The sequence below is a fragment of the Oncorhynchus nerka genome, linkage group LG10 (assembly GCF_034236695.1).
Source record: "Oncorhynchus nerka isolate Pitt River linkage group LG10, Oner_Uvic_2.0, whole genome shotgun sequence".
Lineage (NCBI taxonomy): Eukaryota > Metazoa > Chordata > Actinopteri > Salmoniformes > Salmonidae > Oncorhynchus > Oncorhynchus nerka.
Window position 1 is genome coordinate 21,446,190 of NC_088405.1, and position 62,738 is coordinate 21,508,927.

General features: G+C 43.5%; 3 protein-coding genes across 3 annotated transcripts; 2 read left to right on the forward strand and 1 right to left on the reverse strand.

Moving 5' to 3' along the window:
• The first annotated feature begins 326 nt into the window (after positions 1–326).
• mtrf1l (mitochondrial translational release factor 1-like) lies at positions 327–6,139 on the forward strand. The gene is made up of 7 exons (XM_029669169.2): positions 327–1,095; positions 2,681–2,760; positions 2,916–3,099; positions 3,222–3,385; positions 3,523–3,640; positions 3,755–3,891; positions 5,892–6,139. Exons 1-7 carry the CDS (start codon positions 651–653, stop codon positions 6,099–6,101), a joined length of 1,338 nt encoding a protein of 445 aa, XP_029525029.1. The 5' UTR covers positions 327–650; the 3' UTR covers positions 6,102–6,139.
• Positions 6,140–6,243: 104 nt separating this feature from the next.
• On the forward strand, positions 6,244–10,816 carry fbxo5 (F-box protein 5). The gene is made up of 5 exons (XM_029669170.2): positions 6,244–6,842; positions 7,570–8,247; positions 9,457–9,547; positions 9,807–10,004; positions 10,200–10,816. Exons 2-5 carry the CDS (start codon positions 7,604–7,606, stop codon positions 10,455–10,457), a joined length of 1,191 nt encoding a protein of 396 aa, XP_029525030.1. The 5' UTR covers positions 6,244–6,842; positions 7,570–7,603; the 3' UTR covers positions 10,458–10,816.
• Positions 10,817–25,029: 14,213 nt separating this feature from the next.
• Positions 25,030–29,110, reverse strand: vip (vasoactive intestinal peptide). Its single transcript, XM_029671901.2, has 6 exons — positions 28,733–29,110; positions 28,055–28,159; positions 27,371–27,475; positions 26,776–26,907; positions 26,497–26,599; positions 25,030–26,106 (listed from the first exon to the last, which is right to left on the reverse strand). Coding segments are annotated over exons 1-6 (456 nt in total). The 5' UTR covers positions 28,735–29,110; the 3' UTR covers positions 25,030–26,097.
• Between the last annotated feature and the right edge of the window lie 33,628 nt (positions 29,111–62,738).

Here is a 62,738-nt window from a genome sequence, read left to right on the forward strand (position 1 = left end):
AAGGGCTGTTCTTATGTACGACTCAAAGCAGACTCAACGCGGAGTGCCTGGATACAATCCTTAGCCGTTGTATATTGGCCATATACCACAAACCCTCAATGTGCCTTATTGCTATTATAAACGGGTTACCAAGGTAATTATAGCAGTAAAGAAATATATATATTTTTGCAAATCAGCACCAGGAGCCAAACTATCCGGTTTATTATATACTGTAGCTACTACTACAAATAAATCTTAATGTTTTGGCTACATGTATTTGTTTACTTACGGTAATTTACGTGTTTATTTCCATACTTACGGTATATGAGAATCGAAATAGTGCGCAACTACCTATGTGCAAAAACCAACATGTCAGCGCCCTTGAGCTGCACCTCTCAAATAACTTCTCTGGCTTTGGCGATGGTTAGCTAGCTACGATAAATGAACATCCAGAAAAAAATGATTTATGGAAAATAGTCGTTATGGTCGATACAACTGTACACACTATCCAAAACCCTTCAGAACGTCATATCACTTCAATTAGCTGTCGTTGCGTAGTGCAAAACAAATCAGCTAGCTAACTAGATAATATGCTAAACAAATCAACAAATTATAAAGAGTAATATTGTTCCACTGTTGTATTGAGCCTTTTATGCGAACCATTGTTTAGTATGGCTTTTACTCAAGCTGTCAAAATGCACGTAGGGAACGTGTGTGGTCGGTCCTGGATGTCCTCTTACCAGAGGGGGTCTACTGTCATGTCCCAAAGACAAAGAGATTACGGAGCGGTTCTATGCGGTAGATGTCAAAATTCGTCCCAAAAGCTTTGCCCAAATAGTAGAGCTATGCATGCAACTCGGCCATTGATGATTACAAAGTTACTGTCAGTGGACGAGATCTTTGCCAGAAGATCACTACAGGATTACATCAAGAAGATGGAGACAGAGTACAGAGATAGTCTGACAGTTGTCAACATGACAGAGGGACAGCAGGACGGTGAAGAGGAATTGAGAGTGAAGAGAACAAGAGTTTCTGTACTAGCCCCACTAATCCAGTACACCAGAGAGCTTCAGACAAAACAGCAGGAATTTGCTGAAACTGAAACATTACTGAAAGGTGAGGCCACACCTAATGTGTGATGTTCTATCAACAGAAGGGCATCTCATGGCCAATAGGTATCAGCAGCTTGTGAGTTTGACATTGTAACAAACGATACCTGTTCCTACATCAGGTGACTGTGTATAATGTATGCATCTTGGATCTACCACTGAACAAAAATATAAATGCAACAATTTCTAAGATTTACAGTTCATATTTGAAATCAGTCAATTGAAATACATTTATTAGGCCCAAATCTATGGATTTCACATGACTGGGAATACAGATATGCATATGTTGGTCACAGATACCTTTTTTTTAAAGGTCAGGGCATGGATCAGAAAACCAGTCAGTATCTGGTGTGACCACCATTTGCCTCATGCAGCGTGACGACACCTTCGAATAGAGTTGATCTGACTGTTGATTGTGGCCTGTGGAATGTCATCCCACTCCTCTTCAATGGCTGTGCAAAGTCGCGGGAATTTGAACATGCTGCCATACACGTCGATTCAGAGTATCCCAAACATGCTTGATGGGTGACATGTCTCTTGAGTATGCAGGCCATGGATGAACTGGGACATTTTCAGCTTCCAGGAATTGTGTACAGATCCTTGCGACATGGGGCTGTGCATTATCATGCTGAAACATGAGGTGATGGCGGCGGATGAATGGCTCGACAATGGGCCTCAGGATCTTGTCATGGTATCTCTGTACATTCAAATTGCCCTCAATAAAATGTGGTCTTCGTTGTCCGTAGCGTATGCCTGCCCATTCCAAAGCCACTATGGGGCAGTCTTCACAATGTTGACATCAGCAAACCGCTCGCCAACACGACACCATACACACTGTCTGCCATCTGCCCGGGACAGTTGAAACCGAAGTCATCCGTGAAGAGCACTTCTCCAGTGTGTCAGTGGCCATCGAAGGTGAGCATTTGCCCACTGAATTCGGTTACGACACCGAACTGCAGTCAGGTCGAGACCCAAGTGAGGACGATGAGCACTCAGATGAGTTTCCCTGTGACTTTTTCTGACAGTTTGTGTCATCAGCTGTCCGTGTGGCTGTTCTCAGACGATCCCGAAGGTGAAGAAGCCTGATGTGGAGGCCCTGGGCTGGCGCGGGTATACGTGGTCTGCCGTGGTGAAGCCGGCTGCCAAATTCTCTAAAATGACGGTGGTGGCTTATGGAAGAAAAGTTCAAATGAAATTCTCTGTCAACAGTTCTATTGGACATTCCTCCTGACAGTATACCAAAAGCACGCTCCCTCAAAACCTGTGACATCTGTGGCATTGTGTTGTGTGACAAAACTGCAAATTTTAGTGGCCTTTTGTTGTCCCCAGCACCTGTGTAATGATCATGCTGTTTAATCAGCTTCTTGATATGCCACACCTGTCAGGTAGATGGATTATCTTGGCAAAGAATGTTAACTAACTAACAGGGATGTTAACAAATGTGTGAAATGTGAGAGAAATAAGCTTTTTGTGCGTATTGAAAAATGGGACCAACACTTTACATTTTGCATTTATATTTCTGTTCGGTATAAATGGATCTTTCACTGATAGTAAATTCAGTGAAATAAGAAACATTGTTTTTCCTTTCTAAGATGACGACCCAGACATGCGTGACCTGGCAGTCCTTGAGAGAGAGGCTTGTCAGAAAGCGATTCAAGATGTTAGACAAAAGGTACACACCTGCATTTTAAGTTCCCCCTACAGTCGGAATAAGATGACACTGATTAAAGCACGTTTAGGATGGCGAAAGGAAATCGAATCAGTATGGAAAACATAGTTTGAGAAAATTACTAAACTGTCATGTCTGATTCTTCTCCATTCCTTCAGATCCTGTCCCTGTTGATCCCTGAGGAGGAGTCAGACATGAGTGACCTGGTCCTGGAGGTCACCGCAGGGGTTGGAGGTCAGGAGGCCATGCTCTTCACTGCAGAGGTCTTTGACATGTACCAGAGCTTTGCAGCACACCAGGGCTGGGGGTTTGACATCCTGGAGTACATGAAAAGTGAAATAGGTCAGTCACATTAACAGGTTTGTTGTTGTCAAACCATTCCTGTTGCTAGTGTTTACCCAAACTTCAATTGACTCCATTTTATGAATGGTAACTTTGTGTGTGTGAATGTCAACTGTCTGCAGGTGGGTTACGTCATGCATCAGCCAGTGTCAGTGGTCCTAAGAGCTACAAGAGGATGAAGTTTGAGGCAGGTGTGCATCGCGTGCAGAGAGTCCCTAAGACTGAGAAACAGGGCCGAATGCACACCAGCACCATGACCGTGGCAGTGCTACCCCAGCCTACAGAGGTGAGACCTTCCCTGAGGCATTTGGCCCTTGTACTTACCTTGTACTTACCTTCTTTCTTTGGTAACATTACCACTGTTACCAAAGATTAAGTACAGACTTATTTTGCTAAGTGCTCAATTCATTATTTCTTTTTCAGATCACTTTCACAATTAATGCGAAGGACTTGAGGATTGAAACCAAGAGGGCGAGTGGAGCCGGGGGCCAGCATGTCAACACCACAGACAGCGCAGTGCGAATAGTTCATCTACCGACAGGTAATCTCAGCCAATACAATTCCGCAAGGATCAGACAGTGGAGTATGAAACTCCTATTCTTATATAGATTTGATTTGAAACCAATGGCGTTTTATCTCTGTTTTGGGGTCATAGGTGTGGTATCAGAATGCCAGCAGGAAAGATCCCAGCTGAAAAATAAGGAGAAGGCCATGAAGGTTTTACGTGCCAAACTCTATAGTATGAGGCTGGAAGAAGAGACCAGTAAGCGATATACTGCACGGAAAGTCCAGGTACGAATCTGAACTGCACACATACAAGATTGTTCCTGGTTAAAATTGTTATATAAGGAATGGATATCAAAATCCAGTTCAAAGTTTTTCCATACAGTGCATTTGGAAGGTATTCAGCTCCCTTGACATTTTCCACATCTTGTTACGTTAAAGCCTTATTCTAAAATGGATTAAATAAAAACATTTCCTCATCAATCTACACATAATACCCCATAATGACAAAGTGAAAAGTTGTATTTTTTATTTTTTGCAAATGTATAAAAAACAACAACTGAAATACCTTATTTACATAAGTATTCAGACCCTTTGCTATGTGACTTGAAATTGAGCTCAGGTGCATAGTGTTTCCATTGATCATCCTTGAGATGTTTCTACAACTTGATTGGAGTCCACCTGTGGTAAATTCAATTGATTGGACATGATTTGGAAAGGCACACACCTGTCTATAAGGTCCCACAGTTGACAATGCATGTCAGAGCAAAAACCAAACCATGAGGTTGAAGGAATTGTCCGTAGAGCTCTGTGACAGGATTGTGTCGAGACACAGATCTGGGGAAGGGTACCAAAACATTTCTGCAGCATTGAAGGTCCTCAAGAACACAGTGTATTCTATCATTCTTGAATGGAAGAAGTTTGGAACCACCAACACTCTTCCTTGAGCTGGCTGCCTGGCCAAACTGAGCAATCGGGGGAGAAGGGCCTTGGCCAGGGAGGTGACCAAGAACCCAATGGTAACTCTGGAGCTCAGTCAAAGTTCCTCTGTGGGGATATAAGAAACTTCCAGAAAGACAACCATCTCTGCAGCACTCCTCCAATCAGGCCTTTATGGTAGACGGACCAGACAGAAGCCACTCCTCAGTAAAAGGCACATGACAGCCCGCTTGGAGTTTGCCAAAAGGTACCTAAAGTCTTTCAGACAATGAAAAACAAGATTCTCTGGTCTGTTGAAACCAAGATTTAACTCTTTGGCCTGAATGCCAAGCGTCACATCTGGAGGAAACCTGGCACCGTCCCTATGGTGGAGCGTGGTGTCAGCATCAGGCTCTGGGGATGTTTTTCAGTGGCAGGGACGGGGAGACTAGTCAGGATCGAGGGAAGGATGAGCAGCGTGAAGTACAGAGAGATCCTTGATGAAAACCGGCTCCAGAGCACTCAGGACCTCAGACTGGGGCAAAGGTTCACCTTCCATCAGGACAGCAACCCTAAGCACACTGCCAAGACAATGCAGGAGTTTCTTCGGGACAAGTCTCTTGAGTGGCCTTGAGTGGCCCAGCCAGAGCACGGACTTGAACCCGATCGAACATCTCTGGAGAGACCTGAAAATAGCTGTGCAGCGACGATCCCCATCCAACCTGACAGCTTGAGAGGATCTGCAAAGAAGAATGGGGAAAAACTCCCCAAATACAGCTTTGCCAAGCTTGTAGCGTCATGCCTAAGACTCAAGGCTATAATCGCTGCCGAAGGTGCTTCATAAACGTACTGAGTAAAGGATCTGAATACTTATGTAAATGTGATAGTTTTTAATTTTTTATTAATTAGCAAACATTTCTAAACTGTTTTTGCTTTGCCATTATCTGGTATTGTGTGTAGATTGAGGGGGGGAAATAATTTAATACATTTTAGAATAAGGCTGTAATGTAACAAAATGTGGAAAAAGTCAAGGGGTATGAATACTTTCCAAATGCACTGTATGTTTACTACAAAGTAATTTACAAAACCTAGACTTGAACTCTCAAAAAGACAGTGTTGTAGAAAGACAATGGACAGCAATGGGCAAAAGTTAATATGGTTTGCAATGATAGAATCGACATGACTGACATAGGTGAGAAAGTTGTCTGTTGGAAGATTTACTGCCTTGAAAGTGGAAGCTGAGATGGGCTTGGGGGAGTGGGAACTCAAATAGTTGCCGGCTGTCTGTTGGTTACAAAGCTTTTACACTAAGTGTTGGTCTGTATAGCACATTTTCTTTATTGACTATGTTTAATCTATCCGTTTTTTAGATTGGTACCAAAGGTAGATCTGAGAAAATCAGGACCTACAACTTTCCCCAGGACCGAATCACAGATCATCGGATTTTGAAAACAGTGCATGATGTCAGGGAGTTTCTTGTGGGCGAAGAGCATCTAGAGGAAATGAATTTGGCACTAGAGGAGTTCTCTAACCAGGAGATTCTCATGGACATTCTTGGAGAAAATAACTCTGATCAATAATAGTCTATGTGGTAGTTTACATTAAATCTATGAAGCTATGCATGTTGTCTTTTGCAAGATCAGTGTGTTTGTTTGCCTTCATGGTTTTAGTTTAAGAGCCCACATTACACACTCCGCCCATGGGTGTGAACTGCCAGTTCTCAAACTGCTTTTTTGTCTTTTAGCAGTAAAACTTCAAAATACATCAGTACCCCCTCCCCCCAGCAGAGACAAAGTATTGCCCAATGAATTATATTTGTGTATGACATGACAGGTATTTGTCAGTGACTGCCTATTACTTTATTCATGCTGTGTTGACTGCCCTTTTCTTTTCCCATATTTCAAACACATTTTTAAAAGAATAAGAAAAAAAATCATTGCACCAATATTTAAACGAGTCGCGTACACCTCGACATATTTTCTAAGAAAGGTTTTTAAACTGAAAATAAAAAATGGTTATTTGTTTGAAATACTGGGGGGAAAATGCAGCGGTCTATTGCGCTCTGACGTATAACGTCAGCGTGCGCTTTCCTCTACTCCCATTTGTTTCCCGGTTTAAAGGTAACTGCCCTGCTTGGTCCTCATTGGTGTGCGCCTTTTGGACACGGATTTCAAATGTGTAGCTAGGAAACAGGCGCATTTTCATATTGTCCTCATTCAAGTAGTTCTCAAGTTTGTGGAAACCCCGCTTAGCGAGCTAATGTCGTAGCAAAAGTTTAACAGCAGAAATAGGTGGGAATCAAGAAGTCATTAAAGTTACAGGTATGAAACATTTTGTTACGTTACCTCAAGTTTGCTATTATAGCTAGCTAACTTGTGTTCAGCTATGATATGTCGCATTTCATTTTGATGCAGGCTGGTTAGTTTGCAACGTTAGTAAATGATAACCAATTTGACTAGCCATAACTATCTGGCTTAGCTACCTAGCTATGAAGTTGAATATTAATTTAACGTTCGGTAGTTAGTTAAACTGCTTTGTAGCTATACATTTTGCAATGACGTTAATATCAATATTACAGTTTCGTTTTTAAGCGCTAAACGTACGCGCGTAAAATTAGAGGTTAGCTATCCTTGGCTATCCTATGAATATAATAACCACAGTCAACATTATCTTTAATATAACGAAGGTTAACGTTACTGGAAGATCTGATGCTGCAAACGACTAGCGTTAACGATGGTGTTTTCGTAGTTCACTACAGTATTTTACTCAATTGTCTAGCCAGTTAGCTAGCTATGTTACAAGCTAAATTGGGGGGAACTAGGAGTGCGCCCTTTGGAGAGATTGCAGTTCTACGTTGTCTTTATACTTTTTGATCAACCAAAACAATATCTAGCTAATGTTACATTTTAGAGAATATAACAAACTCTATAAGTGGGCAATCCACTGGTTTGATGCACAACGTGTTGTAGTTCTGACTATCTATCCAGTTTGGCGCGTTTTGATTGAGATGAAACTGGCTAATGCAACTTTTTATCTTCTCTACCTCAGGGTTACAATTTGAACACAATCAGCCATTAAAAAAATGAAATATCCGTCCAACTACGAGGAACCCCGATTTCCATGCGACATGGAGAAACATGTCACATACAAGGAGTCTGGCCTGAGAACCTCACCACTAAAGGAATGCGCCCAAGTAGTAGCCAAATCACAGCTCTCACCATGTGTCACCACAGCTGCAAACTTTTGCCTCGAGGATGATGTGAAAGGTGTTCACAATAAGGAGAATAACCAACATAATGTGGACCTTGACGGGGTGAACCTAGGCTGTGAAGCATTCGAGGACAGCGGTTTCCTGTCTTTACAGAACAGCCAGATAGAGGACTTTGATAACATAAAGGAACTAGAGAAGTCTCCAGGACAGCATATATTCTCCCCAAGTACTCCAGTTGCTGATTATCACAACAAGGCTAAGCATACTGCCTCAAAACTCCCCATACTGAAGTTTCAACACGCTGTATGCCAAGAACTCGCCAACAGTTTCAAGAGGACCCAAAGCTATGACTGGTCTGTCATTAGCAGGCTAGCAGAGGACTCTGGCCTTGAAAGGGTTATTGGTGGGCACTTGGGCCTTGAATATATGGACGTTTTAAAAGCACTGCTAGAGAGGGACATGAAGCACATCCTCACAAGGATCCTGCTTCTGCTAGGAGATGTAGACTTAATAAGGTAAACGTGTGATCTTTACTGGTCCTATGACAGTTGTAGAGGTTTTTCAACTGGGAAATGCCTTTATACTCTTGTGTATTCATTGACAGTGGTTTGAAAAGTACTCAATTGTCATACTTAAGTAATAAAGTTGCCTTAATAGAAAATTCCTCAAGTAGAAGTGAGTCGACCAGTAAAATCCTACTTGAGTAGGTCAAAGTATTATTATTTTATTTTTTTAACCTTTATTTTACTAGGCAAGTCAGTTAAGAACAAATTCTTATTTTCAATGACGGCCTAGGAACAGTGGGTTAACTGCCTGTTCAGGGGCAGAACGACAGATTTGTACCTTGTCAGCTCGGGGATTCGAACTTGCAACCTTTCGGTTACTAGTCCCAACGCTCTAACCACTAGGCTACCCTACATCCCTGGTCATCCCTAGTCATCCCTACTGCCCCTGATCTGGCGAACTCACTGAACACATGCTTCGTTTGTAAATCATGTCTGAGTGTTGGATTGAGCACTTGGCTGTCTGTAACTTTTAAATATACTTAAGTATCAAAAGTAAATGTAATTGCTAAAATATGCTTAAGTATCAAAAGTAAGAGTGTAAATCATTTCAAATTCCTTATGTTAGGCAAACCAGACGGGTCCATTTTCTTATTTAAGTTACGGACAGCCAAGTGCTCAATCCAACACTCAGACATGATTTACAAACAGGCAGATTTTACCACAGGCAGTGAGTTTGCCAGATCAGGGGCAGTAGGGATGACCAGGGATGTGGGACGGCAGGTAGCCTAGTGATTAGTGTTGTACTAGTAATCGAAAGGTTGCAAGATCGAATCCCCGAGCTGACAAGGGGAAAAAAATCTGTCGTTCTCCCCCCGAACAAGGCAGTTACACTGTTCCTAGGCCGTCATTGAAAATAAGAATTTGTTCTTAACTTGCTTGCCTAGTTAAATAAAGTAAATAAAATAAAAAAAATGTATATTAAATGTTCTCTTGATAAATGTGAATCGAACCATTTTCCTACCTTGCTAAGCATTCAAAATGTAATGCATACTTATGGGTGTCATGGAAAATGTATGGAGTAGAAAGTACATACTTTTCTTTGGGAATGTAGTTAAGTAAATGTAATAAAAAATAAACTACTTAAGTAGTACTTTCAGGTGTTTTTACTTAAGTACTTTACACCGCTGTTCATTCATGGTGGTTTTGTTTTCTTCACAGCTGTAGAAAAGTGAGCAAGACCTGGAGAAAAGTAATCTGCCAAAACAAGTCTGCACTCTGTAGATGCGACCAGGCTAAAGAGCGACTCAGGGTAAGCACTTACATTTAACTGGGGTTCCTATAGTCATTGTATACCCTTTATCGGGTGGCAACAGTTCTGAACCACATTGATGGTTTGTTTTTTAGCTTGCAGCGGCTCCCAACTTTGCTAATCCCTTATGCTGATATGTTCTTTATCTGGATTCATTTACAGGGGCCCCTTCCAGTACTTCAATGTTAATTACCTAACCATAGGGTAATCCACTGTATGAATATTGTTTGATAAATGACCATGTCAATTTTTGTTGTAGGACCCAAGAACCTCTGTAGGACTGGAGAATGTGGGCTCTTTGACGCGAGATGCGGCGCTGTCCCGGGTTGTGATGTCCTGTATGCAGAGAGTAGCTTCAACCCCTATCCAGAAGTCTACCTATAGGACGCGCTCCCAGAGAGAAGGTACACAGACGCTGTACTGCTCCCAGCAATCTCGCTTCAGAGAATACCAAGAGGTGAGGGTTGTGCTATGTACTTTGCTTGTAACGGTTCAGAGGACATGATGGTGCTCAGTGTGTGTACTTATTGAGAGTTGGTGTCACCCTTCAATCAGTTCCAAGAAAGTCATTGACATGTTCATGTTACAAATGATACAATGAGTGAGATATGCTCTGTAGTCTTTTTTTACCTTTGGTGGTTTTGTTCTCTAGGCTGCCAGTTTGCTGAAGCAGCACGAGTCGTTGAAACCCTGTAAACGCTGCGGCTCTCCTGCCAAGCACAATGCAGACGCCATGAGGGCCACCTGTACCCGCCTCAGCTGTGGATTTGACTTCTGCACCCTGTGCCAGGGCCCTTTTCATGGCTCCTCAGCCTGCCAGACAGGGCTGGCCCGGGGGCCTAGCAGCTCCAAGGCTAACCCTATCCTCATCGGCAGCGCTCGCAGCAAGAGGAACGTCAGACGCCTGTGAGATCAATGCAGCCCTGGAAGAAAACTCAATCATTAACCTTTTTAAAACCAACAACATTTCAAATCTTATTTATTAGTTTTAGTCATGGACCTTTTAACACACTGCCCCCTCAGGCCAAAAGGATCTCGGGCTATTGCATACTCTGTGTTAGAACACACTGTATTCTGTGACAATCCTGTGATGTCAGTTGTCCGGCATTAGTCGTCAGAAAGCGACAATCTTACTGGAAGCCAAAAAATATCATTTTACCTGAATTGTACATTAATTTAATATTTCTTAATGGAATATCTGTCTGTAAATATATCTTTTAAATGTGAGATGTAAATATTTATATTGTTGAAATAAAATATATTTGGGTATTTGTTTTCTCCTCCAAGTGTATTTTTCAAAGCTACATACCACCAGGAAACGTGTACATGCGCAAACTTATTTTCTAAATGTAATCAAGCCCAGAGTGGCGCATTGGTCTAAGGACCTGCATCTGTGCTAGAGGCTACAGACCCTGGTTAGATTCCAGGCTGTGATGGGGAGTCCCACAAGGTGACGTGCAATTGGCCCAGCGTCGTCTGGGGTAGGCCGTCATTGTAAATAAGAATTTGAAATGAACTGAATTGCCTTCTTAAATAAAGGTTGCAAGCGGAGCATGTTACAATGCCACTTGCTTCAAAAGTGCTGACAACTGGTGAAACTAAGCCGTTCATCCATTTGTGCCATACTGCAATGTATTTTCCAATGGAATTGGCAGTCAAATCTTGTGACAAGTTGTTCGGCCTCAACATCTCACCTCTGTATAAAGGAGTAATGATGCCAATTAATTAATAAAAATGCATTACTTTGTAATTCCAAATGAATTTCTACCAAGCTGCAAATGGTTAACCTCAACTATGGCTCTCTCCCTTTCCTCTTGTACTTCTCTCACATACTGCACAGGGGTTCCTATGCTGTGCTAAAATCCTCTTTACCTGGAAAGATGCATTGTTAACCTTAAGGAGTTGAAGGCTGGACACCAGTCATTCACACTCTTCATGGTCATAATCTTTTGTCAATGAAAATATAATCAGTACATTGCTCAGGGTAGCTGGCTCAGTAAATGACTACTAAGGGTTTGATAATGTGCTATATCTGACTGACAGACTCATTCTAATGGTTTGGAATGAGATGCAACTTGTTGGCTGCACAGAGTGGAGCCAAATCATTACCTGTCTAAAAACAACTCATGAGATCCATGATACATTTTTGGCCCAAATTTTTATATGCAGAGAAAAAGCTGATTCACCTCAAAAACAATTACCGGTATTCTCCAATAAAATCAAATTGGATGTGTAAGCTTATCTGAAACGTTCCTGTGTTATACACATTGGGGGCATTTCATAATTGAGAAATGTATGTTCAATTATAAAGTCTGAGTAATACAAACAGAATTTCTCCCGTCTGACTAAAATTGATTTCATAGGCCTTATCTGGTGTCTGAAATAAGTGGTGCTTGGTCGGTGTCTATGGTAAAGCAACGGGCCAACTTAATTCACAATTTTATTTTTCAATAGTGAAACATCATGCTCTCTGTGCATTAAAATCATTTTGCTGTCACTTAAAATAGATGCACACCCAATACATCAGTGTTTTTTCCAGTTAGCCTTCCACTCAGCGTGCGTCCTCCCTGTCCATTGGTGTCTGGCCACAGCTTCCTCTGTGCTCTCTAGCTGCCTGCTACACAAAATGTCAATGTGCAGTCGACCATTCCGCCATGTGTCCTGCCAGCCATGGTGACAAGAAGTAGCCATTTTTGTGACTCCCCCTTGTGCTCTGGGCAACACCCTCGGTGATGGAACTACAATGAACAAAAATATAAACGCAACATGTAAAGTGTTGGTCCCATGTTTAATGAGCTATCAAACAGGCAAAACATCAATAGAGAGACTGAAGTTGTAGTTCAACGGAAAAGACACAAGACGTATGTGGCAGGGTCTACAGACAATCACGGATTACAAAGGGAAAACCAGCCACGTCTCGGACACCAACGTCTTGCTCCTGGACAAGCTAAACACCTTCGCCCGCTTTGAGGATAATACAGTGCCACCGAAGAGGCACGCTCCCAAGGACTGGGTTCTCGTTCTCCATGGCCGCCGTAAAACATTTGTGTGTTAACCCTTGCAAGGCTGCCAGCCCAGACGGCATACCAAGCTGTGTCCTCAGAGCATGCGCCGACCAGCTGGCTGGAGTGTTTACAGACATATTAAATCTCTCCTTATCCCAGTCGGAGGTCCCCACTTGCTTCAATATGGCCACCATTGTCCTTGTACCCAAGAAAGCAAATGTAATTGAACTCAATGACTGTCACCCTGTAGCACTCACCTCTGTTGTCATGAAGTGCTTTAAGATGCTAGTTAAGGATCATATCACCTCTACCTTACCTGACACCCGAAACCCACTTCAATTTGCATACCGCCCCAATAGATCCACAGACGATGCAATTGCCATCGCTCTGTACACAAGAACAATACCTATGTAAGAATGCTGTTAATTGACTAGCTCAGCCTTCAACAACATAGTACCCTCCAAGCTCATCATTAAGGTCGGGGCCCTGGGTCTGAAACCCACACTGTGCAATTTGGTCTTGTACTTCCTGACAGGCCACCCCCCAGGTGGTGAAGTTAGCAAACAACGCCTCCACTTCGCTGATCCTCAACAGAGGGGCTCCAAAGGATGCGTCCTCAGCCCCCTCCTGTACTCCCTGTTCACCCATGACTTCCGAAGAATTTCTGAACAAACTGTCAGTCGGGGAAGCTCATCTCCAGTTCGGCGTCGTAACTGACTTCAGTGGGCAAATGCTCACCTTTGATGGCCACTGGTATGCTGGAGAAGTGTGCTCTTCGCAGATGAATCCTGGTTTCAACTGTACAGGACAGATGGCAGCGTGTATGGCGTTGTGTGGGCGGACGGTTTGCTGATGTCAACCTTGTGATCAGAGTGCCCCATGGTGGCGTTGGGGTTATGGTATGGGCAGGTATAAACTAAATGAACACAATTTCATTTTATCAAGGAAAATTTTAATGCACAGAGATACCGTGACTAGATCCTGAGGCTCATTGTCGTGCCATTCACCTCATGTTTTAGCATGATTATGCACAGTCCCATGTCGCAAGGATCTGAACACAATTCCAAGAAGCTGAAAATGTCCCAGTTCTTCCATGGCCTGCATACTCACCAGACATGTCACCCATCGAGCCTGTTTGGGATGCTCTGGATCAACGTGTACAACAGCGTGTTCCAGTTCCCACCAATGTCCAGCAACTTCACACAGCCATTGAAGAGGAGTGGAACAACATTCCACAGGCCACAATCAACAACCTGATCAACTCTATGCGAAGGAGATGTTGCGCTAAATGAGGCAAATGGTGGTCACACCAGATACTGACTGGTTTCTGATCCACACCCTTACTTTTTTTTAAGGTATCTGTGACTAACAGATGCATATCTGTATTCCCAGTCATGTGAAATCTGTAGATTAGGGCCTAATTAATGTATTTAAATTGACTGATTTCCTTATATGAATTGTACCTCAGTCAAATATTTTAAATTGTTGAATGTTGCGTTTATATTTTTGTTCAGTGTAAGTGTAACACTTTTCCTCCCCCTTTCTTCCACCAATAGTATAAAGGAGAAAAATATAATTAATATACAGTACCAGTCAAAAGTTTGGACATACATACTCATTCAAGGGTTTTTCTTTATTTTTACTATTTTCTACATTGTAGAATAATAGTGAAGACATCAAACCTATGAAATAACACATATGGAGTCATGTAGTAACCAACAAAGTGTTAAACAAATCAAAATATATTTTAGATTCTTCAAAGTAGCCACCCTTTGCCTTGATTACAGCTTTGTACACGCTTGGCATTCTCTCAACCAGCTTCACCTGGAATTATTTTCGAACAGTCTTGAAGGAGTTTCCACATATGCTGAGCACTTGTTGGCTGCTTTTCCTTCACTCTGCGGTCCAACTCATCCCAAACCATCTCAATTGGGTTGAGGTCGGGTGCTTGTGGAGGCCAGGTCATCTGATGCAGCACTCCATCACTCTTCTTTTTGGTCAAATAGCCCTAACACAGCCTGAAGGTGTGTTGGGTCATTGTCCTGTTAAAAAAACAAATGATTGTCCCACTAAGCTCAAACCAGATGGGATTGCGTATCGCTGCAGAATGCTGTTGTAGCCATGATGGTTGAGTATGCCTTGAATTCTAAATAAATCGCTGACAGTGTTACCAGCAAAGCACCCCCACACCATCACACCTCCTCCTCTATGCTTCACGGTGGGAACCACACATGCTGAGATCATCTGTTCAACTACTCTGTCTCACAAAGACACAGCGGTTGGAACCAAAAATCAAAAATTTGGACTCAGACTAAAGGACAGATTTCCACCGGTCAAATGTCCATTGCTCGTGTTTCTTGGCCCAAGCAAGTTGTGAACAGTTATTTGACTTATTTGGCCAAAAATAGTTCTGACATTAAATGTGGCATTTTGAGTATGACCCTTCTTCTGATGTGGTCCTGATAGGTCCTTATCGTAAAGTCAGTTGTAGAGATTTAGTGAGTAGCGTATCGCCCATCCTGAATTTTAACATTTTCCAAAATCTTTAAACATTTTAATTTTCTCAGCACATCTTGTGACTTCAGGCTAGTAAAAAGGGTTGGAATTCCATGAAACCAGCAAACATGGACAGGAATGACTGTAAGTTGAAAGGAGACAGCCTTTGACTGTGAGTATGTGTCAGATGCCATTTGTGCTCTAAGCACACCAGATGATACATCTCTTAGCTGCCCTTTCCATGAGAGATATTCACATGGGTCATTAATTAATCTGATTTATTGAACTCCAGCAAAACTGGGACACTCCTCCAAATGAAACCTCACAAATGAAGTCATCAGACTTTCACACAATCAGGTGTTTACCTACCCTGTTTAAGTCAACAGTGGAGTCGTGTATGAGTCATACAAGGTATACTACCGCCCTGTGCAACTGGGTACTGGACTTCCTGACGGGCCGCCCACAGGTGGTGAGGGTAGGCAACAACATCTCCTCCCCGCTGATCCTCAACACGGGGGCCCCACAAGGGTGCGTTCTGAGCCCTCTCCTGTACTCCCTGTTCACCCACGACTGCGTGGCCATGCACGCCTCCAACTCAATCATCAAGTTTGCGGACGACACAACAGTGGTAGGCTTGATTACCAACAACGACGAGACGGCCTACAGGAAGGAGGTGAGGGCCCTCGGAGTGTGGTGTCAGGAAAATAACCTCACACTCAACGTCAACAAAACTAAGGAGATGATTGTGGACTTCAGGAAACAGCAGAGGGAACACCCCCCTATCCACATCGATGGATCAGTAGTGGAGAGGGTAGCAAGTTTTAAGTTCCTCGGCATACACATCACAGACAAACTGAATTGGTCCACTCACACTGACAGCGTCGTGAAGAAGGCGCAGCAGCACCTCTTCAACCTCAGGAGGCTGAAGAAATTCGGCTTGTCACCAAAAGCACTCACAAACTTCTACAGATGCACAATCGAGAGCATCCTGGCGGGCTGTATCACCGCCTGGTACGGCAACTGCTCCGCCCTCAACCGTAAGGCTCTCCAGAGGGTAGTGAGGTCTGCACAACGCATCACCGGGGGCAAACTACCTGCCCTCCAGGACACCTACACCACCCGATGTTACAGGAAGGCCATAAAGATCATCAAGGACATCAACCACCGAACCACTGCCTGTTCACCCCGCTATCATCCAGAAGGCGAGGTCAGTACAGGTGCATCAAAGCTGGGACCGAGAGACTGAAAAACAGCTTCTATCTCAAGGCCATCAGACTGTTAAACAGCAATCACTAACATTGAGTGGCTGCTGCCAACACACTGTCATTGACACTGACCCAACTCCAGCCACTTTAATAATGGGAATTGATGGGAAATGATGTAAATATATCACTAGCCACTTTAAACAATGCTACCTTATATAATGTTACTTACCCTACATTATTCATCTCATATGCATATGTATATACTGTACTCTAGATCATTGACTGCATTCTTACGTCACTAGCCACTTTAACTATGCCACTTTGTTTACTTTGTCTACATACTCATCTCATATGTATATACTGTACTCGATACCATCTACTGTATGCTGCTCTGTACCATCACTCATTCATATATCCTTATGTACATATTCCTTATCCCCTTACACTGTGTATAAGACAGTAGTTTTGGAATTGTTAGTTAGATTACTTGTTGGTTATCACTGCATTGTCGGAACTAGAAGCACAAGCATTTCGCTACACTCGCATTAACATCTGCTAACCATGTGTATGTGACAAATAAAATTTGATTTGATTTGATTTACAAGGTATACTACAGTAACTTACTTTTAATTGATCTGATTCTGACCATTTTCAGATATTCACCTTTTTTTTTGCCATGACAAATCAGGCAAGTTCCACAATTGTGTTTGTCAACATCTGCAGCGAGCGTCTTCTGTACCACATAACCTTCCATGCGTCCACAAAGATGCAGAGGTAAATATAATGTATGTATTGTGACCATCTTTGTATCTGTGCCATTATAGCAGCATTGAGGCTATCTCCATTTTGAAGTAGGACATTTTCTTCTTCACGATTGGCTGATCCCTCCTGATGGCTCGGTTGGACATGACTCTAACAGAGTCACCAGGAAGGATCAGCCAATGAAGCTGGAAGTCAAACCAAGTCGACTACATTAAAATGGTGGAAGCCCTCAATGGCACTGCTCATGCTAACACAGCCTTTTGCCTCTATCATTCATTAAGGTTGTGACTTTCAAGTCTGCCATGGACTTATAGAGCAGTTAGACACTGAAACCCAGCGGCCAAAGAGTCTGAAGGACAGTTTCATGAGTCCCAGAGGAATTCTGAACATATGCCTCTGTAGGATGGCTGAGGGGGCATTGTGACCTACAGATCTTCTACTGTACTAGAACATTGGTAATGCTGTCTCTTTGATTGGGTAATTTTCCCATCAAAGAGCCATTTTGCTAGCCTGACTACCCACCCACCATGGCGTCGGCCCAACGCCATGCCCACTATTGTTTCTTCTCCACCAAGAGTCTGGATTTGCTTTCCTCTCCGACGTCTTGCAGCGAACACATTCTCTCCAGTCTGATTGGTCCCAGAATCCGACTGGTTGGGCCAACACTAATCATAAATCACATCACTGGCTTTATACTCTGATTGATTAGAGACGATTCAATCGCCCATGACTTTGTTTTGTACAATGCCCCACATTTTCTCACCAGGCAACCATTTCGCTACCATTCTCTCTTCTCTGCTTCTCTCTTGACCTCATATCCCTCAGTATGTGATGGTGACACACACACACACACACACACACACACACACACACACACACACACACACACACACACACACACACACACACACACACACACACACACACACACACACACACACACACATTACATTACATTACATTTACATTTAAGTCATTTAGCAGACGCTCTTATCCAGAGCGACTTACAAATTGGTGCATTCACCTTATGACATCCAGTGGAGCAGCCACTTTACAATAGTGCATCTAAACCTTTTAAGGGGGGTGAGAAGGATTACTTTATCCTATCCTAGGTATTCCTTAAAGAGGTGGGGTTTCAGGTGTCTCCGGAAGGTGGTGATTGACTCCGCTGTCCTGGCGTCGTGAGGGAGTTTGTTCCACCATTGGGGGCCAGAGCAGCGAACAGTTTTGACTGGGCTGAGCGGGAACTGTACTTCCTCAGTGGTAGGGAGGCGAGCAGGCCAGAGGTGGATGAACGCAGTGCCCTTGTTTGGGTGTAGGGCCTGATCAGAGCCTGGAGGTACTGAGGTGCCGTTCCCCTCACAGCTCCGTAGGCAAGCACCATGGTCTTGTAGCGGATGCGAGCTTCAACTGGAAGCCAGTGGAGAGAGCGGAGGAGCGGGGTGACGTGAGAGAACTTGGGAAGGTTGAACACCAGACGGGCTGCGGCGTTCTGGATGAGTTGTAGGGGTTTAATGGCACAGGCAGGGAGCCCAGCCAACAGCGAGTTGCAGTAATCCAGACGGGAGATGACAAGTGCCTGGATTAGGACCTGCGCCGCTTCCTGTGTGAGGCAGGGTCGTACTCTGCGGATGTTGTAGAGCATGAACCTACAGGAACGGGCCACCGCCTTGATGTTAGTTGAGAACGACAGGGTGTTGTCCAGGATCACGCCAAGGTTCTTAGCGCTCTGGGAGGAGGACACAGTGGAGTTGTCAACCGTGATGGCGAGATCATGGAACGGGTAGTCCTTCCCCGGGAGGAAGAGCAGCTCCGTCTTGCCGAGGTTCAGCTTGAGGTGGTGATCCGTCATCCACACTGATATGTCTGCCAGACATGCAGAGATGCGATTCGCCACCTGGTCATCAGAAGGGGGAAAGGAGAAGATTAATTGTGTGTCGCCTGCATAGCAATGATAGGAGAGACCATGTGAGGTTATGACAGAGCCAAGTGACTTGGTGTATAGCAAGAATAGGAGAGGGCCTAGAACAGAGCCCTGGGGGACACCAGTGGTGAGAGCACGTGGTGAGGAGACGGATTCTCGCCACGCCACCTGGTAGGAGCGACCTGTCAGGTAGGACGCAATCCAAGCGTGGGCCGCGCCGGAGATGCCCAACTCGGAGAGGGTGGAGAGGAGGATCTGATGGTTCACAGTATCGAAGGCAGCCGATAGGTCTAGAAGGATGAGAGCAGAGGAGAGAGAGTTAGCTTTAGCAGTGCGGAGCGCCTCCGTGATACAGAGAAGAGCAGTCTCAGTTGAATGTCTAGTCTTGAAACCTGACTGATTTGGATCAAGAAGGTCATTCTGAGAGAGATAGCGGGAGAGCTGGCCAAGGATGGCACGTTCAAGGGTTTTGGAGAGAAAAGAAAGAAGGGATACTGGTCTGTAGTTGTTGACATCGGAGGGATCGAGTGTAGGTTTTTTCAGAAGGGGTGCAACTCTCGCTCTCTTGAAGACGGAAGGGACGTAGCCAGCGGTCAGGGATGAGTTGATGAGCGAGGTGAAATGGTCTGGAGAAGAGAGGAGGGGATAGGGTCAAGCGGACAGGTTGTTGGGCGGCCGGCCGTCACAAGATGCGAGATTTCATCTGGAGAGAGAGGGGAGAAAGTGGTCAGAGCACACACACACACACACACACACACACACACACACACACACACACACACACACACACACACACACACACACACACACACACACACACACACACACACACACACACACACACACACACACACACACACACACACACACACACACACACATCATATATCACAAACAGTGGTTGATGCACATGTCCAGACACAACATGTGGGTTGGTGTAGGTACGAAGCTCTGGACCATGTGACACTGATAAGGAGTGACTGGCACCTGTCGCCCAGCCACAGGTTGACCTCACGCTCTCACAAACATTATGTTGCAGGAAACAGGAGTGGGCGGGCCAGGAAACAGCACTATTCCCCCCTGAAATCAGCAGCCCCCCCTTCCCTTACCAAACTCTCCGATCCCTTGAGAGTCAAGACGGAATCACCACACACTAACATTATCATTAGAATATAAAACTGGTCTAGGAAGAGTGGACCAACACTCTAAGTCATTACCAAGATACACTACATGGCTATAAGTATGTGGACACCTGCTCGTCAAACATATCATTCCAAAATCACGGGCATTACATTTGGAGTTGGTCCCCCCTTTGCTGCTATAATAACCTCCACTCCTCTGGTAAGGGCTCTGTGCAGGCCAGTCAAGTTTTATTTCAACAAACCATTTCTGTATTGACCTCACTTTGTGCACGCACGGGGGCATTGTCAGACTGAAACAGGAAAGGGCCTTCCCCAAACTGTTGCCACAAAGTTGGAATCACAGAACTGTCTAGAGTGTCATTGTATGCTGTAGTGTTTAGATTTCCCTTCACTGGAACTAAGGCACCTAGTCCGAACCATGAAAAACAGCTCCAGGGCAGGTAGCGCATCCCCCAAACCCAGATTTGCCCGTCGGATTAACAGATGGTGAAGCGTCATTCATCACTCCAGAGAACACGTTTCCACTGCTCCAGGGTCCAATGGCGGCAAGCTTTACACCACTCCAGCCGACACTTGGCATTGCGCATGGTTATCTTAGGCTTGTGTGTGGCTGATCGGCCATGGAAACCCATTTCATGAAGCTCCCGACGAACAGTTCTTGTGCTGACATTGCTTCCAGAGGCAGTTTGAAACTCGGTAGTGAGTGTTGCAACAGAAGACTGCGGTCCCGTTCTGTGAGCTTCGTGACTGAGCCGTTGCTGCTCCTAGATGTTTCCACTTGACAATAACAGCATTTCCCTGCATTGAGAAGAAAGTGAGAATGGAGAGCTGGGGGGAAAGGCATTTGGAAAGTATTCAGACCGCTTACATTTTTTCATATTTTGTTATGTTACAGAATTATTCTAAAATGGATTAATTATTTTTCCCCTCATCAATCTACACACAATAACCCATAATGACAAAGCAAACACAGGTTTTTAGAAATGTCTGCACATTTATTACAAATTTTAAAAATCACATTTGCATAAGTATTCAGACCCTTTACTCAGTACTTTGTTGAAGCACCTTTGGGAGTTTCTCCCATTCTTCTCTGCAGATCCTCTCAAGCTCTGTCAGGTTGGATGGGGAGTGTCGTTGCACAGCTATTTTCAGGTCTCTCCAGAGATGTCCGGGCTCTGGATGGCCACTCAAGGACATTCAGAGATTTCTCCCGAAGCCACTGCTGCATTGTCTTAGCTGTGTGCTTAGAGTCGTTGTCCTATTGGAAGGTGAGCCTTCGCCCCAGTCTGAGGTCCTGAGCGCTCTGGAGCAGGTTTTCATCAAGGATCTCTCTGTACTTTGCTCCGTTCATCTTTCCCTCGATCCTTACGAGTCTCCCAGCCACCACCATGCTTCACCATAGGGATGGTGCCAGGTTTCCTCCAGACATGACGCTTGGCATTCAGGCCAAAGAGATCAATCTTGATTTCATCAGACCAGATAATCTTGTTTCTCATGGTCAGAGTCGTTTAGGTGCCTCTTGGCAAACTCCAAGCAGGCTGTCATGTGCCTTTTACTGAGGAGTGGCTGGGCACTATACCATAAAGGCCTGATTGTTGCAGTGCTGCAGAGATGGTTGTCCTTCTGGAAGGTTCTCCCATCTCCACAGAGAAACTCTAGAGCTCAGTCAGAGTGACAATCGTGTTCTTGGTCACCTCCCTGACCAAGGTCTTTCTCCCTCGATTGCTCAGTTTGGCCGGGCGGCCAGCTCTAGGAAGAGTCTTGGTGGTTCCCAATTTCTTCCACTTAAGAATAATGGAGGTCACTGTGTTCTTGGGGACCTTCAATGCTGCAGAAATGTGTTGGTACCCTTCCCCAGATCTGTTCCTCTACACAATCCTGTCTCGGAGCTCTACAGACAATTCCTTCGCCATCATGGCTTGGTTTTTGCTCTGACATGCACTGTCAACTGTCGGACCTTATATAGACAGGTGTGTGCCTTTCCAAATCATGTCCAATCAACTGAATTTACCACAGATGGGACTCCAATCAAGTTGTAGAGACATCTCAAGGATGATCAATGGAAACAGGATGCACCTGAGCTCAAATTCTAGGGTCTGAATACTTTTTCTGTTTTTTTACTTTTCATAAAATTGCTAAAATATCTAAAAACCTGTTTTCACTTTGTCATTATGGGGTATTGTGTGTAGATTGATGAGGGGAAAAAATATTTAATCAATTTTGGAATAAGGCTGGACCTGACCATCCTTGAGACTCTCAGAGTCTCAGAGTTTTTACTCTCAGAGGGCCTGCAGGACCATTAAGATCAACAGTAATGACAGTTAATGAGTGTGGCCTCTCCACAATGCAGGGAATAATCACATGTAATTTACTTTACAATGGGGAGTGGACACACACACAAATGCGCACACACACACCACATACACACATGTTTTACTTATTGGGGATTGATTGAATAGGCCCCTACCCTCTTAGATAAATGGGTTCCAAAAGGGTTCTAGGCATAGGATAACCCTTTTTTCTTCCACATAGAGCCCTTTTGGGTTACATGAAAGGGTCCTACATTGAACCCAAAAGGGGTTCAAGCAAAATGGTTCTACCTGGAACCAAAAAGGGTTATTCAAAGAGTTCTCTTATGGAGACACCGAAGAACCATTTCAAGTTCTAGATAGCACATTTTTTCTAAGAGTGTATGGTTAACCACTTTATTCAACTGAAAGTTTTTGTGTATTTGTTTGCTGTCCTTAGTCACCGCCATGGTGATTTGCCTTGCCCAAAGCACCTTAGCAATGATGAGAATGTGATGTGACAAATTGAGATGCATGGGGCTGAGCACAAACTTGATCAGCATCCTGTCTCCTGAAACAGTTTGCCCTGCCTTCAGAGAAGGTGGTTGTTGGTGACACCCAAAAGATGATGTAAAACAAGTTTTTAGGATGTTTTCTGGTCAAAAGAAAATCTGCACAGCACTTCTGCATTTGATTTAGCTATACTTATTGTTGGAGTTGCTGTTTCCTGGTCATTAAAAGCTTTGACATAGATGCAAGTTGACAGTGATTTGGATTTATTTTTAAAGTTGGGATCCCACATAAGTCTTGGCTAATAATAATATAATTTAATTTGGACTCCCCCTCCCAGCATATTGCTTATGACATTTATGAGTCAAATATCTTGTGCCATTTCGACACTTGTAAACATACTGAGTCATGACTTTTGTGGCACGTTTTCACACTGGCTTACTGTTTCCAACATAGTGAGCATTCATCTCAACATGATGTAGAGAATTTGACAGTGTTTTCTGTTCATATTAGTTATGACCATAACATCACCATGTAAGAGAGTCAGTGAACACTTTTGGTAACACTTTACTTGACACCCAGCATCATGACATGTTATGACACGGTCATAACCATGTCATAGCAGCTGACATAACTAGTCTTAACCTGTTATAATATGATCATAACACTGTCATGACACATATATTTAGAATTGTTGTGACATATATTGTGTCATTTTATTGCTGGTTAGGGCCCCCTCATAAAAGTTTAAAAACCCACAAAACCTACCACAGTAGTTATTTTATGACTGATTCTGACACCTATATAAGAGTGCCAAAGCCCACAAAACCTACCACAGAAGGCAAAACATTTCATTACACCATAGCCTACTTGTCAACAGTATGTCTAAAATTAACCCATTTAAATTATCATCATAATTGCACACACATTGATGTCAGACATGCACCTAACACAATGCTCTTTTGCTGATGACTGGGATGAATGCAGGAGCAGATTTCAGGAGCAGGACAAGACACCCTCTTATCTGACTGATGAATGACGTAAGGGCATGGACGTGATAGGCCTATCTTGCTTATAAAATTATGATGGTCACAATGCTTCTTGACATCATCATAAATTGTATTTTCTTAGTCCAAGTAAAGTGACAAGATTGTCATAATGCTTCTTGATAGTGTCACAAAGTTTATTTTCTTGGCCAAGTAAAGTGACACAGGATGGTCATAATGCTTCATGACAGTGTCATAAAATGTATTTAAAAAAAAAAGTTATTTAAAGTATTCTGAAAGAAATATCTCTGTAAAGAATTCATTACAACAAAGGATTTAAGAACTCACTTCCAAACAAAAGAAGGAAACTTCTTGACAGGGAAAAATTCATTTGAATAAATGTGTGTTTTGACACTCATATGTTGGTGTCATAACCAGCCATAAAATAACGCAATATATGTCACAACAGGTGTAAATATATGGATCATAACAGTGTTATGACCATATTATGACATGTTATGAGCGTGTTATAATGTGTTATGACACTGGGTGTCAAGTGAAGTGTTACCACGCGTTTTTACTTGGCGAAGAAGAGAGCACAATCTATTCAAGGAGGAACGATATTAGATCTCTTATATAGTGCCAGAAACTATACAGTGAACTAAGTGCAATGTACAATACAGTAAAGTCAATGACATGGCTTGACACAGTCCTTTTCACTCTGATTATTACACTTAGCTTGTTAGGAGGCCAAGGAGGCCATCAAATTAGCCCTGGCACTGATTACAAGAGGGATTGAACAGAGGTGAACCTACAGTGAGGTGGACACACTCCTGTGTCATATGTAACCTACATACTACTGTATACAGTAAGTCGGAGGCCCATGCATGTAACTGTAAATGTAACTGTAAATAACAACCAGATTTTTAACTAAATATATCAATGCTTTATAATGCAAATTGAATATGGCCATTGAAATTGAAATTGTAAGTGTATCGGTGAGAATAGAGGTGTACACGAATGTCATGTCTGTTCAGGTCCCTTTTGTTATAAATTGCTCTAGCTGAAAGCTAAATGTAGATGTAAAATCAAGGCTATTCTTTGTTATTCATTATGCCAGTTCAAACCTTCAGTAATGGCAATCATACATAAAAACAATTGTACAGGTATACGTCATTTTATTCACTGAATATATTCAAAGTTACATTAGTTCAGAAAATGTACCAATAATTATGTGGAAACAATTTCTCAGTCATCTTTGTCACAGTCCTCTCATAACTGTCATGATTAAAATACAGTATATACTTATCTACAGTATGTCTGTTGACATAAATTCATGTTAATGTTTATCTGCTATTCTATGCTTTGTCTCATGTCTTTGAAGGGAATAATATTTTTTTTTAAAGGAGATCCCTGCCATTATCTAGTTTGAATATTTCCACTGTGTAACTGAGACTGAGAAGGTAATTGCTTTCAAGTTCTTCTCTGTTGTGCTGATTTGATAGCAAATAACATGCTAATTTGTCACATTGACATGAAACTGATCAATTCATTTCAAATGCTATGAAGTTGATATTCATAAAATCAAATGTATTAGTCTTTGTTTCCCATCTTCATTTAGCTGAGCAGGTCATCAAAGCACGTGTTGAGTGCAACTATAAGTTTGCAACGTAATTTGTAAGCAACTTAGCAATACCTTTTTTCCCAACAAGTTTGTTTTTTACATGAAAATAAATAATCAACATAAATATTTACTTACAAAATTACTCAGCTTTGAAAAATAAATGGACATATTTTATTTGTTGGACGGTTTCACAGAACTAAATGCTCTAGGTAAGTTTTTGCACAAGGTATAGCGTTGATCCACATGGATATAAAGTGATTATATGCATCATAGCCGCTCTATATGTGGTCCTCTTCTGTTTAAGCTGATGGTACTCTATAGCAGTATATAGCTTGTTTAGAATGCATTTATTCAACTACCATTTACAGAGTCCTGGACAAAGCAAATCTATCTAATCCCAGGTGGACATGTATAATATTTACTGTGGCCTACATCTTCAGACCAATATTTTTTGTTTTAGTTTAACTTATATACAATATAAACATTCACTTTATACTGTAGAGATAACCACACATGACTTTTAGCCCGTTGTTGAAGAACTTAAATATTGTTTTGAATGGCAGATCGATGAGGTTGACGATTGAGGTCGGCGCACCAGTGGGTCTTCTTCAGAGTGGCTGAAAAAGACAGTTGAAGAAGAGGGAAAGATGGAGGACGAGAGGGAGGGAGAGATATTTGATTATTGATCAGAATACAGAGTTTCAGATCATGAGAAGACGTGATGAGGGCATTCATTTAGTAGAAACATTCTACTGTATTGCCCATAAGCTTTCATTAGCTGAGCTCCTGTTGTAAAACGTAAGTATTCCTATGGGTATATACACAGTATGTTGTCAGCCATGCAAAATAGATGCAGCTATGTTTGTCCGCTAAACTCCACTATACAGATATCAGGTCTTGCTGTCTCTATGGTAGCAGTGCAACCACACTGTGTTGAATACCCTGTTTACGCAATGGTGAGGGGGGGGTGAAACTGAATGGAGGAGGAGGAGTGAGACTGAACCTACCAATTGGAAGTTATTGAGGAGGTGATCTACGCTGACGTCATCATAGCTCTCTTGAAACGAGGGCTCACTTCTGGATTCTTCTTGCATGGGAGGGTCTTCTTGACTGAAAAGAGAAGAAGGGGACATTGTACTTCTGTCATACTGGGGAAAGACCCTGCGAACATGCACATCCTGACACACACACACTCGCAAACACACACACACACACACACACACACACACACACACACACACACACACACACACACACACACAATCTATTATTGTGCTTGTTCCCACCTTCTCTTTCCTGTCAGAACCGAGTTCAGATATTTCTTCACAGCCATCTGTTTGCGGAAGCGACTGTAGTTGTCTGTGAAAATGGCATCTGAGTGGCGCTTCACTGGTACCTGGTCCTCCATCATGTCATCACTGTGACAAATTAACCACAACACATTTTAGTCCATCATTTTGAGACTTTTGCTAACCTTGTTATGACATACTCGACCTATCCAATAGGGTTATTTAAACCATAAGTAGATCACAATTTAGATGACAAATCTCTTACAATTACAACAAATTAGGTTATTAACAGTTTTCAAGGCAGATATGCTAATACAACATTGTTATGGATATATCAAAAGGTTTTCACTGAGACTAAAATCACAGAGATAGTTTAGAGGAAGACAATTTTATGGAATAGAGATTTCTGTCATGCTGTCATTCCTGACTCTATAAATGTTTTCAATAAACCTGAATGCTTCAGAAAATATGTTAATATCAAAGTTATCATACTGTTAAAATTGTTTGAATTTGAAAGGCGCTCCATTCGCGTTTAATAGGGAAACCAAACTCCGCGCGATGATCTGAACGAAAAGCATAAAATAGAGCCTACCTGACTCGCTTTCCGATCAAGGATTCCAGGTACCGCCGCGCCGATAGCTGTCCAAGAAGTTTGCTGTATCCACTAGTAAAGAGACCGTCTGCGTGTCTCGTAGGTCTGCCAACAGATTAAAACAGTTATTAGTCACCGTGTGTAGCAAAAATCTGAAACGGGGGGTTGTGTTCCAAAAGGCTATATTAGGGTAAAAAAAATGTGCCTATGTCAATTACTCTTAGACAATACAAAAATACAATTTGTTGTCATGAGACGGACAGACACTTTTAAATTCGTTTTTTTTGTATCCTCTCTGGGTATGCTAACATCCAAGATTATATTGTAAGAAATTACCACGTTCCACTGATTATTCATGGCTTTCAACATAATATCCACTTAGGCCTACATGAAAGTAGCCTAGATGACAGAACATAAAACATGATTTCTCAGGACTTAAATATTATTGTTAGAAAGTCGTTTTGTACTAGGATATAGTCGATTAATTAATACATGTTTTATCATCGTGTTTATTCATTAACCCCAGAGTAAGAATATGTTAGAACACTTGAACATTATATAAGTTAGTATATCGTTGTAGTTCTTGAACTCTTTGGCAAAAGTAACTATTGATGCTCTTTTAGTCATGTCGTCTTGCACATAAATAATACATCTTTAAATGAGTAATAGCGGTATTATTCCTACCTCATAGATGCATATGGCAAACACTGAGTCCGGGAATATAGCACACTGCACAGGGCTATTAGAAAAAGGAGCTGGGAGCCGTTCCTCTGTAACATCGCTTTATACCTGTAAAGGGAGATATGGTTTTATTCACTACTGTTGCTTTCACATAGCCTACATTCTTATATTAAAACAACAACAACAAAATCCCGCTTGCCTCGTTATTCGTACCACTTTACGCACAGGAAAAAAGTTTCCTCAAGACCTTCTCTTTTCATTGTATTGTGAAGGAATAAGAGTAAACCACACGAGTAAACAAGTTTGCCGATTTTGCTAGCCAGTGCTACCAGAACAAAATTACGTTGAGAATGAAGACAAATGCGCAATTGCGCATGTATCCAGTTAGTTAGGACTTGGTTTCAACCTTTGTATGATCATTTGTTTATGTCCTCAAATACAATTGCCAATCACAAATCAATCTTATATTTGGAATCCATAACTATTTCAAGTTATGCTAGAAAATGGACACAATGACACAATGACTTCTAATGAATTCAAATATGTTTATGCTTGATTGCAGAGGTAAAAACACATTGTAGCCTATGCAATTAGAATATGATGTGAAGCCTAACTGAAAATTATATCAAACAAATAGAATAATTATCTCAAACAAATAGCATCATTGGAAAAAAGTCTTACATTTGCCAAAATGATCCGCTGTTCTGCTCGGGTACCGACTGGGTGCTGTCCAAGGTCTTGAAACGCTTTGTGGCTGTATCTCCTGGAGAAGTCACCGAACACTGTTCAAAACCTCAGTTGCTTCTTCAACTGTCAGCGTCTCGTACTATACCTTCAACCCTTCCCTCGTTTTATACTTCTGAATACTTTTCGTCAAGCAGGAAGGCAGTCAGATGTGATCAAGGTTGTTACGTCATAAAAGTCCCATTGGGATTGATACGTTCGTCATTGGCTTGTTCGCATGCTTAGTCGAACCAGCACTATGGTAAAATCTGATTTTGCTCATACAAAAATGACTTATTGCATATCATAGGTGTTGACTCAACTTATGTTATCCCTAGATGCTGTACCACCACATTGGTAGGCCTAATAGGGGTAAACACAGGCAGCCCAATTCTGATATTTGTTAAGCTAATTGGTCTTTCGACCACTCACAGCAGATATTTTTCAGAGCTGATCTGATTGGTCAAAGACCAATTAGTGAAAAAAGATCCGAATTTGGCTGCCTGTGTAGCAGCCTAAGATAAATAAACAGTAAAAATATATCTATTTAGTAAGCAAAGTAAATATAATATTATACACAATGTGACATCTTGGACTATAACTCCCTCTGAATGGTTGTAAAGTGTCTGTATGACAGACATGAAGAAAAACAAACTACAGTACCATACATCCTCTTATCAGTTTCAGCACCAATATCTCCTTCCCTTTTTCCTCTTCCACATCATCTCTCCACCTCTCCCATCTCATCATCTTTTTTCTCTATATCACTCTCTCCCTCTCCTAACCACCCTTAGTCCCACTGCTACCTATTGTCTCCCACAATATAAGGACATTAAACTTTGACATTCCCTTACTCAATGCAGATGAAAGGCTCAGTTGATACAGATGTCAGATGCTCTCATGGAATATACACGTGTGTGAGTATAGGCCCACTTCCATTTCACCAGAACAAATCACATACAAGTCCCATCATCTCCTCATTAGGTTTAACTAGATAAAGATTCACACAGATGTTCTGATTTTAGAGAGTGCAGAGTTGTTGAACAGAGTTGTTCCCAGAGAGAATGAATATTATAGATTTTGGATCTTATTGTTAGTCTGGTAGATGCAAGACTGGATGGCTGTTGTGCTGGAATGTTGGTGGTTCCATGGGAAAATAGATCAATCCATGTAGAACACATCTCAAGACTCAAGTACTGACCAATGTGTTTTCATAATCCATCATTTGTTTGACACTCTGGTTAATTTGAGTGATATGCTTCAGGATTGAGCCACATTGTTGTATTTCAGCATCTGGATTCAGTATCATCATTGGACTCTAATTCAGCTGTACTGATTCTCAGCGTTGGGTCTCATTGAATGCATCTCATATCTCCAAGACTGGGTGGTTGTAATAGCCCTATCTCAACCAGGAGCCTCTGGAAACCTAATCACAATTGTAATGTAATCATGCGAAACATAAAGTTGATTAAAACATGCTCATTTAATTGACAGCGATGATTTGAAACAGAGTCTGGTAAGGACTCCTTATACAGGAAATGTATGTATTATTTTGAAGGAATGTGCAGAATTGACAAGTTTTTATGTATGAGCCAGTTAAAAGATCCACAGAAAACTACAACATTGATGAAACCATAATTTTGATGTTATGATGCACAGCCTTTTAAATTCCTCTAGATTAGAAGTTAACTCTCAGCCATTCAGCAATAACGCCAGTCAGCATCACGTCACATGCTTATGACCCTGGGACTGAACACCTCCCTCTGGAATTGGATCCTGGACTTCCTTACGGGCTGACCCCAGGTGATGAAGGTAGGCAACATCACCTTCGCCACGCGAACCCTCAACACGGGGGCCCCACAGGGGTGTGTGCTTAGTCCTCTCCACCACGCATGACTTCAACACCCTCGGGGGGGTGGAATCACTGCTTGGTATGGCAATAGTACCGCCCTCGATCGCATGACACTACAGAGGGTGGTGCAGACAGTACATCACTGGGGCCGAGCTCCCTGCCATCAGCCGGTGTGAGAGGAAGGCCCGGAAAACCGTTAGATACTCCAGCCACCCAGGCCATAGACTGTTCTCTCTGCTTCCGCAAGGCAAACGGCACCGGTACATCTAGTCTGACACCATCAGGCTCCGGAACAGCTTCTATCCCCATGCCATAACACTACTAAATAGCTAACTAAATAGGTAACATTTTGGCTACATGGACTACCTGAGTTGACCTTTGTATTTTATTCTTATTTTTGCACTGTCTTTATGCACACTCACAGGGCCCTAACACACACACTGACACTGCAACCCACATGCAAACACTCAGTCCATAATTTAATAATATTATGTGTGTGTGTGATTAAATGATGGAGTGAGTGTTTGTACACATACACTCACATACAATCAAAATATACACTGCTGCTACTCTGTTTATCATACTGTATATCCTGATGCCTAGCCACCTTACCCCTATACATATCTACCTCTATCACTCCAGTATCCCTACACACGGTAAATATGGTACTGGAACTGACCCTGTATGCTTACTTACTTTATCGTGCTCTTCTTATTTCTTATTTTCATATCGTGTTGATTTTGTTCAACCTTGTTATTTTTAGTATTACATTGTTATTGATTACTGCATTGTTGGGGTTAGAGCTTGCAAGAAAGGCATTTCACTGTACTTGTGCATGTGACATTAAAACTTGAAACTTGAAATGGAAACTTGAATACCATTATACATTATGCAAGCAATAAGTTAATCCTCCATCACGCTTCAATACCTAATGGACAGAATACGCAACAGAAAATACCTGGCCCTGAGTCGGATGCAGGGGAATACCCCAGCTTGTTAGAGCCTATTGTGGTTTAGATTATCTGTCCACTGAACACGGGAGATGTGTTTACATTTACATTTAAGTCATTTAGCAGACGCTCTTATCCAGAGCGACTTACAAATTGGTGCTTTCACCTTATGACATCCAGTGGAACAGCCACTTTACAATAGTGCATCTAGGTCTTTTAAGGGGGGGGGGGGGTGAGAAGGATTACTTTATCCTATCCTAGGTATTCCTTAAAGAGGTGGGGTTTCAGGTGTCTCCGGAAGGTGGTGATTGACTCCGCTGTCCTGGCGTCGTGAGGGAGTTTGTTCCACCATTGGGGGGCCAGAGCAGCGAACAGTTTTGACTGGGCTGAGCGGGAACTGTACTTCCTCAGTGGTAGGGAGGCGAGCAGGCCAGAGGTGGATGAACGCAGTGCCCTTGTTTGGGTGTAGGGCCTGATCAGAGCCTGGAGGTACTGAGGTGCCGTTCCCCTCACAGCTCCGTAGGCAAGCACCATGGTCTTGTAGCGGATGCGAGCTTCAACTGGAAGCCAGTGGAGAGAGCGGAGGAGCGGGGTGACGTGAGAGAACTTGGGAAGGTTGAACACCAGACGGGCTGCGGCGTTCTGGATGAGTTGTAGGGGTTTAATGGCACAGGCAGGGAGCCCAGCCAACAGCGAGTTGCAGTAATCCAGACGGGAGATGACAAGTGCCTGGATTAGGACCTGCACCGCTTCCTGTGTGAGGCAGGGTCGTACTCTGCGGATGTTGTAGAGCATGAACCTACAGGAACGGGCCACCGCCTTGATGTTATTTGAGAACGACAGGGTGTTGTCCAGGATCACGCCAAGGTTCTTAGCGCTCTGGGACGAGGACACAATGGAGTTGTCAACCGTGATGGCGAGATCATGGAACGGGCAGTCCTTCCCCGGGAGGAAGAGCAGCTCCGTCTTGCCGAGGTTCAGCTTGAGGTGATGATCCGTCATCCACACTGATATGTCTGCCAGACATGCAGAGATGCGATTCGCCACCTGGTCGTCAGAAGGGGGAAAGGAGAAGATTAATTGTGTGTCGTCTGCATAGCAATGATAGGAGAGACCATGTGAGGTTATGACAGAGCCAAGTGACTTGGTGTATAGCGAGAATAGGAGAGGGCCTAGAACAGAGCCCTGGGGGACACCAGTGGTGAGAGCACGTGGTGAGGAGACGGATTCTCGCCACGCCACCTGGTAGGAGCGACCTGTCAGGTAGGACGCAATCCAAGCGTGGGCCGCGCCGTGTATATGTTTGTTACCAAATTGGCACTGACAGACTGATTTACGGGCCAGGGTCTAATATGACAGACATGGCCTTCATGGTGAGTCAGTTTTATGTAGTTTGCTTGAGGAACTCACGACCCAGTCGATGACCTTATCACCAGTCTCATGGGTTCCCTCACCAGGTTAAACGTCCACCTGGATCTTATGAGTATTGGATCATCACTAGGGTAGCCTAGTGGTTAGAGCGTTGGACTAGTAACCGGAATAGGGCAGGGGTACTCAACTCTTACCCTATGAGGTCTGGAGCCTGCTGGTTTTCTGTTCTACCTGACAATGAAATGCACACACCTGGAGTCCCAGGCCTAAATCAGTCCTTGATTAGAGGGGAACAATGAAAAATTGCAGTGGAACTGGCTTCTAGGTCCAGAGTTGAGTTTGAGGGTTATAGAGGAAATTAGATGGCAAAACTAGGTCCAATAAATCAAAACTGAGGGAGAGGATTTTCTTCAGAGTAGAGACCATGAACAGTAAGTGTCATCTTCCCTTTCACTGGCAAACCAAGTGTCATGCCCTGACCTTAGATATCTCTGTTTTTCTATATATTTTGGTTAGGTCAGGGTGTGACTCGGGTGGGTACTCTAGTTTTTGTATGTCTAGGGGGTTTTTGTATGTCTATGTTGGCCTGATATAGTTCCCAATCAGAGACAGCTGTTTATCGTTGTCTCTGATTGGGGATCATATTTACAGTGCCTTGCGAAAGTATTCGGCCCCCTTGAACTTTGCGACCTTTTGCCACATTTCAGGCTTCAAACATAAAGATATAAAACTGTATTTTTTTGTGAAGAATCAACAACAAGTGGGACACAATCATGAAGTGGAACGACATTTATTGGATATTTCAAACTTTTTTAACAAATCAAAAACGGAAAAATTGGGCGTGTAAAATTATTCAAATACTTTGTAGCGCCACCTTTTGCTGCGATTACAGCTGTAAGTCGCTTGGGGTATGTCTCTATCAGTTTTGCACATCGAGAGACTGAAATTTTTTCCCATTCCTCCTTGCAAAACAGCTCGAGCTCAGTGAGGTTCGATGAAGAGCATTTGTGAACAGCAGTTTTCAGTTCTTTCCACAGATTCTCGATTGGATTCAGGTCTGGACTTTGACTTGGCCATTCTAACACCTGGATATGTTTATTTTTGAACCATTCCATTGTAGATTTTGCTTTATGTTTTGGATCATTGTCTTGTTGGAAGACAAATCTCCATCCCAGTCTCAGGTCTTTTGCAGACTCCATCAGGTTTTCTTCCAGAATGGTCCTGTATTTGGCTCCATCCATCTTCCCATCAATTTTAACCATCTTCCCTGTCCCTGCTGAAGAAAAGCAGGCCCAAACCATGATGCTGCCACCACCATGTTTGACAGTGGGGATGGTGTGTTCAGGGTGATGAGCTGTGTTGCTTTTACACCAAACATAACATTTAGCATTGTTGCCAAAAAGTTCAATTTTGGTTTCATCTGACCAGAGCACCTTCTTCCACATGTTTGGTGTGTCTCCCAGGTGGCTTGTGGCAAACTTTAAACAACACTTTTTATGGATATCTTTAAGAAATGGCTTTCTTCTTGCCACTCTTCCATAAAGGCCAGATTTGTGCAATATACGACTGATTGTTGTCCTATGGACAGAGTGTCCCACCTCATCTGTAGATCTCTGCAGTTCATCCAGAGTGATCATGGGCCTCTTGGCTGCATCTCTGATCAGTCTTCTCCTTGTATGAGCTGAAAGTTTAGAGGGACGGCCAGGTCTTGGTAGATTTGCAGTGGTCTGATACTCCTTCCATTTCAATATTATCGCTTGCACAGTGCTCCTTGGGATGTTTAAAGCTTGGGAAATCTTTTTGTATCCAAACCGGCTTTAAACTTCTTCACAACAGTATCTCGGACCTGCCTGGTGTGTTCCTTGTTCTTCATGATGCTCTCTGCGCTTTTAACGGACCTCTGAGACTATCACAGTGCAGGTGCATTTATACGGAGACTTGATTACACACAGGTGGATTGTATTTATCATCATTATTCATTTAGGTCAACATTGGATCATTCAGAGATCCTCACTGAACTTCTGGAGAGAGTTTGCTGCACTGAAAGTAAAGGGGCTGAATAATTTTGCACGCCCAATTTTTCAGTTTTTGATTTGTTAAAAAAGTTTGAAATATCCAATAAATGTCGTTCCACTTCATGATTGTGTCCCACTTGTTGTTGATTCTTCACAAAAAAATACAGTTTTATATCTTTATGTTTGAAGCCTGAAATGTGGCAAAAGGTCGCAAAGTTCAAGGGGGCCGAATACTTTCGCAAGGCACTGTAGGTAGTCTTTTTCCTAATTTGTGTTGTGGGATCAGTAGCTTCATGTTTCGTTTGGTTGTTTGTTGTTTTGTTCAGTGAGTTTCGATTTATTAAAATGATGTGGAACTCTACTCACGCTGCGCCTTGATCCGATCCTTACGACGATCGTGACAGAAGATCTCACCACCAACGGACCAAGCAGCGTGTTCAAGAGGAGCAGGGATCCTGGGCCCGGGAGAAAAGTGAGTGGAGGACATCGTAGACCTGGGAGGTGGTAATGGCAGGGGACAAGACCCTGCCATGGAAGCAGGAGGAGGCAGCGAAAGAGGAACGGCGACGATACGAGGGGATACGGCTCGAGAGGCAGCTCCAAAAACATTTTTGGGAAGGGGCACACGGGGAGATTGGCGGAGTCAGGGTTTAGACCTGAGCCAACTCCCCGTGCTTACTGTGGGGAGCGTGTGACTGGTCAGGCACCGTGTTATGAAGTGATGTGCACGGTGTCTCCAGTGCGCATTCATAGACCAGTGTGCTCTATTCCAGCTCCCCGCATTTGCCGTGCTAGAGTGGGCATCCAGCCAGGACGGGTTGTGCCGGCTCAGCGCTCCTGGTCTCCAGTACACCTCTTCAGACCAGGATATCCTGCGCCGGCTTTACGCGCTGTATCCCCAGTGCTTCTTCACAGCCCAGTGCGTCCTGTGTCAGCGTCTCGCACTTATTGAGCTAAAGTGAGCATCCAGCCAGGACGCATTGTGCCAGCTCCACGCTCCAGACCTCCAGTGCGCCTCCACAGTCCAGTACGTCCTGTGCCTCTTCCTTGCACTAGCCCTGAGGTGCGTGTCACCAGCCCAGTACCGCCAGTACCGGTCCCACTCATCAGGCCTCCAGTGCGCCTCCACAGTCCAGTACGTCCTGTAACCTTTCCTCGCACTCGCCCTGAGATGCGTGTCACCAGGCCAGTACCACCAGTGCCGGCACCACGCATCAGGCCTCCAGTGCGCCTCCACAGTCCAGAACGTCCTGTGCCTCCTCCCCGCACTCGCCCTGAGGTGCGTGTCTTCAGCCCGATGCCATCTGTACCGGTCCCACGCATCAGGCCTCCAGTGCACCTCCACAGTCCAGAGCTTCCGGCGACAGTTCCCAGTTCAGAGCTTCCGGCGACAGTTTTCAGTCCGGAACCTCCAACGACAGTCCACAGTCCGGAACCTCCAACGACGGTCCACAGTCCGGAACCTGATACGACGGTCCACAGTCTGGAACCTCCAGCGACGGTCCCCAGTCCGGGGTCTTCAGCGACGAGCTGCAGTCCATAGCCTCCAGCGATGATCCACAGTCCGGTTCCACAAAAGCGGAGGGATCAGTGTAAGGAGGGGGGGCTGCGTCCAGAACCGGAGCCGCCACCGAGGGTAGATGCCCACCCGGACCCTCCCCTATAGGTCGGGCCGGGAGTCGCACTTTGGGGGGGGGGGGGGGGGGGGGGACTGTCACGTCCTGACCTTAGATATCTCTGTTTTTCTATATATTTTGGTTAGGTCAGGGTGTGACTAGGGTGGTTACTTTAGTTTTTGTAAGTCTATTTTGGCCTGATATGGTTCCCAATCAGAGACAGCTGTTTATCGTTGTCTCTGATTGGGGATCATATTTAGGTAGCCATTTTCCTAATTTGTGTTGTGGGATCTTGTCTATGTATACAGGGTATTTGCCTTAGTGCACATCAGTAGCTTCACGTTTCATTTGGTTGTTTGTTGTTTTGTTCAGTGAGTTTCGATTCATTAAAATTATGTGGAACTCTACTCATGCTGCGCCTTGGTCCGATCCTTACAACGATCGTGACACCAAGGGCAAATTGAACATGGAAATTGAACATTTACAAATATAGATCATAGGTATGTTCTAAATGATGTACTTTCTTTTATTTAAATAAACAATCCCCATTTCATTCAATATCTCAACTTTGATAAGCTACTGAAATGGAAAAATATTGAATTTAGGCAATACAAAACCATAACTTTGATCTTAGGTTTCCAAATGGGCCCAAATACAACACACACTGTAGGCTGGGGGTACACCTTATTTTGGGCCCCTGGGGGACCTGTAATCACAGTCCTGTTGTAGGTTGAAATCCCTTTAATGGATCAATTAAGCAAACAGCTCTTCATAGCATCCTAACTAATTCTGTAAATACATTTGTGTCTCAAGCCACATGGAAGACATTAATGCCCAGTAATGGTCTCAGTGCTTCATTAGTCCAGTAATCAAAGGCACAAACCACCCTACAACGCCCCTGGGACCTTAAGTCATCAGATCCAATCACATTACATCTTTGTCTTTCTGGGCTGATCTCAGAGGTAGAGCCATGTTTTGCATTTCCTTCGATACTAACAAGATAAATAGTGTATTTAAGGCATGTCATTCAACTCTCTGAGGAGTTGGTTCTCTGGATATTGTCTATCTGTGACAGTCAGAGAGCAGGAGAGTGTTCACAGGTAAAATTCTTTCATGCCTTTGTCAAAAGAATTGTACAGTAGAATTGAATATGAATATATTTTCTGGTTGTTCCAGATACACATGACAGATTTGACTGCTACACAAGAACAGTTGCATTCAGAGGAAGTACATATGGGGAAGGAATTCTTATCATAGACGTTGAGATATATTTCACAAATATTTTTGTAAAAATGCTTTCTTAAGGTGTCAATTTTGCCCTGCCCTAGACCGACGTCTTGAGAGCAGTCAGAGGTGAGTGAGTACTACAATATAAAGAATTATCAAGTTCAATAACAGGTGTGAAGGCACACTCTGTTTTGTGATGTACCTCGGGACAAACAGGAATATTGGCAGAGAGAAAAACCTAGTTTAGCGGGCACACTGGGGGATGGAATAGTCCCCTAAATACCTCTATTAAACTCATATTGTTTTGACACATCCATCTCTAGTCCCTATGTCACCTGGATTCGTGAGCAGCAATGACAATGAAAAATGGAGAAAAATGGAGGGGGTCTGTTGTGTGGTGGTTCCTTTTGATACAGACAACAGTCACTATTGTGTGGATGTTTACAGGAGTGTTGGTTGCTGAGAAAGGGTTCCAGTGTGGACAGTGATGAGAATGAGGAGGAGCTCTATGCAGCAGGAAACATGGTCATAGGGAGCAGAGGGAACAAGAGTCAAGCTTCCCATATTTACAAGGCTTTCACTGTGGGCAGTCCAGTACTACAGGTAATTGAACTAAACATGTCATATTGAGCATACACCGAGTTTACAAAACATTAGGAACACACCTTCCTAGTATTGAGTTCAAATCAAATTGTATTAGTCACATGTGCCGAATACAACAGGTGTTGATTTCATTTTGTGTAGACATTACAGCGAAATGCTTACTTATGAGCCTCTAACAACAGTGCAGTTTAAAAAAAATATGGATAAGAATAAGAGATAAAAGTAACAAGAAACTAAAGAGCAGCAGTAAAAAAAAATAAGAATATATACAGGGGGGTGCCGGTACAGAGTCAATGTGCGGGGGGCACCGGTTAGTTGAGGTAGTATGTACATTTAGGTAGAGTTCTTAAAGTTACTATGCATAGATGACAAGAGAGTGGGGGTGGGGGGGCAATGCAAATAGTCTGGGTAGCCATTTGATTAGATGTTCAGGAGTATTATGGCTTGGGGTAGAAGCCTCTTGGACCTAGACTTGGCGCTCAGGTACCGCTTGCCATGCGGTAGCCGAGAGAACAGTCTATGACTAGGGTGGCTGGAGTCTTTGACAATCTTTAGGGCCTTCCTCTGACACCGCCTGCTATAGAGGTCCTAGATGGCAGGAAGCTTATGTGCTGGGCCGTTCACAGTACCCTCTGTAGTGCCTTGCGGTCGAGGCCGAGCAGTTGCCATACCAGGCAGTGATGCAACCAGTCAGGATGCTCTCGATGGTGATGTTGTAGAACCTTTTGAGGATCTGAGGACCCATGCCAAATCTTTTCAGAGGAGGAATAGGTTAGTTTGTTGGTGATGTGGACACCAATACTCAACTTTCTCCACTTCAGCCCTGTCGATGAGAATGGGGGCGTGCTTGGTGCTCATTTTCCTGTAGTCCACAATCACCTGCTTTGTCTTGATCACGTTGAGGGAGAGGTTGTTGTCCTGGCACCACATGGCCGTGTCTCTGACCTCCTCCCTATAGGCTGTCTCATTGTTGTCGGTGATCAGGCCTACCACAGTTGTCATCGGCAAATCTAATGATGGTATTGGAGTCCTGCCTGGCCGTGCAGTCATGAGTGAACAGGGAGTACAGGAGGGGGCTGAGCACGAACCCCCGAGGGGCCCCTGTGTTGAGGATCAATGTGGCGGATGTGTTGTTACCTACCCTTACCACCTGGGGCTGGTCTGTCAGGAATTCCAGAATCCAGAATCCAGTTGCAGAGGGAGGTGTTTAGTCCCGGGGTCCTTAGCTTATTGATGAGCTTTGAGGGCTCTATGATGTTGAACGCTGAGATGGTATGTAAACAGCTACGAAGAATACAGCTGAGACGATGCATAGCATTCTCACATGGGTGTGCCTTTTGTACAGGTGGGAAAGGGCAGTGTGGAGTGCAATAGAGACTGCATCATCTGTGGATCTGTTGGGGCGGTATGCAAATTGGAGAGGGTCTAGGGTTTCTGGGATGATGGTGTTGATGTGAGCCATGTCCAGCCTTTCAAAGCACATCATGGCTACAGACGTGAGTGCTACGGGTCGGTAGTGATTTAGGCAGGTTACCTTAGTGTTCTGGGAACAGGCACTATGGTGGTCTGCTTAAAACATGTTGGTATTACGGACTCGGACAGGGAGAGAATGTCAGTGAAGACACTTGCCAGTTGGTCAGCACATGCTTGCAGTACACGTCCTGATAATCCATCTGGCCCCGTGGCCTTGTGAATGTTGACCTGTCTAACATTCTCACATTAGCTGCGGAGAGCGTGATCACACAATCTTCCGGTATAGCTGGTGCTCTCATGCATTTTTCAGTGTTATTTGCCTCAAAGCGAGCGTAGAAGTAATTTAGCTTGTCTAGTAGGCTCGTGTCAATGGGCAGCTCTCGGCTCTGCTTCCATTTGTAGTCTATAATGATGTCGTGACGTTGTATTAGTTAATGTGACGAGTGTTGTTCATCGAATGGTTAAAAGTTTCTAATTGCGTGATTAACTGAATCAAGCAATTATTAACTCATTAATAATTAACAGCCGCTAATTAACCAGTTACCTCTACAATCTCGTTCTGAACATCGATTAGTCCGTGAATCTGCACGGACCCGGGTCTCACCAATGAGTTCGTAGCACACCAATCTTAGTTGAATATTTATTTACTAAAAAGCTAAAATGATGATAAAAGATTCACATAGACAAAACACATTATAGGCTATTGATTAGAACTTAGTATAACGGGCCAACACTATGGCGCGTGTTACCTAAAATGGGGATTTCAAAGAGAGAGAAAAAAAAGAAAGTACACGAGAGAAATATACGTTTGGGTGAATTTGTCAGCTATGCTATTCTAACCCTAGCCTTGCCCCAAACTGCCGCTCTTATGGGTCAGAATATAATGATGTAATTACGTGGGGAAGACCTCAGAGGATTATCTGCGTGGACCGTTCAGGCTGCTCGATGACACACTTCTCCGGCGCACCTTTCTGGTCGTCCTCACGATGTCAGTGTCCTTTTGGCTTAGGAGTCTGTTCCCTTGCTCTGGAAGGGGTCTTCTGAGGACAGACAGATCTGTAGCTCAGAGCTCACATCATAGGGATGAAACCATTTAGATACCACGATTCGCAGGGATTGGATGCTAGGGTGTCCGGCTTGAATTCACCCGCTTAGACACAGCTACTCATCCGTAGCTTGGGTAGAAAAATATTTCTTTGTCTTCAAACTTGTTGCGTTCTGTTTTTTAAAAACTTTTTTAGACCTTAGCTCCAGCTTGGGTCACGTAGTCTTCCTTTGTAAATTCTTTACTCACATGTTTTATACCCTTGGGTCAGAAGTGGGCGTAACCGCCTTTAGGGCAATTCTCTGGGCGTACCAAGTTAATGAGGCAAGGTCTAGATTTTACTCAAATCCAATTTTAGATTACTAACTTCACATTTCACCTTTACCAAAACATTCCCTTTGATTTGGACATTTTCCACACAACGTACAATGTATAAACATCAAACATATACTAGGAAAACCCTACACGTTACAATGTTTTCGTAATAACGTCATCTTTTAACATTTAATAACAAAACAAAAATGACATATATTTTCATATTCCATCTATCGTCATGACCACCTTTGTGGCTGACGGAAACCATTGTTCCAAAGTCCCTTTATTTCATGTTTAATGTTCTGAGGCTGGTTCTCCATAGTAACAGGACAAAGGAATTTGTCTGTGGCCTGAGATTTACCAGGGGCGTGAGGGGTCATAAAACCCCCACATCTTCAGACCCCTAGATCTCTCCTCCTCTGTTGGGGTTGAGAGATAATCTGTAGGGTTGTGGTCTCCTGTAACCTGACCTGATCAGGACAGTCATGACAATGGTTGGCAGGCCCTGCCACATTCGACGAGCTTCAGAGCCGGTGTAGTACAACTCAAGCTTAGTCCTGTATTGACGCTTTGCCTGTTTGATGGTTCGTCGGAGGGCATAGCGGGATTTCTTATTAACTTCCGGATTAGAGTCCCGCTCCTTGAAAGCGGCAGCTCTAGTCTTTAGCTCAGTGCGAATGCTGCCTGTAATCCATGGCTTCTGGTTGGGGTATGTACGTACGGTCATTGTGGGGACGACGTCATCAATGCACTTATTGATGAAGCCAATGACAGATGTGGTGTACTCCTCAATGGCTTTGGAGGAATCCTGGAACATATTCCAGTCTGTGCTAGAAAAACAGTCATGTAGCTTAGCATCTGCTTCATCTGACCACTTTTTTATTGATCTAGTCACTGGTGCTTCCTGCTTTAATTTTGGCTTGTAAGCAGGAATCAGGAGGATGGAATTATGGTCAGATTTGCCAAATGTAGGGAGAGTTTAATATTGGTCTCTGTGTGTGGAGGATAGGTGGTCCAGAGTTCTTTTCCCTCTGGTTGCACATTTAACATGCTGATAGAAATTTGGTAAAACAGATTTGTTTCCCTGTGTTAAAGTCCCTGGCTATTACGTCCGCCACCTCTGGGTGAACGTTTTCTTGTGTGCTTGTGGCGGAATACAGCTATCTTAGTGCCAACCTCTGACTGAGGTGTTATGTAAACAGCCAAGAAGAATACAGGTGAGAAGTCTCTCGGTAGGTAGTGTGGTCTACAGCTTTCATAATATACTCTACTTCAGGGGAGCAAAACCTTGAGACTTCCTTAGATATCGTGCACCAGCTGTTATTTACAAAAATACATAGTCCGCCGCCCCTTGTCTTACCAGAAGCCACTGTTGTATCCTGCCGGTACATTGTATAACCAGCCGGCTTTATGTTGATATTGTCGTCGTTCAGCCATGACTCCCTGAAGCATAAGATGTTACAGTTTGGTAGTTTAATCTTCCACGTAACGCGTACATTTGATTGTCCAAAGATTGCATGTTTGCTAGCAGAATTGAGGGAAGTGGGGGTTAATTCGATCGCCTTCAAATTCTCAGAAGGCTCTCCGGCCCGTCTTTCTCCGCCTGTCTTTCTCCACCTCTTCACGCAGATCACTGGAGTCGGGGCCTGTTCCCGAGGGAGGCGTATTTCCTCCGCCTCGGGCTCGTCAGAGTCGTGAAAGAAGAAAAAGGATTCCGCTAGTCTGTGGTGAGTAATCACAGTCCTGATGTCTAGAAGTTATTTTTGGTCATAAGAGATGTAGCAGAAACATTATGTACAAAATATTTAAAAATAAGTTACAAACAAAAAAACACAATCGGTTGGGGGCACTTAAAACGTCTGCCTTCTGCGCCATCTTAGTAAGTTGCACCCCTTTTGCCGTCAGAACAGCCTCAATTTGGGCATGGACTCTACAAGGTGTTGAAAGCATTCCACGGGGATGCTGGCCGATGTTGACTCCAATGCTTCCCATAGTTGTGTCAAGTTGGCTGGATGTCCTTTGGCTGGTGGACCATTCTTGATACACATAGGAAAATGTTGAGCGTGACTCAGAAGCATTGCAGTTATTGACACACTCAAAAAATCCAGGTGTGCCTGGCTCCGACTACCATATCCCGTTCAAAGGCACTTAAATCTTTATTGTCTTGTTCATTCACCCTCTGAATGGCACACATACACAATCCATGTCTCAAGGCTTTCTTTAACCTGTCTACCCCCCTTCATCTACACTGATTGAAGTGGATTTAACACGCAACATCAATAAGGGATCATAACTCTCACCTGGATTCACCTGGTCAGTCTGTCATGGAAGTAGGTGTTCCTAATGTATTGTACATTCAGTGTATACATACATACTGTGTGTACATTATATGGCATGTCTGTTTTCAGTGTCAACATTGAGATAGTAGTCAGCTTATCAATAATGCTTTTTTTTCAGTATGTATATCCAGTAATATCTCCCTAACTCCCTTTTTCAAGCATTATGGTGTAATTTTGGTATTGGGCAAAAGAAGTAGGCCTATGCCACATCCTCTTCCTCACGGCGTGTCATCATTCAATTCCAGAGCTCATTGATGTACATTTGAAACATTTTTTCTCCAGTGATGTTATGAAGTGGTTAATTTGCTTTCTTGTATTGCAGAGCAGGATGTTATGGAACAGACTGTGTGTATTGTCCCGAGCAGCTGTGTGAATGTGCACAGTGTGACACCAAAGGACTTAATCTCCCCTCTACACTTTCAGGTGAGTTCCTTATCGCTGACTGATGTAACAGTGCGTTGTCTAAAATGTGTGCTAGCAACCATTTGATGTGTTTATGGTGTGTTGAATTTTGTGATGTACTACCTTGTGATGACATCGTGAATTGTGATGTACTGTCAACATTGGTTAGAGAAATCATTTTTTGAACATTTTGTCATGTCTTCCATCTAATTTCCTCATTAGAATCCCTTAAATAGAACCAGCAGATATGGACAGTAATTATGTTTGTTTTACACAGTTATTGATATTCCCCAGGACCAGTCCATTGTCTTCTTAACCAATGGTAATGAGTGATTTGGCTCACTGACAGCTGACGAGAGGCTTCAGATTACAATGAAAAACAGCATCATGCAATTAACGGCCTTGGCATGTATGTGTCATTATTTTTCACATCAAAATCCACTTGACATGATTGAATTTTTGTATTTTTTCCCTGGTGAGTTACGGGAAACACAGTAAACCTCGGCCTACGTCCTGACGTACAGGGAAATGACGGTGGTTTCTTGGGGGTGAATTTAGCTCATGTTGATTGGGTCCACATTTACAGACCAGAATTTTTTTTAACCAGTTGTAGTTGATAAGCCAAGACTGTGAGACTCCACCATTCTACAATCAAATGTCTTGATCCCCAACAAGAGATACTATGAGAATGCAGACTGTCTGTTTCTTTAGTGAGCCACTCAAATGTTGACTAGAGTCATGATTCACAAGATGATCAAACTTTCTTTCTCCAACATCACCTTGAATAGGATTTCATGAAATTACAGGTCTTCAATGTGTGGCCCACTAAATTTGGTCTGCTGTTGGAACGCAAAAAGCCCTGCATCCGAGGCTCCTCCAAGTCCTCCCGGGTACATACAGTACACAGCAAAACCCATAATACCCACTCCCTGCTGTTTCTGATCCCTTTCGGTCGATGCTAGTGTGTCAGGAGTGTTTTGAACATGCCACTGTTTGTGTCTCTGTGTTCTCAGGGAACCTCTTCCCACTGTATTCAGTATGATGCACCCTCTGGATGAGAGTGGTGTGCATACCTACAGGTGAGACTCTCAATAGAAATAGTCAACACAAATGTGAAACAAATTGTGGCAAAGAGAATGATGGAAAGTACCATATAAATAAACTATAATGGATGTTGAAACCTGAATGTTGGAGCCAGCATACTGTTGGTCCTCTTGCGCTCCTTGACTGCTCTGTTAGCTGGCTGCCGGTACCTTAATTGCAAGCCCCATTATGGCTTGTTAATTGCTCATCTCCTGTGTCTCTGGCAGGTCTGTTCGAGGCTGCCTGTGTGCAATACGTCTCTGACAGCACCATGAAAATCGTCTTCTTCAACTGCAAGCCCTCCATAGTTATATGACACTGTGCAGGGCATACACTCAGTCACTCCAGATGTAAGATAACATGCAAGAACAACCCCTTGTGTTAGAAATGTTTAATGTTTCCTTCATTATTTTTCAGTGGTAAAAAAATGGATTATTCATGGCATAAATGGAATTTAAGAATAGAATTCTCATGGCATTAGTGATGACTCAAAGCCGAGCTACAATCCCTTAGATTGGACTTAAGTTGGTCTGACCAGGGCCAGGGATAGTTCACTCAAATTACAAAATGAAACATAGGTTTTCTTACCCTGTAAGCAGTCTATGGACAAGGTATCACAGCAATCTATGTTTGGTTTTATTTCCCTGGCACTGTTTTCAAATGCTAACGTTTTAGAATTTGTGGCACAAATCCCATTCAGGTCATGGTACTGATCTTAGCATTATTCATTCATCATGTCCAAATCATCCGAAACTATGTCAAATTGATTGTGACGCCCAACAAAGGCCCTTAAAGATGATTTGAATATCATGTGCAATAATGATTAATATTGGTACCATGATTTGAATGGGATTCCATGGGATGACGCATTCTCAGGATGGGTGAGCCTAGTATGTTGATATTTGTTGCATACTGCATTTGTTTTTAATAAACAGTTTGTCTAAGTATTATGTAGTACGATTAGTATGTCGTTTTAGTAAGTAGTAGGCAAGACAGACATGGACACTGCCCATGTAACAAATAATCAAACCCTGATCCGAACTATAGCAAACGGACGTTGCCCCTTTTTGTTTGAGTGCCATCGGTCCACATTGGACTGATATAAATTGCTAGTTTGGTCTTGGGTTCGGGCTTTCCGAGTTGGGACCTATATTTCTAGAATGTCACCTGAAAACGATACTATAGAGAACATCCTACAGTTATGGAACGGTAATGACGCTCTTCTCCGAGTTCATTTCTTATCTGACCCCTATCTAAAATTCACAGCAGAGAGAAGTTGAGAAAAAATAGACTTCTTGGATCTTAAAGTCAACAAAAACAAAGAAAACAAGTTGGGAGTCTACTATCTTCTGCAAGCCGCAGAGTAGGAGTACACTTTTACGTGCAGACCGTAACCACCCAGGACACCTTAAGCGGACATATCGGTGGGTCAATTCCTAAGACTTCGATGTAACTGGGCACAAAGCCATTTATATGCACCAGGCTCCTGCAATGTGGGTATGATTATAGTGCCATTGAACAGGGCTATACCTGTGCTAGAGACTGAACGTGGAAGCCTACTCAATGGCACTAATAGAAACCAGGACAAAATGCCCCCATGTCATTGTTTTTTCACAGAGTGCGGTCTCGTCAAATCCATTGTATTGAAACAAAAGTGATCCAAGTCTACCAGTGTTCACAACATTGCCCCCTCTCATTGGTTTTAGCAGATTGTTATGCAAAGCATGCAGCTGCCCAAGAAGCATGACACTTGGCCCCAGGCCCGTGTGGCCACTGTGTACATTGTGACAACATGACCAATACTACAGTACTTTTCCACCCGAGAACAGGTCAATTATACAAAATCCAAAGCTTCATTAATTGTAGCACCACAAATATCATATACATGCTCACGCTTCTGTGGGCTGCTTCTATTGGTCAAACTAAATGAGCATTGAAACTCCGCGTCGTCGAACATAAGGCTGCTATTCGTAATATAAACACGGACTATGCTATTGCACGCCACTGTATAGAAGCCAACCATGGCTCACCTGCCTCCCTGCGCTTTGTAGCCATAGAACGCGTCCAAATTTCACCAAGAGGACGTGATTTTTCAATGTCTTCGTTTATATAATGTTGCCTTGATTTTTTGGGGGAGTGTCTCTGGATTCACAGACACCCAAATATCACTTATGCTTATTTTGACACCCAGCTTTCTGATGACCTCATCACCAGGCCTCCACTCATGGACTTACTCACCCAGCATCTTCAGCATGGCTGCACTCAGGTGAGTTTATACCAGGCGTCTTCAGTTTGGTCCCTGGAGTGCCACAGAGTGCAGGCTTTCAGTCAGATACCCAAATAGGATATTAATATGATATAAATGGGGTGCCTGCTGTCCCACAGGATCTTACAGTTGTAGTCAAACATTCATGCTCAAAAGCTTGTCTCATTTACAACAACCACACCATTGACCATAATTAGCCACCCCTCTGCTGTCTTCTGACCCATGTCTGTAGCCGGTTCCACTCCCCTGGCATGGCGGCACCCTCCTTGGCAACGGCGCAGTTTAACGTGATACCACTCATGTCCCCCAGAGGGCACAGCTTCCTGCCCTCGCCCAACAGCACTGCCAACGAGTCTGTGCTTGTTCCAGAGATGAAGCCCATGGTGCCTGATCTATGCACTGAGCAGCTGTGGAGTGAGATGGCCTCCTCCCACAGGCCAGTGTCTGATATTCACCTCTGGCTACAGTGGTGTCATGGATCCTGCTCTGTGGCCTAGTTGGCTGACCCACTCTGTTAGATGTTACTGTAGACATGTTTACATTGCTTTTGTCTAATAAACCTGGGTTTAATGGTAACTGCAGATTTATAAGCAATATTTTCAAAAGATCTACCATTTTTATCCATTCAATGGTGGATTTTTGTTTTGTAAAACTTTCCATGTTGTGACAAATGATGGAAACTGTGTTTTGATCATTTGACAAATCATTTTGAAGTTATGCGCGGTAAAAAATATTATATATTTTTTAGGGTTGTGTCACAATGTTCAGCTGTTTTTATCGACACAAGATAGTTAAATGGAAACACCACAGTATGCAATTTTCCCATTTCTTTTCTGTGCAAACTTTCTAAATGTCAACAAACAATCTCTGGACAAGTTAATGGAAATATAGCTTGTGTTTACAATATGTTTTTAAATGCAGAAAATATTTGTATTAGGTGTGATAAATAATTAGAATGTCCTGAACATATTGTAATATAATTTCCATGGAAACCATTGTGTAGGGCATACTGTGAAATCTGTAGGAGAATTCAATTAAATAGATCTTTATTGTCCCTGTAGGGCACTTCTTGTGCTGCATAAAAATACATGTATATACACACAGTAAATACCCATTGACATCGGGAAGATTTAAAAGCATTGAAAAAGAGCCATTGATGTGTAAAATATACAGTAAATATCTGGCTTGTACAGTAAATATCTGTCTGCTGTAGTTATGGTCTGCGTCTATGAGATGGGTTAACAACACTCTGCTTCTGCAGGGAGCTGAGCTTCCAGGCCTCCAAGGTGTTCAGCTTTCTGTGTCCTGTAGCTTTCTGTGTCCTGAATTGCTCTAGAATGTAGAGCTGAAATTGTTGTGTTCCTCCAACTTGGCACTTATCATCTTGTTTGTGTCTATACATCCTGGGTAGCTGATTTAAATGTTCTGTTTGTCCCTCCCTTTCTGTTGGCCAGGTGGCAGTGCTCTCCCCTGTATCAGAGCTGAGGGACTCCACCAAGCACCACGAGCCCTCCTGTCTGGGTGACTACATCTTCCAAGTCTGTTCCCTACATCCACGCCCTCAGAGACCCCTTCAGCAGCAGTGTCACCCTGTTGTGTGCGTGTATTGATATGTGTGAAAGGGGGAGGGTATAATGAGTGTGTGAGTGTGGACCTCAAGGGGTAAATGTTTCTTGAATGGACGCTAATGAATAAATGTTTATGTATTGTAACATAGAAAAGCTCTGCTTGTGTATAGAACAGAACTGAGCACCAGAGGCATGTTGGTATGTTTACTGGGTCCAATAAGGTCACAGCTTTCTAGGTCGACATTGTTACCTGCAAGGGGTAGTTTTGTCAAGACCGGTGAAGACATGCCATTCAGCCAAGGGAACTTCTCTCCCAGACCTGTCAGTCATTTCCATGCCCTTCTGAGCAAACCACTTTTAACAGATGTTTTTGAAAAGATTTGTAAATGTCAAAGTCCAATTGAGTAGGTTCTAAAACATGTCATATTGATTAGATATTTATCCCCTGATATCTTAATGTATGTACAATTATTCAGCAATATGTAACATTCAAGAGTGTTGAATGACATGTAGATCTCAAATGATCCATATCTCTGTTTGTCTGTTTAGTTTTTTTGTAGGAGCTAAGCAATGGCACAATGCTGAGGAGAACTAGCCCTGAAATTGCTACCTCAGGGCTGGGTAAGGTTAACACGACAATGTGCAAAACCAATGTGTGTGGCGAGATTGGGCATTGGATTCGATGTCACACAGCTGAGTCATCCAGCGTTGATGGCCTGAAAATTGGGTTTAAGTGCTGCCAACCTCCTGCTGTCACATTGACGTAAACCTAAGGGGATCCCACCATTCCTCGCTCGTACCTACACACTCACTTTCCCCTAAACTCAGAACCCCTCATTTTTGTATTCTAATTTGTTATTTAGCCCCCTCTCCCCAAATGTCTATTGGCATCCCTACCCCACACAGTGTCATATCTCCTGGCTCGCCATATGGCACACACACGCATACACACGCATACACACACACACACAAGCATACAAACACACACACACACACAAGCATACACACACACAAGCATACGCACACACACACACCAAGCACACACACACACCAAGCATACTCACACACCAAGCACGCGCACACACACACACACACACACACACACACACACACACACACACACACACACACACACACACACACACACACACCAAAACAAAGCATACACACACACAAAACAAAACAAAGCATACACACACACAAAGCATATACACACACCAAGCATACACACACACACACACACACACACACACACACACACACACACACACACACACACACACACACCAAGCATACACACACACACAAAACAAGCATACACAGGCACACCAAGCACACACACAAAGCACATGTGCACACACACAAAGCATACACACACACACAAAAACAAAGCATACACACACACACAAAAGCATACACACACACACAAAGCATACACACACACACACACCAAGCACACACACACACACACACACACACACACACACACACACACACCAAGCATACACACACACACACACAAAAACAAAGAATACTCACACACACACACACACACCAATCATACTCACACACACACACCAAGCATACACACACATACACAAACAAGCACACACACAAACACACCAAGCATACACACACACACACACACACACAAAAAAACACACACACACGCACCAAGCATACTCACACACACGCACCAAGCATACTCATACACAAACAAGCACACACACACGCATACACCAAGCACACATACACACAGCATACACACACACACCAAGCATACAAACACAAACACACCAAGCAAACACACACACACCAAGCACACGCACCAAGCACACGCACAAAGCACACGCACACACACACACACAAAGCACACACACACATGCAAAGCATGCACACACACACAAAAATAAAGCATACGCACAAAGCATACACACACGCATACACACACAAGCATACACACACACACACAAGCATGCACACACACACACACAAAAGCATGCACACCCATACACAAGCATACACAAGCATACACACACACAAAGCATGCATACTCACACACACAAGCATACTCACACACACATGCACACACACACACACATGCACACACAAACCAAGCACACATACACACACACACACAGCATACACACACAAACACACCAAGCATACATACACAGCATACACACACACACGCACACACACACATGCACACACACACACACAAAGCACACGCACACACACAAAGCACACGCAAAGCATGCACACACACACACACACACACACACACACACACACACACACACACACACACACACACACATACACAAACAAGCACACACACAAACACACCAAGCATACACACACACACACACACACACAAAAACAAACACACACACACGCACCAAGCATACTCACACACACGCACCAAGCATACTCATACACAAACAAGCACACACACACGCATACACCAAGCACACATACACACAGCATACACACACACACCAAGCATACAAACACAAACACACCAAGCAAACACACACACACCAAGCACACGCACCAAGCACACGCACAAAGCACACGCACACACACACACACAAAGCACACACACACATGCAAAGCATGCACACACACACAAAAATAAAGCATACGCACAAAGCATACACACACGCATACACACACAAGCATACACACACACACACAAGCATGCACACACACACACACAAAAGCATGCACACCCATACACAAGCATACACAAGCATACACACACACAAAGCATGCATACTCACACACACAAGCATACTCACACACACATGCACACACACACACACATGCACACACAAACCAAGCACACATACACACACACACACAGCATACACACACAAACACACCAAGCATACATACACAGCATACACACACACACGCACACACACACACGCACACACACACACACACAAAGCACACGCACACACACAAAGCACACGCAAAGCATGCACACACACACACACACACACACACACACACACACACACACACACACACACACACACACACACACACACACACACACACACACACACACACAAATAAAACATACACACACACACACAAGCATACACACACACGAGCATGCACACACACACACACACACACACACACACACACACAAAAGCATGCACACCCACACACGCGCATACACAAGCATACATACGCATACACACACAAGCATACACACGCATACACACACATACAAGCATGCACACAAGCATACACACACACAAAGCATACACACACAAGCATACACTCACACGCACACACACAAAGCATGCGCGCGCGCTCACACAATGCATACACACACACCCGCACACACACACAAGCATACACACACACAAGCATGCACACACACACACACACACAAAAGCATGCACAGCCATACACACGCATACACAAGCATACATACGCATACACACACACAAAGCATACACACGCGCATGCACAAAGCACATGCATAAACACAAAACATGCGCGCACACAAAGCATACACGCACAAACACACACAAAGCATACACTCAAAGCACACAAATCAGCAAGTGCACGCACACACAGAGCATACACGCACAAAGCATGCACACACACTCCACTCTCTGGATAAGGCATTACGAGGACATCACCACAGCAGCTTCTCCACGCCAGGCAGTTCTGGGTGCTGTTTGTTATTGTGGCATTTCCATGCCTTAATTTAGCCTAAAACTTGTGATTAGTCACTGGAGCGTGGATTATCCAGCTCAGTTGGGGGGACAAGGGATGCCCTGGAACATGATGTTGATGAGGTTGGAAAGGAGGTATTGGGGTATAGATGATGGAGAGATGATTCTGCTCTGTTTCTATCCTTGTTTTCAGTGGCATAATGACTGTAGTCCTGGTATATAATGGAAGTCAGTGTTCATGTATGTTATTGCTATAACGTAAGACCATTTGTCAGTCGGTGGTTATATTAACCTTGGTTCCTTCCTGGTTGACGTCTTTACTCCATCTAGTAATGGGGTTAAATACACTAAAAGGGTGACAAAAAGGGTGTCTAAGGATGGGTCGTTTTTGTTTGGTAATTTACTTTGTGTCTATGACGACCTATACTGAAACAATGACTGATTCACACACTTTTCCGGTGGTGAATTCTAAGCCTCTGCTGATGCAGTGTTATCCACCAGAACATGCATGTACTGTAAAACATGCTATGGGTCATCTTTCTACCTATCTGTATTCAAGCTTAATGGCGTATCATTTTACACTGTAATTGAGGAAATGGAGCACTCAGGGTGTACTGGTATTTGACTTTCAACCCTAATTGGCTTTTTGTGTTTTTTTTAAAGGTATTTGGCTTCGTTTAGACGTGAACCTCCTAGTCTTTGATCCTCTCATCTTTTGTGTTGTGAAGCCATTACCAATTACTGCATAGTGTTGTTCATTAGTGCCTAATTGTTCCCAATGCCGGGACTTCTCAGTCTAATGAAATGGCATTTCTCCTTCTCTGCCATGACCTTTTGGAGTTTGATGTCCAATTAAAGATTACGGTGGAGTTAATTACCTGTCTGATTGGGTGGACCTGGGAGATGGCACGGACACGAATCACTGTGGGGTCTGGAGTCTTCGATTCCTGTGTGTGTGAATTCACTGTGGGGTCTGGAGCCTTCGATTCCTGTGTGTGTGAATTCACTGTGGGGTCTGGAGCCTTCGATTCCTATGTGTGTGAATTCACTGTGGGGTCTGGAGCCTTCGATTCCTATGTGTGTGTGAATTCACTGTGGGGTCTGGAGCCTTCGATTCCTGTGTGTGTGAATTCACTGTGGGGTCTGGAGCCTTCGATTCCTATGTGTGTGAATTCACTGTGGGGTCTGGAGCCTTCGATTCCTGTGTGTGTGAATTCACTGTGGGGTCTGGAGCCTTCGATTCCTATGTGTGTGAATTCACTGTGGGGTCTGGAGCCTTCGATTCCTATGTGTGTGAATTCACTGTGGGGTCTGGAGCCTTCGATTCCTATGCGTGTGAATTCACTGTGGGGTCTGGAGCCTTCGATTCCTATGCGTGTGAATTCACTGTGGGGTCTGGAGCCTTCGATTCCTATGCGTGTGAATTCACTGTGGGGTCTGGAGCCTTCGATTCCTATGCGTGTGAATTCACTGTGGGGTCTGGAGCCTTCGATTCCTATGCGTGTGAATTCACTGTGGGGTCTGGAGCCTTCGATTCCTATGCGTGTGAATTCACTGTGGGGTCTGGAGCCTTCGATTCCTATGCGTGTGAATTCACTGTGGGGTCTGGAGCCTTCGATTCCTATGTGTGTGAATTCACTGTGGGGTCTGGAGCCCTCGAATCCAACAGTATGTGTGTGAATTCTGTAAGAAGTTGGCAACACTTCTTACAACACATATTCAATAATGCCTGAATCCTAATTTGAGATTCTCATGCTTTCGTGTAATTTGATGTCAATGGAACTTCAATTACGCACAATAAATATAGATATATTATTTGTGCTGGAGTTGTAGGTCAATTTGTGAAAAATGTAAAGGAAAACACCCCATAGGCTATGCTGTACGTGGAAGTCGTTAATGCCACCAGTTCCTGTGACTTTCAAGCTCTGAATCCAGACAGACTAAAAGAAGGTAGCGATGAGGTCAACTTCTGGGCGATTGTTTTCTTTCTGTAATGCGAAACAGGATTACAGAAATATGTTGAGTTCGTAAACACAGGTAACTGCCAAAATAAAGGAAACACTTGAGTAAGTGAGGGCTACAAAGTATATTGAAAGCAGGTGCTTCCACACAGGTGTGGTTCCCGAAGTAATTAAGCAATTAAAAAATCCCATCATGCTTAGGGTCATGTATAAAATGCCCAGTTGTCCATTATTTTAGCTACCATGGCTAGACGAGACCTGTGACTTTGAAAGAGGGATCTCAAAGGAGCACAGTGGGTTTCATTTTTTGTTTATTTTATTTAACCTTTATTTAAAGTGTGTGTGTGTGTGTGTCTGTCAGTCACCATATCTCAACTCAATTGAACACTTATGGGAGATCCTGGAGTGGGGCATGAGACAGCGTTTTCCACCACCATCAACAAAACACAAAATTAGGAATTTTCTTGTGGAAGAATGATGTTGAATCCATCCAATAGTTCCAGACACATGTAGAATCTATGCCAAGGCACATTGAAGCTGTTCTGGGGCCTCCTGGTGGCCCAATACCCTATAAGACACTTTATGTTGGTGTTTCCTTTATTTTGGCAGTTAACTGTAGTTCACTACTTTGCTGATTTTTTTTATTTGAAATTATGTTCCAAGTGCAGAGAATTATTTATCGATGTATACATTAAAAAAAGCTAACGACGTAGTGAAGATGACTAAGGTTGATAAATAACCTGTAGTGCTTCTTTTTTTAAATTTGTTTGTCCTGTGCATTATCCATTCATGTGGAATGTGAGTGGCGTTAAGAAAGCCATGGGCTGAAGTGAAGTAACGCTGTACTGTAGCATGGAATCCTGGCAGGGGTCATGGCCCAGGGTCGGGAGTGCGCAGTTGAGATCGGGAGGAGTTGTGTGGAGTTCACTCTCTGGCTGAGAGCTGTTACTTAATAAGAAAGGAAGTGCATGTGGAGGTCATCAGGAAATGGTTGATTCAGACCAGGCCGAAATATTGGTCCTTCACCTTTTGTGAGTTTTTGGGTGTGTGTGTAATATAATACACCAGGACTGGGACTACAGTGCTCAGACTACCAAAGACCGATGGTGTTCGGCAATGTGTGTGTGGTGCTGTGAGTCTAAAGTCTACCGGAACCTCTGGTTGTGAACAGTCTTTCTCTTCCACCCCTGCCCTGCAGCTGGACCCCTTTGCCCCGCTCTTCCCCCCACATCCCAGCCCTGTATGTGCTGAAGATGGACGAGGAGCGGGGGGGCGACGATCACTGCTGGGCCTCCTGCAACAGCTGGCCAGGTACTGGATGTTCTGTGTCTTCACAATCAGAAACCCAGAAATCTTGTTTAATTGCATCAGATGTTCGATTAGGTTCTGGGTGGAGATGTAAACTCAGCAAAAAAAGGAACATCCCTTTTTCAGGAAACACCCCTTTTTCAGGATCCAAAGATAATTAGTAAACATCCAAATAACTTCACAGATCTTCATTGTAAAGCGTTTAAACACTGTTTCCCCATGCTTGATCAATGAACCATAAACAATTAATGAACATGCACCTGTGGAACGGTCGTTAAGACACTAACAGATTACAGACGGTAGGCAATTAAGGTCCCAGTTATGAAAACATAGGACACTAAAGAGGCCTTTCTACTGACTCTGACAAACACCAAAATAAAGATGCCCAGGGTCCCTGCTCATCTGGGCGAACGTGCCTCAGGCATGCTGCAAGGAGGCATGAGGACTGCAGATGTGGCCAGGGCAATAAATTGCAATGTCCGTACTGTGAGACGCCTAAGACAGAGCTACAGGGAGACAGGACAGACACCCGATTGTACCTGCACAGGATTGGTACATCCGAACATCACACTTGCTGGACTTGTACAGGATGGCAACAACAACTGCCCGAGTTACACCAGGAACGCACAATCCCCCCATCAATGCTCAGACTGTCTGCAATTGGCTGAGAGAGGCTGGACTGAGGACTTGTAAGCCTGTTGTAAGGCAGGTCCTCGCCAGACATCACCGGCAACAACGTCGCCTATGGGCACAAACCCACCATCGCTGGACCAGACAGGACTGGCAAAAAGTGCTCTTCACTGACGAGTCGCGGTTTTGTCTCGCCAGGGGTGATGGTCGGATTCGCGTTTATCGTTGAAGGAATGAGCGTTACCCCGAGGCCTGTACTCTGGAGCGGGATCGATTTGGAGGTGGAGGGTCTGTCAATGTCTGGGGCGGTGTCATAGCATCATCGGACTGAGCTTGTTGTCATTGCAGGCAATCTCAACTCTGTGCATTACAGGGAAGACATCCTCCTCCCTCATGTGGTACCCTTCCTGCAGGGTCATCCTGACATGACCCTCCAGAATGCCAATGCCACCAGCCATACTGCTCAATCTGTGTGTGATTTCCTGCAAGACAGGAATGCCAGTGTTCTGCCATGGCCAGCGAAGAGCCCGGATCTCAATCCCATTGAGCACGTCTGGGACCTGTTGGATCGGAGGGTGTGGGGCTAGGGCCATTCCCCCCAGAAATGTCCGGGAACTTGCAGGTGTCTTGGTGGAAGAGTGGGGTAACATCTCACAGCAAGAACTGGCAAATCTGGTGCAGTCCATGAGGAGGAGATGTACTGCAGTACTTAATAGGGCTGGTGGCCACACCAGATACTGACTGTTAACATTGATTTTGGCCCCCCCTTTGTTCAGGGACACATTATTCAATTTCTGTTAGTCACATGTCTGTGGAACTTGTTCAGTTTATGTCTCAGTTGTTGAATCTTGTTATGTTCATACAAATATTTACACACCATACTACCATCCCATTGTTACGTGTGTCTGTCCACGAGTGATAAACTCTCAAATTACCTTTTTGAATGGCTGACGCAAACTAAAGCAGGTCACAGGTACATCTGTTTTAATAAAGCTTTTAAATTCAGAACAAGCACAACAATTTCATAAAGGTGTTAAACATTTAAATGAAAAAAGTATGCCTGATGAATCACTGCTCAATGAAACCAAATGAATATGGTCTCGTAAAACGTTTATATTAACAGGATTAGAAAATGGCATTAAAAGGTTTCAAGTATGTCAAGTGGCCTCGTCAGCAGTCCCACTGTCATTAAAAGAAGGGCTGAAGTGGTAGAATCAACTGGCACTTGAATTGCTTAGCCGTTATTTGGGCCTTGTTTAGTGTCCTGGTCATCTAGTGTTACCAGGCTGGTCAACACAACAGTTAGTGCTTCAGCCGATATAGTACCACAGTATGAGTCATTTTACCCATAACAGGGAAATGGTTCCAATCCTTTTTCCACCATTCATTTTTCCCATAGGGGAATCTCTGGATTTTTTCCATAGGGGAATCTCTGGATTTTTCCCATAGGGGAATCTCTGGATTTTTCCCATAGGGGAATCTCTGGATTTTTCCCATAGGGGAATCTCTGGATTTTTTCCATAGGGGAATCTCTGGATTTTTTCCATAGGGGAATCTCTGGATTTTTCCCATAGGGGAATCTCTGGATTTTTCCCATAGGGGAAAAATAAGGTCTGTGTTTCGTGTAGGCTTACTCTGGCGTGACGTTTTGATAACCATGTAAATCCCTCTAGGACAAGGTGACTTTTATTAGCATTTACCCCCCCCCAAAAAAACGAAATGCTAATTAGCTGCTAATGTGGCTATCATAAAGAACTACAAATGCCACGATGATTATGGACGAGACTGCGTAATTTATGCAAAGGTTGGAATCTCAGGATTAACTCATGTTAACAAAATGTAGTAATCGATACATTTGCTAAATTTATTTTAAATGGACAATTCTGTGAACTGTCTTGTGCGAGTTTTAAATTGACACAACCTGTTGGTAAAGGTGTCAGCTAGAGATGACCTTCAGGGATTTGTAGAGAGATTTGCATGGTTATCAAAACATCACCCCAGGGTAAGCCTACACAAAACACAGCCCTTATTTGAAGTGTTTCTTAAATCCCCTATAGGAAAAAGAATGGTGGAAAAAAGATTGGAACCATTTCCCTGTTTGACCTCTAGGTTTTATGGCTATTATGACACCTCCACTGTGGGGCTCTATTCCTTATTTTTTTTCATTGTCATTGCTATACATACTGTATAAAGAGTTACAGTAGCTAAACTAAAGCACAAACCAATCTGGAGACCTGGCTAGGCCTGTATGGCAATGACGTCACAACAGCTAACCCAGCCTTCCAAACTTGATAACTGCCTGGTACTCAGCACTCTATTGTCCCTCTAATCACTCTGACATCAATGCAGATGTTTTAGAAAAATCAAACACTTCATGAGAGCCCATGAACTCATGTTTATCGATATTTCTATAGGCTATGCAATTGCATGAGAAAGAGATTTAATGGCTTCTCTAAAAAAGAGGATCCCATCAGCTTTCTATAGGCTAGGCCTACTATGTTTATTTCTCAACTTTTCCTCATTTTAAGCACATTGCTTCTCTTTACAACAGGAGTATAGCCTACCTGGCTGGCATGAAAATGAACCACCGGAGCAGCTTCTCCATTCGCTATTTAAGTGAGTAGATGACGTTTCTTCCCCATGTCCCTGTTCCGAGACAGGTGCATGATAAATGTTCATTCTTAATCAAAACTAATTGATTTAGTATATGTAAAGACAACATTAAATTAAGAATAGTCTGATGGGTGACAATACTATCACTTGTAAATGATGCCCAACGTGTTCAGTAAGGCAAGAAACAACTTTTTTCAAATCCTGATTAGAGTTGCATCATGCAGCCTTAGAATGTATTAAAAATCAAAACATAGAACAACTAAAGTTGCATTAATAACTCTAAATGAAGCATATAGGAGGGCCTGTTTCTCTATTAACCGCTTCACACAGAATAGGCGCTTGTGCGTGCGAACTTGGAAATCCTTTGGAGCAAATATCCTTTCTATTTTATTCAGCTGTGTTCAATTGTATTCTTCATACTATAAAATAATTTAAAAAAGCCATGGAATACTAAGCAAATCTTGTCTGCTAAATGAACTAGTGTAGCCCACAGCCATTTGGCATAGCCAGATCAGGGCCTAACTTAAGGACAATTCAGAGATTGCTATTCTGTTCTTCTGAAATAGACTACATTTTCTTTATCATGTTTCTTTAGACCCGTCTAAAATAATGGATTTATTGTGATTGTGAATGCTACATTAAATAGATATATTGAGCTGCTTGGGTATAAAAAGTGTTGCTAATTGTTGTTTATTAATGGGGATCTGCAGCTGAAGAAGTATCAATCTGTACTTTTGCCCTCCCTGATGGACACTGAAGAAAAAAAAAGTTTTGAAAGGATGGTCTGACTCCGAGTGATAAGGACAGATGTCTGTTGTCATGGTCACAGTCTGTAGTCGCAGAGCCTGTTGTGACCATTTGAATGACTGTCTCTGTGGTCCCTCCCTCTACTGCAGCCCAGATGCTGCGCCCGTGCTTCGTGAGGGCGGCACCTCCGTGTGTTCAGCTGGCTCAGCAGCTGTCTGGATGGTGAGGAGGTAGTACCTACCTGCCCGGCATCTGTGAGAGGGCCAAACTACTGGTGCTGGTATGCTTTCATCATCATCATCATTGTTTATTCTCATACACTGTGTCCATCTTTGCCTCATGATGACAAGGGAAGGAAATATACGGAGCCATATATATCGCTCTGGAAATGTGTAGAATACACTTTTTTCCCCCCAAGACATTATGTATGTGTGAGTTTAGAGTTGGCTTGCAATATCAACATCTCCAGTAGGGGGTGCCACTGACAACTGAAAACCCTGCAAGGGAATAAACGTTTACATCAGGGATCATCAACTATGTTCAGCCATGGGACAATTTATTTTATGTTTTTCTTGACGGATGGTCAGGGGGCCAAAACATAAATACTAATCATTTGTAGAATGCAAATTGACCTGGCTTACGTTTGTATACAATCACATATCTCTGTATTATGCGTGGGAAAACGTTTTAACAGATTTTCAAAATTAAAATCCCTTGGAGCTGATTTGCTGTTGTTCAAAAATATATATATATACATTCTTATTGCTGCCAATTGGAGAATCCTGATTTCCTCCTTGGTGTGCGGAAAGTAGACATCACCTTTGGCTTGGTTAGCGACAGCACAGCTAGAGGACCTCACAATCTGACTGACATGGTACATAAATACTGTTTTGACAATAAGAAGTTTCTGGATATTTTGAGTGACCAACATCAAATCCTCCTCCCTGATTTGGTTGGCAGTCCCTAGCCCCAGTGGAGCCAATGGTAGGTCAGGCTCTAATAGGATCTCCCTGTTAAAAGGGCTCATCAAGCAATGACACGCATGCTCTGTTTAAATGTCAAATGGCTATGATATAAGGCTTCATGCTAGGGAGAGAGGGAAACATTTGTCTTGTGTGTAAAGACAGAGGGATGTATGTGTGAGTAAGACTGTGTGCACGTGTGGAAGCGCACACGTGTGTGTGTGTGTCTGTGTGTCTGTGTACTCCACTATAATTAAGCCCTGGTCGGCTGGAGGGCTGAATCAGGTGGGTGGGGTGGAGGAGACTGTGCTGATGACCAGGCCTTGTGTGTCTCCTCCCATCAGGCTAAGTGAGGTGACTCATGTCACTGCTGAGAGACTGACAGCCTGTCATGCAATTACAGAATCTATTTACCCCATCACTGTCTCTCACTTTCTCTCCCTCTCACTCCCCATCTCTCGGACTGTGTCTCTCCACAGACCAGACGCTGACGTTTGTTTCTCTGTCGTCCTCTTTCTCTCCCTCCCTCTCAGAGCTACGCCCTGTACATGATTGGAAATGGCAATGCCACTTCAGTTGATGTTTTGAAGTATCTAGCCAAGCTCTCCAGGTGGGTTTCTCTGTGTGTCTGATTAATGAACAGTGTGCCCCCAAGATGACGAACAACCATCCCTGTGACATGCCTTACACATTGCCCACATGCCTCCGACATGCATGTCACTGAAGAGGTTGAAAGGCGTTTGTACCACGTTGTCTCCATCCTCGAGTTCATTTGGCCGTTGTTATGATGTATTTAGCGTCATGTGACACAAATTGCATCATACGATGATGATTTCTGTATTTTGAAAGTTATGTATCTTAAACTTGATTGCTGACATGCAAAACATTTTTGGACAATATCAACAATGGACGAATGAAACAAATACCAAAAGATAATTTTTGGGTGGAACTTTCCTTTAAGTCTCCAAATAAATATTATTTGGCATTTTGGAAAGAAGTATGCATTCTGGTGATGATTGTGAGGCTGAAAGGCCTCTTGGCTTCTTTTGACGTTCCCCTGTTTTCTCTGATGACCCATTTCACACTTCCTGTTCTGTGACAACTGACCTACAGCCCTCACGTGGCATCTCTCATCTCGCTCTCACAGGCCAGAAGAAAACTAATTGCAGCAGCTTTGAGGTAAAAACTTACCTGCAACACATTTAGCCTGAATCCGTTACTTCTTAGACTCTTGATTCCCCATAAATGCACAAGAAGGGTTCACTCGCTTTATGTCCCACTAGTAATAGTAACAATTACGAAATACACTCTTGTCCCAAGGTTTTAACCATGCTTTTCCAAATGAAGACTTCATTTTCACTGTCAACTATACACATTTGCAATCCCTGTTTCTTTTCCAGACATAGCAGTATCAGCCTGATGCTCCAAATGAAAGTTTGGCTGAAAAGATTGTTGTTTGGCTAACATCAGCAGGTAAGACTCTACATTAGGCCTAGAAACATCTCCCACAGCCTGTTTAATGTTGCTATGTTAAAGACACTTTGCTAGTGTGAGACTCTGTTACATTTATGTTATGTGTTTAGGTTTCACATTGAAAGACCTTGAATCCATGCTCTTTGGTGTGGCTCTGTCCATCTGCCTGTTGATTGGGTGAAAGGACCTCACCAAGAAAGCACTCAAAGTTACCGTGGCCAAGGGCAAAGCTGTACGTGGGAGTTTGGGGGGTTATTGGATAGTTTGGGCTTCATCTTTACAACCTTGTGGACTTGTAGTTAATGTTTGTCTGTTTTGTGTGTGTGCGGTCCGGGGCTGATGCTGGAGGCTCCAGCCACCACAGAGGCAGACGATAAGGAGGTTGGTATGAGTGATCTGAACCAGGATGTGATTGATCTCATCTGGGGTCAGGAGCTGCAT

Bases quoted from the DNA above. Each gene is read 5' to 3' on its own strand.
- vip (XM_029671901.2), bottom strand. The intron at 26,908-27,370 runs GTAGGCTCTATT...AATTTGTCACAG, and splicing joins TTGATCGGAAAGCGAGTCAG to TGATGACATGATGGAGGACC. The intron at 26,600-26,775 runs GTGGGAACAAGC...TTCTCTTTTCAG, and splicing joins GTTCTGACAGGAAAGAGAAG to TCAAGAAGACCCTCCCATGC.
- fbxo5 (XM_029669170.2), top strand. From the start codon at position 7,604: ATGAAATATCCGTCCAACTACGAGGAACCCCGATTTCCATGCGACATG. The intron at 8,248-9,456 runs GTAAACGTGTGA...TTTTCTTCACAG, and splicing joins GGAGATGTAGACTTAATAAG to CTGTAGAAAAGTGAGCAAGA. The intron at 10,005-10,199 runs GTGAGGGTTGTG...TTTGTTCTCTAG, and splicing joins GCTTCAGAGAATACCAAGAG to GCTGCCAGTTTGCTGAAGCA.
- mtrf1l (XM_029669169.2), top strand. From the start codon at position 651: ATGGCTTTTACTCAAGCTGTCAAAATGCACGTAGGGAACGTGTGTGGT. The intron at 2,761-2,915 runs GTACACACCTGC...CCATTCCTTCAG, and splicing joins TTCAAGATGTTAGACAAAAG to ATCCTGTCCCTGTTGATCCC. The intron at 3,641-3,754 runs GTAATCTCAGCC...TTGGGGTCATAG, and splicing joins AATAGTTCATCTACCGACAG to GTGTGGTATCAGAATGCCAG.